General features: G+C 34.1%; 6 protein-coding genes, 1 long non-coding RNA gene and 1 other non-coding gene across 17 annotated transcripts; 2 read left to right on the top strand and 6 right to left on the bottom strand.

Annotated features, from left to right (window-relative positions):
• Positions 1-180: 180 nt before the first annotated feature.
• On the bottom strand, positions 181-2,820 carry LOC110671985 (phytoene synthase 2, chloroplastic). Its single transcript, XM_021834632.2, has 6 exons — positions 2,130-2,820; positions 1,958-2,008; positions 1,551-1,723; positions 1,225-1,460; positions 958-1,150; positions 181-735 (listed from the first exon to the last, which is right to left on the bottom strand). Exons 1-6 carry the CDS (start codon positions 2,479-2,481, stop codon positions 571-573), a joined length of 1,170 nt encoding a protein of 389 aa, XP_021690324.1. The 5' UTR covers positions 2,482-2,820; the 3' UTR covers positions 181-570.
• A 27,276-nt stretch (positions 2,821-30,096) lies between these two features.
• Positions 30,097-33,061, bottom strand: LOC110671975 (uncharacterized). The gene is made up of 2 exons (XR_002498185.2): positions 32,581-33,061; positions 30,097-30,649 (listed from the first exon to the last, which is right to left on the bottom strand). It is a non-coding gene; the product is annotated as an uncharacterized LOC110671975 (long non-coding RNA).
• A 239-nt stretch (positions 33,062-33,300) lies between these two features.
• On the top strand, positions 33,301-35,173 carry LOC131173992 (probable polyamine transporter At3g13620). The gene has a single exon (XM_058136982.1). It carries the CDS (start codon positions 33,426-33,428, stop codon positions 34,887-34,889), a length of 1,464 nt encoding a protein of 487 aa, XP_057992965.1. The 5' UTR covers positions 33,301-33,425; the 3' UTR covers positions 34,890-35,173.
• Positions 35,174-37,508: 2,335 nt separating this feature from the next.
• LOC110671974 (probable polyamine transporter At3g13620) lies at positions 37,509-39,399 on the top strand. Its single transcript, XM_021834614.2, has one exon. The coding sequence runs from the start codon at positions 37,692-37,694 to the stop codon at positions 39,087-39,089; it is 1,398 nt and encodes a 465-aa protein (XP_021690306.2). The 5' UTR covers positions 37,509-37,691; the 3' UTR covers positions 39,090-39,399.
• Positions 39,400-40,947: 1,548 nt separating this feature from the next.
• On the bottom strand, positions 40,948-41,161 carry LOC131174359 (small nucleolar RNA U3). The gene has a single exon (XR_009144607.1). It is a non-coding gene; the product is annotated as a small nucleolar RNA U3 (small nucleolar RNA).
• Positions 41,162-42,368: 1,207 nt separating this feature from the next.
• Positions 42,369-47,833, bottom strand: LOC110671986 (constitutive photomorphogenesis protein 10). 3 transcript variants are annotated; one of them, XM_021834639.2, is made up of 5 exons: positions 47,531-47,833; positions 46,553-46,793; positions 45,135-45,208; positions 42,919-43,066; positions 42,369-42,600 (listed from the first exon to the last, which is right to left on the bottom strand). In XM_021834639.2, exons 2-5 carry the CDS (start codon positions 46,770-46,772, stop codon positions 42,503-42,505), a joined length of 540 nt encoding a protein of 179 aa, XP_021690331.2. In that variant the 5' UTR covers positions 46,773-46,793; positions 47,531-47,833; the 3' UTR covers positions 42,369-42,502. The 3 variants fall into 3 exon arrangements, with proteins under 3 accessions (XP_021690331.2, XP_021690328.2, XP_021690326.2); XM_021834636.2 differs by having other exon boundaries at positions 46,553-46,820; positions 47,531-47,830; XM_021834634.2 differs by having other exon boundaries at positions 46,553-46,830; positions 47,531-47,827.
• Positions 47,834-48,316: 483 nt separating this feature from the next.
• On the bottom strand, positions 48,317-57,391 carry LOC110671980 (glucan endo-1,3-beta-glucosidase 4). 8 transcript variants are annotated; one of them, XM_058135967.1, is made up of 5 exons: positions 57,218-57,390; positions 51,583-51,694; positions 49,705-50,952; positions 48,849-48,876; positions 48,317-48,739 (listed from the first exon to the last, which is right to left on the bottom strand). In XM_058135967.1, exons 2-5 carry the CDS (start codon positions 51,647-51,649, stop codon positions 48,592-48,594), a joined length of 1,491 nt encoding a protein of 496 aa, XP_057991950.1. In that variant the 5' UTR covers positions 51,650-51,694; positions 57,218-57,390; the 3' UTR covers positions 48,317-48,591. The 8 variants fall into 8 exon arrangements, with proteins under 8 accessions (XP_057991950.1, XP_057991955.1, XP_057991951.1 ...); XM_058135972.1 differs by having other exon boundaries at positions 51,583-51,689; XM_058135968.1 differs by lacking the exon at positions 57,218-57,390 and adding an exon at positions 56,875-57,112 and having other exon boundaries at positions 51,583-51,689.
• Positions 57,392-58,495: 1,104 nt separating this feature from the next.
• Positions 58,496-63,610, bottom strand: LOC110671979 (serine/arginine-rich SC35-like splicing factor SCL33). The gene is made up of 6 exons (XM_058136473.1): positions 63,446-63,610; positions 63,189-63,360; positions 61,467-61,544; positions 60,470-60,634; positions 59,767-59,910; positions 58,496-58,978 (listed from the first exon to the last, which is right to left on the bottom strand). The coding sequence occupies exons 2-6, from the start codon at positions 63,341-63,343 to the stop codon at positions 58,768-58,770; spliced, it is 753 nt and encodes a 250-aa protein (XP_057992456.1). The 5' UTR covers positions 63,344-63,360; positions 63,446-63,610; the 3' UTR covers positions 58,496-58,767.
• Positions 63,611-71,179: the final 7,569 nt, after the last annotated feature.

The following is a 71,179-nucleotide window of genomic DNA, read 5'->3' as shown; positions in this document are numbered from 1 at the left end:
CTATTTTTGTGGTTTAATAACCAACCAATGTTTTCAAAAATTGAATGGAAAGTTGAACAGGTTTTGTGACCATTTCACAGTTCGATTTGTCCAACCGCTCTGATTCATTAGTCGGTAGACCCTGATGAGCGGAGTTCTCAATGTTAGAACTGCTTCATAAATAGAGCCACAGGAGACAAGGCAAACAAAACTTAAAAAGTAAAATTAGCAAGTTTTAAAATAGAAACGTCATGACTTCAGTAGGAATCGTTTCTTATTGTAAGGATTACGAGAAAGGATCAACTTTGAGCTATGCTAATTATAAAATTTTTTGTCATCTTACAATGCAGTCATTTCTTTCCATTTCAAAGGTTTATATTCCTTATTTTTTTAATTTTTCTTTTAAAATAAAAGAAGGAAATTATTTGAAAACAAAATAATCTGTGGATTTGATCTACACAGCAAATGAAATTACATTGCAATAGGTCATAAGTCTCAAATGCTAACAATAATCAAATTGGCAAACACCCACACTTGAAGTATAGTATTTCAGTAATCAAATATTTACTTTTTTCACTCTAGCAGAAGATGTTATTGGAAGATCAGGGCAGGTGGTGATTGAGCTTTAGTGTATGCTAAGGGCAAGGTGAGAAGCTTCTTAGTCTTTCCAACATAAGCTCTCTTTGTCAAGTTGTCATAATCATTATCCTCAATTGCATCCAAGATTTTTCTGTACAACATTAAGCATGACCACACCTGCACATCACAAACCACAATTATTTACTCTTGCTATAGCATATTCTTATTGTCAAAAATTCACATTTTTCTACAGTCGATAATTAATATCGTACTTGGAAATTGGAATTAAATTGAATATATTTATCTTATTATTAAATGATTCTCTTTTCAACTATAATAAATTCTGTAAGGTTAAAAATATAGAATTTGAGAAGAATGTTTTTGAGAAAAAGCATATACCGGCCAACGGCTAGCTTTGTCCAGGTGTGAGGCTCCCTCCTCTGCAAGATTGTAGTAGTATCTTGCTCTTGTAATCTGCTCCTTCATGAACTCTCTCCATCCATCACTCACCTTTCTTGCAAAAACATCCTTATCGCATAATCCAAACTGTGCAAGCTCATCTTGTGGAAGATAAACTCTTCCTCTCAAAGCACTGCCACAACAAAAACAATATTGGTCACAATAGTACAGGGAATGTTTGTGGTGAGTGAATTGAAAAGGACTTACTCCTCTCCTACATCTCTCAGAATGTTTGTGAGCTGATTTCCAATGCCCATATGAAGTGCTGAGTTATAGATAGTTTGAGCAGAAACACAAGATTCTGGTGCTATTCCCATTACTGGAACAGTTATTAGACCAACAGTTCCGGCAACATAGTAGCAGTAAAGATACAGCTCTTCAAAATTCTCGTACCGAAATTTCCTTGTATCCATTCTCATACCTTCAATCATGTCTCTGAAAGGCTGTGATACAATAGAAATATTGTGTTAGATGGAAAGTACTTGACGAAAGGAATTGAATTCAGGATTTTAGGTAGTATCTTAAAACGAAACCTTAATGTCTAGAGGGAACTTGAAAACAGTATCTGTAAGAGCAGCATCAAGCATGTCGTAGGGGCGTCCATCAAATATGTCTTCAAGTCTCTCTTCCCATCTGTCAAGAACAGCAGAGCTCATGTGGACAGCAATAGGACCATCCACCAGTTCATCTGTTCTCCTACACCAGACTGCAGAACAATATAATTTCAGCTTCTTGGCTAAATATTTAGCTTCTAATAGATCTTCTGAACATAAGAAAAGGTAGATTCAATTCTGTCATGTTCTAAGAGAACTGGGATACGATCTTAGTAGTCTTCTTTTGCTCATAAAATCTTTGTCTACCAATAACCTTGCTTAAATTTCTTGCAAAATCAGACATTAACCCTGTTCTTGAATCCACATATGCATCAATAAACGCTTACCATAAATTGCCCATATGGCTTTCTGTCGCTCTTTTGTCATTAGCAAAGTTCCTGCATTAAGACAGAATATGACCATCAATTTTTGGTCTCAAAGTTTATGCAGATCTCTGCATACATTGCTAAAAGAATTTGCATTCTAAGATTATATAAGAAACCCCGAAAACGTTCAAACCTAGATAGAAAGTCTTGGCGTATTCGGCGCAAATGCTTCTGCACCTTGCATAGGCTTCATCAAGATACGAAGGATGGAACTCTGGCTTTCTGCAGGCATCTTGCTGGCCTAAGCAGGTAGAAGCCTGAGATTGTCTCTCGACAATTTCGCGTACATGAAGATCAGAATGAGGAATGCCTTGTTTTAGTAACTGAGTAGTAGTAGTAGCGACGCTTGATGATTTATTTGGAGCTGTAATCACTTGAGATCTTGCTCTTGTTGTAACTATGAATTTTGGTTGCAAGAATTTTCTCTCTTTCTTTGATTTTATGCAGCAAAGCTTAGCAGCTGCAAGTGAAAATGTTGAGCACATCTGGCAATCTTTCAACAAGTTTCTTTTCAGGAATGACAAGCTCAGAAGAAACCTGCAGGATTCCCTCTAAAGCATAAGAATATGAAGATTATAGGTCTTTTTGCCCTCCAACTCTCTCTCTCTCTCTCTTCCCCCAAGTTAGGGCCAAGGATTTAATAGCAAAACTACGTGTGAACTTTCAAGGAATATCAAATTGCTTGTGTAGCTTTCTTTGGTCTCTACTATGAATCTTTCATTATGTGAAGAAACTGTTAAAAGTTTTGTTCTTTCTTCTTGTTTCTTGCGTTGTCCATGCTGCACAAGCAAGGTGTATGACAAAAGAGTTGAAATAAATCGGAAGCTAACAAATCTACTAGGCAAAATTTACCTTTATTATTATTATTATTATTTGAGATGGAAGGAGAATATATACATATATTAATTAGGGATGAAACAAAATTAAAATGTAAAGAAAAATTCATCCTTTTATGATCAATGGCTAAAATATGCCATCTTTAACAAATAATATATCAAAATTGCTGCCTAGTCTGATTTGATATATTGATTAAAGGTATATTATTTAACTGATAGATTCAAATTCGAGTCTTCATTTCCTTTATTAAAAAAAAATGAAATTTTAAAAAAATTGAAATTACTAAGTACTATGCATATTTTGTAAAATCTGATATTTTAAAATGAATGCTCAACATAGACGGTTGGATTCACATACATTTCACAAGCATTGTCATAAATTAGCCAAACCCTATAAATTAAGACATGGTTTTTGTAATGTTTCATATGCTAACGTATCAAATTTGTACATTAATTAATCATTTTTGAACTATCAAGTGAAATATATTCCTAAAATTGGTGTTGGAGAACGTTGGGTTTTACAAAGATGCTGAAATTGTCTTGTACCTAACAAACCAAGCCAACCCAAAAGCATTGTTGCAAACTACGTCTTCTTATGCAATAAGAATGAGAATCTTGAACCCCATTTGATACCTCATCAAAATCTTAATTGAAGTTTTAGGGTTTTGTCCTGAGGTGGGTGTCTCAAAAATATTTTTAAAATTTTAATTTAGTGTCAGTTTTGCAGTTGGAATTATCAATTGAGATTGAGTAAAATAAAAGAGAAGATGAGAAAAACATGAGTCTTAATGACCAATCAGAAACCCTAATGAGTGAATTATGTTGATGTCATTTTCCCATTTGGGAGACCTTATAGAAAAATCCAAATTTTAATTTCTAGCAAATTCATCTTGAAATTACATCGTGATAATCTTGTTAGACTTTATATATATATATATATATATATATATATATATATATATATATATATATATTTAATAAGCTATCTAAGATTATTCGTAGTTCATCCCCTTTTTCATCTTTATTTATCTCTTCAATTCTACCGATAAAAAACATAAAAACAAAAAAATAAAATTTCACTTTTTTTTTAAAAAAATATTAAAAACGGTTTTAGTTTGACTTATAAGGTAGTTAAATCTAATTTTAAGTAAAACATTATAAGTAAATTAGCATTTGGTTTGACTTATAAATTTAAAAAATTATTTTTTTATTAAAAATAAATGATGAGGATTTATTCACTAATCATATAAAAAAAAATTACATCCTTAATGAATAATGAATAATGGGTAAGAATGAACCAATTCATTCGAATCAGATAAAGAAACAATTGCTCTTGCTAAGAGATGAGCACACTGGTTCGTTGATTTACGAATATATTACAGGTTACAATTTAAAATATCTTGCATTAACTATCGATAATCAATCAAAAGAGAACCCTCGATAGATAAATTTATACTTATATTCGTCATGACATGCACTAGCAACATAGAATAAGATTAAAAAATGATGTTCTGCCATCCATGCATCTTTAGCCAAGATAAAACCTCTCTGAAACTCATGATTTCTGCTCGATAAGCGGTCATTTGACACGATAAAGGAACAATCCTCACTACTAAAACACGTCTTGAATGATTACAAAGAATCCACTCAAAACCAACTTTTCTTTGAGCAAAATTAATAGCTACATCAATATTTAGGTTTAGCATTTCTTGTGACGGACTTCTCCATCGGATAGATGATGCTATTGGGTCAGAAATTGATTGTGGCGGACTTCTCCATCAGACAAATGATGTTATTAGGTCAGAAATTGATACATCAGACTTCATTTGAGCTGTTAAAAAAAATTATTTTAAATAAGTTGAAAGTTGTAAATAAGGTACCTTATTTATAACTTATCTATTTATTTTAAAATTATTAATTGACTAAATAAAAAATTATATTATCCTAATAATTTTTAAAAATATTAACATTGTTCTTATTTTAACAACTACAATTATAAATGATATATTTGTTTTGTCATTTTGACAAATTAAGTTTTTTTAAAACAACTTTTAACTAAACATTTAAACTATGTAAAAATTAATTTTAAATAATTTTATTAAATAATTAATTACTTATTTTTAAATTAATTTATAAATTAAAATATATTTTAAATCAAAAATTAAAAATAAATTGAAGATAAATTGAAATATTAAATCTTAATGTGAACAGTGAATAATTTATTGGGATATGAAATTTACACTTTCAAGACATCAATATATAACATGACTTGATTCTTTTTACCATGACTATAATTTTCAATTTTAGAGAAACTCCTACTTGGAATGGTATGGACTAAGACAAGCTATCAAGTAAAAAGTTGAAGTTGTCAAAAAAAAAAAAAAAAGTAAAAAATTGAAGTTAGAAAGATGAAACATGTCTTTATTTGGTAAAACCACATGACACAAAATGATATTTTCATCAAAGTTTGATTATTCTTTTTCTTTTCCTTTTTTTATTGCAATAATTGGAAAAAAGTGGATTTTTTTTCCTTTTATTATAGATGAATATATAATATATTATATGAGGAAATTTTTGGAGATCCACACGTATTCATCTTTTCAATTCAATGAAAGATAAAGTCATTACATTAGTATTGAGATATTTGCAAGGAAAGAATATTTTTTTTTTTGCTTTCCATGATTGACATCGGAAGTAAATCCAATGAGAAAGTAGTATTTTTTTGCTTGTTTCTTTCATGGTTGACAATGAAATTAAATCCCAATGGGACAATAGTATATTATAGAGAGATTTGAGTGTGAAATTGAAACTTTTATTTTCTTTTTTAATATAGGCATTAAATTTTCATTTGTAAAAGATTTTCAATTTAGTGAATCTATATTTCCACGACCACAATAACTAATACCAAAACTTCATAAATATTATTTTAATCGATAGACTAAATTGTCCTTTCTATTATATGATCTATATAGTTTATAATAGTTACCTTATTAAAGAGCTAAATGCTCACATGTGATTTATATAATGAGCAGCTTCTAAATAGTTTGGTGTATAAAATTGTCATAATTTTAACAGTTGTCTATTTCTATGTTGCTTTGATAAAAAAATAATAATAAAAATTTACTTTTACTTACAATGTGCTTGAGTATATCTGCATCTTGCCTAATTCCCACGTTTTGTAAAATATATGAGAACAAGGGCTCCACTAAAATTGCCATGACTTTAATAGTTACCCATTCTGTCTTTATCTACCTTTTTTTTTCATTGCCAAGCCGAAGTTGGCATGAGGGACAATACAAAGCAGATCTGATACAGTGGATTGCATATAAAAGAAACATCAGTAAGAGTTTTCCTAGCTAATCCACGAGCCTCTGCATTACAACATCTAGGAACATGCTTAAAATCAATCCAATTCACATCAACAGCGTATTGAAGCACGTCCAAAATCAGACTATGAATAGAGAGAAAGCTCTTGTAAAGCTTGAAAAACATTAGCAGAGTCCCCCTCGACTATAACACGATGAAAACATTTAATTTTGGCCAGATGGACTGCTTCACGGCATGCTCACGCTTCAAGCACTAAGGGATCAACAGTGCCAGGGTATTGTTTACATATCCAACCACAAGGATTACCATTGCTATCCCTCGCCAAGGCTGCAACAGATCCCCTTCTTCTTGCTTTATCAACAGCTCCGTCATAATTGATCTTAATTGTACCATTAGGAGGGGCATTCCAATTCAATTGGCGTGTTGGAGCATTCAACGCAGCTGAATTTGGAGTAAAAATGGTCCCCAAACTCTGTTGAAAATTTGCAAAGTGAATAATAGCCGACTGAATGACTTCTTTGAAGGGCACAACTTTGTTCTCAAAGACTAGAGAATTTATCGATTTCTAGATCTGCCAAAGCCAAAAGACTAGCTTGGCCATCAGCTCCTTCCCCTCCTGACGCCTCAAAAGAACAGAATAAATTTCTTCCCAGCTTTCAACAAAAGAGTTGCCCTGAATACGAGCTGATCTGAATCTGAACTCTGAATGTATCCACACTTCAGCTGCCCTAGGGCAGTGAAACAAAAGATGGTTCAAGGATTTCATAGCTCAGCAGAACTTGTATTCTAGAGAATGGCGAGGAAAGATTTTGTTAATACTTTGATTTGTAGGGATTCTCTCCTTTATAAGCTTCCATACAAAAATAGAGAGCTTTGGCGGCTATTTAATTTTCCATTCCATAGCTTGGCATTATTGCTGTTGGGCGCTGGCCCCGGCCCTGTTGCTCCAGAATCTTTAAGGAGTTGATATGCCAACTGATAGCCAGATTTTACAGAGTAGACCCCATTATTTGTGAAGTGCCAGACAATCTTATCTTCCTTCCGAAAAAGGCTGATAGGAAAAGCCAAGATATTTTTGATTTCCTCCTCTTGGTATACCCTTATAAGCTTACTAATATCCCAAGTGTTAGTGTTGTGATTCAGCAACTGGGATGCCCAATTGATTGAAATATCTGCATCATCCTTGACCATGGCCGGATTGGGAAAGGATGAAGGGATCCATAGGTCCTCCTTGCATAGGATTGAATTACCATCACTGAATTGCCATCGGACCCCCCTTGTCAAAACTTGTCGTCCCCAAAGAAGACTCTGCCAACCCCAAGATGGGTTATTGCCTTTCTTAGCTCTTATAAAGGATGTATGGGGAAAATATCTCCCCTTCAAAACTTGAGCCAACAAGCTATCCGGATCAGACAAAATTCGCCACCCTTGTTTAGCTAAAAGTGCCAAGTTGAAACTCTCAATGTCACGAAAACCCAGTCCTCCTTGGAATTTCAATTTACACGTTATGTCCCAAGCAATCCAATGAAGTCTCTTTTCATTCTCCTTTTGACCCCACCAAAAATTTGCTAGCGTACTATTAATTTGCTTGCAAACGGTGTAAGAATACAAAAGCTGGACATGGCATAAATTGGAATTGCAGTGGCCACCACCTTCATGAGAGCTTCTTTGCCGCCTTGGGAGAGAAGCTGCTCCTTCCATCGGGCTACCTTATTGTGAATTTTTTCTAGAATGGCTGAGAAAGTCTGACATTTAGATCTAGTAATAGTAGTCGGAAGCCCTAGAAATTTATCTTGCCCACCTAGATTGGGAATGTGCAACATGGATGACATTTGCTCCCTAACACTCCGCGGAGTATTCTTACTGAAAAAGAGAGATGACTTGGCTAGGTTAACAATCTGTCCACTGACTTCCAAATAAGACTATAGACTCTGCTTGAGTTGGGTTGTTGTTGCCTCTAGTGGCTTATGTGAAAATGATTGAATCGTCAGCAAACAATAGATGAGAGATTTTCAGACCTTGTCTAAAAATAGATAACCCTTTGAGTGGAGAATTTTTTATACAATGAGTTAATCCTTTGGCACAGATAAGGAAAAGATACGACGATAATGGGTTGCCTTGTCTCAACCCACGTGATGGTCGAATATAACCAGCTTGGTGCCCATTGACTTGCACGGAGTAGGAGACAGTAGAGATACACTCCATAATCCACCCTATCTAGCGTTCATAAGTCAGCATGTGATGTAAATAAGTCCACACCATGCATTCATAAGCTTTACTAATGTCAAGCTTGATAGCCATTCCATAGTTATGACCTGCCCTTCGCTGCTTTAGATGGTGCACAAGTTCATGAGAGATTAAGATATTATTAGAAATGAGCCAACCTTTTGTAAAAGCATTTTGTTCATCACTGATGATAGAGTCCATGTGAGGTTAGAGGCGTTTTGTGAGGATTTTTGCAATTATCTTGTAGAAGATAGTGCACATACCTATAGGCCTTAAATCTTTCATGCTACTAACTTGTCGGACTTTCGAGATAAGGGAAATTACCGGGTAATTGAAACTCCTAAGAAGGCGACTTGTGTGAAAGAAGTTCTGGATGGCAGTGCAAACATCATTCCCCAAAATATTCCAGTATCGCTGAATGAATAACCCTGTTATACCATCATCCCTTGGTGCTTTATAGGGGTGAATAGCAAAGGCGGCTGCCTTAATTTCCTCTGCTGAAATTGCTTGATTAAGCTGCTCATTTATTCCATCTGAAATTCTTTGTTGAAAGCCCCTTGTGAATTGTTGGAAATTTGATGGTTGCCTTAAAGAATAAATCTTTTCGAAATAAGACAGCAATATTAGGGATATCCTCAGGATTAGTTAGCCACTGCCCCTGTTCATTTTGAATACCCAAGATACAATTGCGCTTTCTCTTCTGAATTGTTTTTGCATGAAAATATACAGTATTTTTATCCCCCTATTTTAAGCCATTGTTGCCGTGATTTTTGTGCCCTATATTTCTCCTTTTGCTTCAATTCAGTTTTCAGTTCAGTCTCCACTGCTCTAATAGCATTGACATCCCATTGCATTGAGGAATTTTTCATCATCTATAATTGCATTTGGAGATGATCTATGTGAGTCTTAGAGTTGCAATTTTCTATCCTGTTCTAACCAACCAAAGCTTTTTTCTATCCTGTTCTAATCAACCAAAGCTTTTCTACAATTTTTAAGCTTAGTAAAAACTGTAAACATATTGGAACCTTGAACCTCTGTTTGCCAAGAAGAAGAGCTAATTTGCTCCACTTCCTGTTTGTCAACCTATCTATAATCGAAATAGAATTTCCGCTTTGGCCTCTGAATATCGTGAGTTGAAGTGAATAGCAAGGGCTTGTGGTCCGAGCCCAAGTCATCCAGATGCAAAATTGTTGCCGCCGGATAATGTTGCAACCAAGAGAAGCTAGCCAATCCCCTATCAATCCTTTCTTGTATATTTCGAGAGCCTCCTCTTCTGTTATTCCCGGTCATGGGAGGGCCTTGGAAACCCAAGTCAAGTAATTCCATCTTATCAACAAAATGCCCGAAGGAATTGATCTTCTGAGAAAAATTTTGATCCCCACCTCTCTTTTCATTTGGCGAAAGAAAGGCACTAAAATCTCCGATTAGCAGCTTAGCTGAAGTAAGACAGTGTTGCTTGCTAAGAATGTGGTCAAATTGGGTAGTGTTGCTTGCTAAGAATGTGGTCAAATTGGGTTGCTCTTTCATCATCAATACTGCTAGCATAAATAGCTAGAAGGTCCCAAGTCAACCGAATTTGGTGATCTTGGACCAAAACATGAAAAAAGAAAGGAGACTTTTCCACCACTGTAATATCGATATTTCCTTACCATGCCAGACACAATCCACCAGCTAACCCAGTTGGGTTCACTATCTCAATATCCAAAAAACCACAGGAATGCAACATTTTTTTAACCATCTTAGCACTATTTTTCATCTCCATTAAGAAGACAATTTCTAAGGAATGGGATTTCAACATCCCTTTTAAGTGATGAATTGTCAAGGGGCTCCCCACACCTTGACAATTCCAGCTCAGTAGTCTCATTGATCTGGTTGGAGCCATTTGAGGCTGGCTTCCACCACCTTTGAGTCATCAGAGTTTTTAAGACATACCTTCTTGCTTCCATGTTTCTCTTCTATGTTGCGATTCCTTTCCCCATTGGAATTCGAGGATTGTTGCACTCCTATATCAACATTCCCATCTATTGCTTGATTAATCTCCCTGGTAATGACCCTTGAATTCTTGTTCCGAGCCCTTATCTTCCACTTAGGCATAGAAATAGTTTCTGTAATCAGTAGCTCAATTGCTTGTGTTTCTGGAGTAGGTGAGTTTAGTTTGTGGGCGAGGTTGGCCTTGAAAAAATCTATTACTGTATGGATCAATTGATTCAGCAAGGGCATATTTCCTAGGCCGAGTGTGATATTAGATATTATGAGTGGTTGGGCTTGAGGTTTAGGGACTTGAGATCGTAATTGCCACTTTGTCTTTGGTCCAAAGACTTGGGTTTTGTTTTCATGAGGAGAGGTGGGCTGGGCTATGTTTTGATTAAACGGGCTATCCCATGTATTTTTGAGAGCGGCTGGTGTTGCAGAGCACACTTTGGTCTGTGACAAAGGGGCAAGCTGCAGGTCTGAGATATTTTGAGTCTCTAGGACTTTAAAAAAAGTTGTTTGGAATTGTTGAGCTAAGAAGGGAAAATTTTGAAACAAACGTTTGGCAGTAACATTTTGATATCCTTGAGAGGAAAGATAATCCTGGAAAAGCCAAGGGATTTTATTAAGAGTAAAAGGTTCTATGGAAGGAGGCTATACCCCGCTCGATGTGGCAGTTGGGTTCATTGAGGGAATCAATAAAGCATAAAAAAGGTTAATTGGCACAGAAACAGAAGAAATCACCGACGATTTTGATATGGATTCAAGGATGCGAGAAGTTAAAGAAAGAGTGTGAAACAGTGTGGAGCAAGAATAGGGGGTTAATGACCAATTTAATGGAACGATGCATATTGGAACTATGGATAGTAAAGAAGGAAGAAACGATGACGTCATGGGAAGGCTGGAGATTTAGCTAAGAGCACAACAGATTCTTGGAGAGCAGTTGAAGATATTGGAACAGATGTACGCGATGACGTCATGGGAAGGCGGGAGATTTAGCTAAGAGCACAACAGATTCTTAGAGAGCAGTTGAAGATATTGGAATAGATGTACGCGTGACCCATCTGAGCTGGATTTCTGTTACTAGTTTGTTAGTATACTTAGAGAATTATAAATATAGATTTTATTAGAAGATTCTGGTGTGGAATCAGTTAATCTCAAGTTCTTCTTCCTGTAATTCTTTTTCTCTCTCTTCTGTAACTTCTCTCTCCACTGTAATTCTTCTTCTCTACACTTTCTCTGTAATTCTTGTTCATATGCAATAAAAATCTCCGGTTCATAACATTGGTATCAGACCTTTGGTCTTGGCATCATGGCTGAAGGTACTAGGGGTCAAGAATGGCGAAGGGACTTTCCATGATGAGGGAATTTGAGGAACGCTTTGGACAGAGACAAGTAGAGCTGAGGAAGGAATTAGAAATGAGTACCAATTTGGCTATTCAAGAACTGAAAGCTCTCTTGACTGGTATCAGCTTACAAAACAATGAATTGGCTTTGGGTAGAGGAGCTGTGAGTTCATATCATAAAAGGGATCAGGTTAGTGATCAAACCTGGAATCGGTTTCTAAAATTAGATTTTCCTCGTTTTAATGGTGAAGAACTAGAGGCATGGGTAGTTAAAGCTGAGTATTACTTTGAGGTTATGCATATTCCTCTTGTAAATAGAGTTAAGATAGCAGCTCTATATTTGGAAGGAAAAGCAGTTCAATGGCATCAAGGGTACATAAAAATTAAAGGGGTAGATGCGTATACCAACTGGGGAGAATATGTTCAAGGGTTGAGAGCCCGATTTGGTCTCCAGGTTTTTGATGACCCATTATCAGATCTAAAGAATCTTAAGCAAACTGGTTCTCTCTAAGATTACCTTGACTCCTTTGATTTCTTGTATCCAAAAATGAGTATAAAAGAAAATCAAGCTTTGAGCTTCTTTTTGCCTGGGTTAATTGATGAATTGCAGATGCCTGTAAGGATGTTTAAGCCCCAAACTCTTTCTGAGGCATACTCCCTTGCCAGACTCCAAGAAATGACCGTGGCTGCCTTGAAATCAAAACCTACAACTAAAACCACTTTTACTTTTGTCCCAAATTTTACACCAAAACCTGTAATCCATACCTAAATTCCTACTGCAATAGCAACTTCAGCTGGATTATTGCCTACACCCAACACACCCAAATTAACCAACCCCAATACAAAATATCCTGGAAACTTGACAAGCAAAGAAATTACAGAAAAAAGGGAGAAAGGCCTATGTTTCTGGTGCAATGAGAAATATACACCAAGCCATAAATGTAAAAAAAGGCAGGTCTATGTTATGCAGCTACTTGTAGATGAAGGTGAAGATGAGGACGAAGAATTTGAGGAAGGTATGAATGTTATTCCTGCAAAAGAGCTACAGTTGTCTTTAAATGCCATTAGAGGTACACAAGGTGTACAAACCATGTGTATTACGGGTATGTGTGGGAAATTGCAGATACATATCCTTATTAACACTGGTAGCACACATAATTTTTTGAGTTCACATGTAGCTAAAAAGCTTAGTTGTAAGATAAAGAAGATTACTGGTGTTTTGGTGGAAGTAGCTAATGGGCAGAATCTTCAATGCCAATATTTGTGTAAGGAATTTCCATGGCAAATGCAAAGTTAGAATTTTGTTGCAGAAGTTTTCATTTTGCCATTAGACAGCTATGATCTTATTCTTGGTACTCAGTGGTTGTCAACTCTTGGAGAAATAGTTTGGAATTTCCAAACTTTGCAAATGAAATTCAGGTTACCTGATGGAGAACATATTTTGCAAGGGGAAGGAACTAATAAGTTGACTATGGTCAATAATAAGCAATTACATCATTTATTGCATAAACCTCATCAACTCTCCTCAATGCAGTTGATTATTCAGGAAGATAGCTCCCTGTTGCGTCCATCTGCTACTTTATATTCTACTGCCCTCTCTTCTCAAATTGATTGGCTAGAACTTAATCAGCCATTATAGCAGTATGCAGACATCTTTGCTGAACCAAAGGAGTTGCCTCCAAAGAGACCACCCTATGAACACAAGATTCCTCTTAAGGAAGGCTCTCAGCCTGTTAATGTCAGGCCAAACAAATATGCAGCAATGCAGAAAGACGTTATAGAGAAAATGGTGCAAGAAATGCTGGATTCAGGTGTAATTCAAACAAGTACCAGTCCATACTCTAGTCCAGTGGTGTTAGTCAAGAAAAAAGATGGATCATGGAGACTGTGTATAGACTATAGGATCCTCAATTCTCACACCATTAAGGACAAATTTCCAATACTTGTGATTGAATGTCACGACCCAAAATTCTGAACCGTGACCGGCGCATAATTTAAGTATTCTTAAATCATGCAAGCCTTATCAGAGTATCTTGAATGAATATATTTTCACTCACTAATCTCAAAAATAGACAAAATCCAAATAAATAAAATGCTGAATAAATATCATAAATATCCCATAGGTAAACTGCGAAATCTCTATAGATTTCAAATAAAAACTTAAACTGTTCAATAAACTAAACTAATTATTAGCCGGAGAAAACATGAATTCGGGCATACCATGAGAACAAATCAAAGTTGTCCCTCTCCAGAAAATGGACTGAATATTTGGATCAGCTGCAGAATTCTACTGATCTCAAATGATAATGCATGCAGAAAACAGAGAAAACGTGGTTTGAGCTAGATGCTCAGTGAATGATAATTATAGCACACAACGGAATAGGAACAGGCAGACGCTTGATTAATTTCACAATAAATTTTTTATTCAATAAAATTATGCTCATGCTGTCAAAATCATTAATAAAATAATTTCATAAAACATATATATAAAATAAATTCATTCAATAAAAATTTTATGGTACAGTGCACCAGGGTGATGATACCTCACATCACCAAAGGCCAGATGGTAAGCGCGCTACCAGATATTAGATACCTTCCTCCTCCTTCACAGATATCAATGCATATGATACTAATGCAAACCATAAACTCCAACGATGCATGACTCGATAATGCAATCTAATACCGTGATAGTCTACACGGCGGGGCCAGATAACAGAAACAGATACTGGGCACAGGTACCAATTCAAAATAGAAAATCAATTTGTACAAATCAATCAAAATCAATTAAAAATTTCAGATAGCAAATAATAACTGATAGTGCAATTCCAATAGTGTATTTCAATAGTTTCAGAGAGTCAATCAAATCAATCTCAAATCAATTCAGTAACACATCAGTAAATTTTATAGTCAAATATCAATCAATATAAATACATTAAAGGCCTGTTCCCGGAATCCTAATGGGTCTGATGCAGAGATAGTTGACAAAATCAATTATTTAATCAAAATAAAAATAAAATTCAATAATAAAATAAAACTCTAGAAAATCACATATAAAATATTTGTTAAAATATTGATTTAAAATTTCATTTAATAACAAACTTAATGTTAAGAAATTTTAAAAGGGACTAAAACGGTGCCATGTACTATAATTACCACTCACCTGGAACCTCCAAGACAATAGTTATTTCAATGGAAGAGAGACAATTTCAACTGACTGATTGAATATTCAAATCTCCTACACACCCAAAATATTAAAGAAAAATATCAAATAATAATAAAATATAATAACTTATATATATATATATATATATATATATATATATATATATATATATATATTTGCAAATGTGGATTTGTGGTGGAGGAACGGGACGCGGATTTGGATGGACGAGGTGCAGGTGCATGTGGGATGAACAGTTTTTTTTAATATATATATATATATATATAAACGTGAGCTGGACTCATGGTGGGAGGTACGAGAGGCTATTACAGCTTTATATATATATATATAATAATAATTAATTATTGTCCAACAGTAATTATGATCAATCCAATTCAATACTAATGATAAAAAATAAATAAATAAATAAATAAATTTTTAGGGTAGTTGTAACAAATTAATAAAAGAAAATAAAATCAAATTCACCCATTATTGAATAAAGAATGAGAATTTTTACCTTGAAAACAGAATCGAATGTGATAAATAGAGAAGTAAAAATTTAGGGATTCTCTGTTGAAAGTATTTGATAGAAAAAGGAGGTGACAAACAGGTTTTGAGACCAAAGTTTAGCAGAAGAGATGATTAGGGTATATATATATATATATATATATATATATATATATATATATATATATATATATATAAATAAGCAGACCATCTAATAAAATATATATATTTTTATAAATATATTAAATTTTTATTAGCTAATTAAAATAAAATAATAATAAATAATAAATGTATATGAGTTTCCACATACTTCCCCCCTTAAAAAAAATTCGGTCCCCGAATTTGAATAAATAAAATTCTAACCTGAAGAATCAAATAAGTGAGGATATTTGGCTCGCATTTCAGATTCTGCCTCCCATGTGGCCTCACTACTTGAGTGATTATGCCACAAGACTTTGATCAAAGCCACTTCCTTAGACCGGAGTTTCCTAATTTGTCGATCTAAAATCTTTACTGGTTGCTCCTCATATGACATATCATCCCTAAATTGCATGGTTTGAGGTTGTAAAACATGAGATGGATCTGGTACATACTTCCTAAGCATAGAAATATGGAAAACTGGATGTACATGTGCAAAACTAGGTGGAAGGGCTAAACGGTAAGCAACTGCTCCAATTCTCTCCAAAATTTCAAATGGACCAACAAAACGAGAGCTAAGCTTCCCTTTCTTCCCAAACCTCATGATTCCTTTCATAGGGGAAACTCTCAGAAATACATAATCACCAATCATAAATTCTACATCTTTACGCTTAGGGTCAGCATAACTTCTCTGTTGACTTTGAGCAGTCAAAAGTCGATCACGAATTAGTCGAACCTTCTCTGAAGTTAATTGTATCAAGTCTGGTCTAGTAAGCCTTCTTTCTCCAACTTCATCCCAACAAAGCGGTGACCTACACTTTTGACCATATAATGCCTCATATGGAGCCATTTCTATACTTACCTGATAACTGTTATTATAAGCAAACTCCACTAAAGGCAAATGATGATCCCAACAGCCACCAAAATCCATAACGCATGCACAAAGCATGTCCTCTAATGTCTGTATGGCCCTTTCTGACTGTCCATCCGTCTGAGGATGAAAAGGAATACTAAAGTCTACTCGTGTTCCTAAAGCTTCTTGGAATTTCTTCCAAAATCGAGAAGTAAACTGAGTACCACGATCAGAGACAATGGAAACTGGAACTCCATGAAGACTAACAATCTTGTTTATATACAACTGTGCAAGTTTAGCAAAGTCATATGTAGTCTTCACAGGAAGGAAATGAGCAGATTTTGTCAATCTGTCCACTATTACCCATTTTGCATTGTAACCACCTCGTGTACTAGGTAAACCCATAACAAAGTCCATAGCAATATGCTCCCACTTCCACTCGGGAATAGGCAATGGCTGAAGTAACCCAGATGGTCTCTGATGTTCTGCCTTAACCTGCTGACAAGTCAAACATTTAGCAATAAAGTCTGCAATATCCCTCTTCATGCCACCCCACCAATAATGCTCCCTTAAATCACGGTACATCTTAGTTGAACCTGAGTGTACTGTGTAAGCAGAATGGTGTGCCTCCTCCATGATTTCTCTTCTCAACTCATCAACATTGGGGACACAAAGTCTAGTGCCATAACTAAGAACTCCATCATCACTCAACATGAACCCTTGAGCTTGGTCCTGATGAATACTATCTATAATCTCACACAGCTGAGAATCCCTCTTTTGAGCAGCCTTAATTCGATCAATTAAGATAGGCCTAACTCGAAAATGTGCTAAAAATGATCCAGCTATGATTTCAAACTCTACTCCTTGATCTAGCAGCCCATGTAATTCACCAATCAGAGGCCTCATCTTGGTAGATATATGGGCTAAACTACCAGAAGACTTCCTGCTTAGAGCATCAGCCACCACATTAGCCTTTCCAGGGTGATACTGTATGGTGCAATCATTGTAACACCCAAAAATTTTAAATTTTATTATTTTATGAGCATTTTTGGTATTTTAATTTTATTTAAATTTTAGGAATTTTTTTGAGATTTTTCGGATTTTAAAAATCGGGTTCGATTTTTCAAAAATATAAACTTGATGATTTTTAAAAATTAATTTAAAGACCACATGGCAAAACTAAAAATATATTTGGAGTCTACGTATTTTTCTGAGTTTTCTAGAATTTTTTCGGAATTTTTGGACCTCGTTTTTGGTCCCGAGGCAGAGTAAAAATTCAAAATTTTGTATCCTGAATCGGACCGGCCGAATCGAACTGGACCGGATCGGACCGGTCGAATCGGACCGGCCTTTTCTTTTTCTTCCTTCTTCCTCTCGCGCGCATCGACCTCTCTCCCTTCTCTCTCTCTTTTCTCTCTCCTCCCTCCTCCCCTTACCGCGCCGCCACCTCCCCTGCCTCCCCACCTCGCCGGCGCCCCACCTTGGCCCTCCCCCACTGCCGGCCACCGCCTGAAACGCCGGAAAACGTCACCCGAAGTTGAGCGACGCGCGCGTGCGGCTGTTGGTCTTCCCGGCCGAAATCTGGCTGATTCGGCCACCAATAGGACTGGATCTTGTGTCTAAAATCATCTACTCGTCGAGAGCTTTCCATAGACACCAAGAACACCGAAATCCATCAAGCGATTTGTCTGATTTTTGCCCGGGAAGTTTTTAGCCCATTTCGACTTTTGGGCTAGATTTCTCGCAAACCGTGAACCCCACGAGAAAACCGAGAGTACCAGAGCGCTCCACTCGTCGAGAGCTTCGCGGGGATATAAATTTCAAAATTTTCCGACACCGTTTTTCAGTGGGTCCCACGGAACTTCGCAGTGTTTTTCTGATCATTAAATGAGCTTAGAAAATTCTGAAAAATTTATGTACTAACCCCCGTGTTATGGGCTTCGTGTAGGTATTCTCAATTCGCGGAAATTCGACAATTGATCGGGTCTGTGAATTTCCGGCCAGACAGACCCGTTACCGGAAAAGTCTCCGAATTGGACCGAGGTTTTGGCTACCCCCCCATTGTCAGACGTCCCGAGCGCATCCCCGAAGTCGGAATTGGCAAAGGTAAACCCGAACCTTGTTTTTACGTAATTTTCTAGTGCTTAAATAGGATTAAAAATCCATAAAATATTCGTGGTAGCTTAGAAAATTATGATTCTTTTTGCAATCGCTTAGTAATATTGCTAAGGACCGCGGGGCAAAGTTTTAGAATTTTTAGAGCCGATTTGGGCAGTTTTTGCAAAAATGGTCAATTATAAGGACTAAATTGAAATTTTACATATTGTGATGGATGATTGATTTGATGGGCCCAGGAGGGGCTGTGTGATGGGATTGAGTTGTGGACATATGGATTGTGAATATAGAAGTGTGTTTTGAGCCCTTTTGCAGGTTGGGTAGGTCCTAGGTATAGGGAGACTCACGATTTTCGCACGACTTAGGACGTATTTGGTCTTTTCTTTGTTTGTATTGAGTCAAATTTATTAAATGATTGTAATAAAATTGTCGTGTGAGCCGATGCCTTCTTCCTCCGCCCACTACTCGGTGACCACCACAAGTCTGTGAGTAAAATATTAATTTTAATTGTAATTTCGATATTATTATATGTTCAAGCATGCCCATGCATCACTTATATGCATATATCTATGTAGATAAATTCTAGGCACGATTTATGTTGCATTCATAACTGTAAAAGTGCCATGGATGTTGTTGTGGTAATTTGGAGCAGTGTGCGTGCGTTGGCGTGCGTGTGATGTGGTGTGGACTATGGATAGGACGGGTAGACACGGCTTGAGATCTTCGCTGGGACCCGGTCCTTCGGGGTAGACACGGCTTGAGTTCTTCGCTGGGACCCCGATTTGGTTATTAAGTGGAAGTCCGAAATGAGTTCTTCAGGCACCAAAGTTGGATTTAAGAGAGCTGTATAGGGGATCAGCTTCCATATATTATGATTGATGTTACAGAGTGCGTGAGTACTCCAAATTACCTTTTTGCTGTTATGATGTGAAAATATTATTGCTGTTGCATTTCACTCCACAGGTTGCATTAGTTCTAGATAGTTATAGAGATTATGGTTAAAATTGATATTTTGCTCTCTGAGTAGAGTGCTCACTCCTGTTCAATATTTTTTCCAGGCCACAGGAGGATATTTTTGAGGTTAACCTGCTTTTCTCCCTCGCAGGTTATTTATTTATGTTTGTGTAATTCTATAAACTCCTAGAATTTTCGCATGTGTTAGAAATGTTTATTTGATTTGGGTCTGTAAACTAAATTATTATTGTGGACCTGTAAAATTATTATATGCATGTTTGATGGACTGGATGAGGGAGCTGAGCTCCCATTTATCATTATGATGATATGAGTATGTGGAGGGTGAGCTGAGCTCCCCAATGGATTGTTTATTGTGTTTACAGGTCGGGTGAGTCAAAAACTCCCCGTTGGTAGGTCCATTTTATGGCCGGACTCTGTCCGGTTGGTTTCTTGAAATTGGGCCCAAATGGGCCTTAGAGTTGGGTAAATGAATAGTTAAGGCTTACTACGGGCCTCGGGGGCTTTAGGCTGGCCCAGGTCCTAGTGTCGGTCCGGCCCATAGGTTGGGTCGTGACAATCATAATCCTTCAGCAATTCTACCCATCTCCTTTGCCTAAGATTAAAATCACGTTGGTTAAAAATGTATTTGAGACTTTTGTGGTCAGTGAAGATTTCACAAGTCTCACCATACAGATAGTGCCTCCAGATTTTCAAAGTAAAAATTACTGCAGCCATTTCCAAATCATAAGTTGAATAATTCTGCTCGTGCCTTTTCAACTGACGAGAAGCATATGCAATAACCCGTCCATGCTGCATCAAAACACATCCTAAACCAATCCTAGAAGCATCACAATATACTACATAACCCCCTGATCCAGATGGAAGGGCTAACACTGGTGCTGTAGTTAAACGAGTCTTAAGCTCCTGAAAACTTTTCTCACAAGCCTCAGACCACTGAAATTTCACATTCTTCTGTGTCAACTTAGTTAAAGGTGCTGCAATACGAGAGAAGTCTTGAACAAATCGTTTATAATACTCTGCTAAACCCACGAAACTACGAATCTCTGACACAGTTGTGGGTCTAGGCCAATGAAGCACCAACTTTCTTCTTATCAACGCACACCCCATCCTTAGATACTGTATGGCCTAGGAAGGCCACACTATCTAACCAAAACTCACATTTTGAGAACTTGGCATATAGCTTGTGTTCTCGTAAGGTCTGAAGGACAATTCTCAAATGCTGCTCATGCTCCTCCTTACTCTTTGAGTATACTAGAATGTCATCGATGAACATTATAACAAATTGATCTAAGAAAGGCTTGAAAACTCTATTCATGAGATCCATAAAAGCGGCCAGAGCATTGGTAAGACCAAAAGACATTACAAGAAATTCATAGTGTCCATACCTAGTCCTAAAAGCCGTCTTAAGTATGTCTTCTTTCTTGACCCTCAATTGATGATACCCAGATCGAAGATCAATCTTGGAAAAATACTTTGTACCTTGAAGTTAGTCAAACAGGTCATCTTTGCGTGGAAGAGGATACTTATTACGCACAATTACCTTATTCAATTGCCTATAATCAATGCACATTCTCAAAGACCCATCCTTCTTCCGTACAAATAACACAGGAGCACCCCATGGAGAAACAATAGGGCGAATAAACCCCTTATCTAGTAGGTCCTGTAGTTGCTCCTTTAACTCCTTAAGTTCTACGGGTGCCATATGATAAGGTGGCATAGATATGGGCTTAATTCTAGGAACTAAGTCTATACCAAACTCTACCTCTCACTCCGGGGGTAAACCTTATCTAGTAGGTCCTGTAGTTGCTCCTTCAACTCCTTAAGTTCTGCGGGTGCCATATGATAAGGTGGCATAGATATGGGCTCAGTTCTAGGAACTAAGTCTATACCAAACTCTACCTCTCGCTCCGAGGGTAAACCTGATAAATCTTCTGAAAACACATCAGGAAACTCCTTAACCACTGCAACATTCTCCAAACCTGCACCTTCTACCTGAACATCTCTAACATAAGCTAGATAACCTTTACACCTCTTTCGCAATAATCGTCTAGCACTCACTACAGAGATAAGATTACTAGAGGCCATACTGCGATCTCCCTGAAATTGAAATTCTGCCTCCCCAGGAATTTTAAAGAGTACAACTTTATTATGACAATCCAATGAAACGTGATAAGTGGCTAACCAATCCATGCCTAAAATCACATCAAACTCAAATATATCCAAGGAAACAAGATCTGCAGCTAATTCCCTATCTCCAATGTGAACTATACATCCCCTATACACCATATCAGTGTCTATTGCATCCCCCATAGGTGTTGATACAGATAAAGGATACTCTAACAAAGTAGGTGGTGTACTAAATCTTATGGAAAAGTATGGAGAAACAAAGGAATGACTGGAACCAGGATCAAACAGTACTTTAGCATCAAATGAGCAAATAGGAAGTGTACCTGTCACTACTGCATTAGATGCCTGAGCATCCTGCTGAGTCAAAGCAAAAACTCTAGCTTGACCTCTACTACCAGATGTCTGTCCCTGAGTTTGAGCAAATCCTCTACCACCAGAACCTCTACCACCTTGTCTACGACCACCAAAACCCTGACTTCTACCACTATACTGTGAAACTGGTTGAACCTAAGAGGGAGCAGAATGTGTTGCTTGACCAGCACCTTGAGTTGTCTCACTAGTAGGACAGTCCTATCTATGGTGTCCCAACTGTCCACAACCAAAGCATGCTCCAGTGACCCAATGACAAGTGCCCTTATGTGGCTTACCACAATGCTGACAAAGAGTGGTAATAGGCTCAGTGCTAATCTGGTTATACCGAGCATTCCCTGCATGTGTCCTCTGCTCACGTCCTTGACCAACTCCAGATTGATGTGCCCTATTACCAACTGTAGACTAAGAACCCTGCTTATTATCCTGATAAGAACCCTGATGACTTTGTCCTCTATTAAATTGATTACCTTGACTATCTTTCTTAAACCGCTTGCGTTGCTCATGAGCCCAACGTTCATCATCATACATCTCTATCTGTCTAGCCCAATCAACCACCTCCTCATATTTAGGTAGTCGTAAAGGAGCTACACGATCAATTAGCCTATCTCGTAAGCCCCTTTCAAACCTGCGAGCCTTCTTCTCCTCATTTGGAATCAAGTGTTTACCAAAACGGGATAATTTGGTAAACTTCATCTCATACTCTGTAACTGTCATTTTACCTTGCTTCAAGGTTTCAAACTCCAAAGCCTTAGCCTTTTGAACACTAGGAGGGAGAAATCACTCCAAGAAGAGAGAGTGAAATTCAGGCCAGAGGATAGAACCTTCAGGTCACCCATTCTTCTTAGAGATATACCACTCACGAGCAACTCCCTTAAGCTGATTTCCTGCCAACATCACCATCCTAGCACTACTACAACCCATAGTGTCATAACACCTCTCCATGTCATCTAGAAAATCTAAGGGATCAGCTAATGCATCCTCTCCAGTGAACTCCTTTGGTTTTAGCTTGAGAAAATCTGTAGAGTCAAGGAATCGAGCCCTATCCTGAGCTGGTGCTGAAGTAGAGCTAACCACTGGTTGCTGTGGTTGAGTTGTAAGGTACTCAGCTATAGTATTAATAAAGACGATTCATCGCATGCAATCCGCCGCGGATCCGCCAAGAACTTGACCAACCCTAGGTGCTTGAGCTGCAGTAGCTAATTGGAATGGTTGTGCCCCAGTCTTAGCCATAGGCATCTGTTCAGATGTCTGATTAATAGTTTGAGGTGGTACCTCCCTTGTTGGATTAAGGTTTGCACCATTAAGACCCTTGGCCCTAGTTCTCCTCTTACGTCTAACAGACCCAGGCACCTATTCATTTTAATAAACAAGCATTAAATTTGAAAATGTGAGCCAAATTAAGACAGGTGAAAAAGTACGAAGGACGCAGATATCTGAAGCAATGATAAACTGAAAAGACGTTAAGGATCCTATGCTCCGCAAGTTTACTAGACCTCAACCGAGCTCTGATACCAACTTTGTCACGACCCAAAATTCTGAACCGTGACCGGCGCATAATTTAAGTATTCTTAAATTATGCAAGCCTTATCAGAGTATCTTGAATGAATATATTGTCACTCACTAATCCCAAAAATAGACAAAATCCAAATAAATAAAATGCTGAATAAACATCATAAATATCCCATAGGTAAACTGCGGAGTCTCTACAGATTTCAAATAAAAACTTAAACTGTTCAATAAACTAAACTAATTATTAGCCCGAGAAAACATGAATTCGGGCATACCATGAGAACAAATCAAAGTTGTCCCTCTCTAGAAAATGGACTGAATATTTGGATCAGCTGTAGAATTCTCCGATCCAAAAGCAGATAATGCATGAGAAAACGTGGTTTGAGCTAGATGCTCGATGAATGATAATTATAGCATACAACGGAATAGAACAAAGTGCACGCTTGATTAATTTCATAATAAATTTTCTATTCAATAAAATTATGCTCATGCTGTCAAAATCATTAATAAAATAATTTCATAAAACATATATATAAAATAAATTCATTCCATAAAAATTTTATGGTACAGTGCACCAGGGTGATGATACCCCACATCACCAAAGGCCAGATGGTAAGCGCGCTACCAGATATTAGATACCTTCCTCCTCCTTCACAAATATCAATGCATATGATACTAATGCAAACCATAAACTGCAATGATGCATGACTCGACAATGCAACCTAATAACGTGATAGTCCACACGGCGGGGCCAGATAACAGAAACAAATACTGGGCACAGGTACCAATTCAAAATAGAAAATCAATTTGTACAAATCAATCAAAATCAATAAAAAATTTCAGATAGCAAATAATAACTGATAGTGCAATTCCAATAGTGTATTTCAATAGTTTCAGAGAGTCAATCAAATCAATCTCAAATCAATTCAGTAACACATTAGTAAATTTTATAGTCAAATATCAATCAATATAAATACATTAAAGGCCTGTTCCTGAAATTCTAATGGGTCTAATACAGAGATAGTTGACAAAATCAATTATTTAATCAAAATCAAAATAAAATAAAACTCTAGAATATCACATATAAAATATTTGTTAAAATATTGATTTAAAATTTCATTTAATAACAAACTTAATGCTAAGAAATTTTAAAAGAGACTAAAACGGTGCCATGTACTATAATTACCATTCACCTGGAACCTCCAAGACAATAGTTATTTCAATGGAAGAGAGACAATTTCAACTGACTGATTGAATATTCAAATCTCCTACACACCCAAAATATTAAAGAAAAATATCAAATAATAATAAAATATAATAACTTTTATTTATATATATATATAAATATATATATATATATATATATATATATATATATATTTATATATATATAAAGCCGTAATAGCCTCTCGTCCCTCCCACCATGCGTCCAGTTCATATATATAATAATTAATTATTATCCAACAGTAATTATGATTAACCCAATTTAATACTAATGATCAAAAATAAATAAATAAATAAATAAATTTCTAGGGTAGTTGTAACAAATTAATGAAAGAAAATAAAATCAAATTCACCTATTATTGAATAAAGAATGAGAATTTTTACCTTGAAAACATAATCGAATGTGATAAATAGAGAAGTAAAAATTTAGGGATTCTTTGTTGAGAGTATTTGATAGAAAAAGGAGGTGACAAACAGGTTTTGAGAGCAAAGTTTAGCAGAATAGATGATTAGGGTATATATATATATTTCAAGAGTTCTATTAGGTGTAGAATGGGATAAGAGTTATTATTGAACTGGGTTGTTCAGATTACAGATATATATTTAATTTCAAAAATAATATATATATATATATATATATATATATATATATATATATATATATATATATATCTAAAAATAAATAAGCAGACCATCAAATAAAATATATATATTTTTATAAATATATTAAATTATTATTAGCTAATTAAAATAAAATAATAATAAATAATAAATGTATATGGATTTCCACGTTGAAGAGCTCTTAGATGAATCGGGATCTGCTATAATATTCTCCAAATTGGATCTAAGATCTGGTTATTGGCAGATAAGAATGGATGAACCTGATATCCACAAAACTGCTTTCAAGACTCATGAAGGGCATTATGAATTTTTAGTCATGCCCTTTGGGTCGACCAAAGCCCCATCGACCTTTCAAGCTTTAATGAATGCAGTTTTTAAACCTTTTTTAAGGAAATTTTTATTGGTTGTTTTTTATGATATATTGGTGTACAGTTCATCACCTGTTGAGCATCTTCAACACCTTGCACTGGTCCTTAAGGAAATGAGGAAGCATCATTTGCAAGCCAAACAAAGCAATTGCTCTTTTGGATGTGGGAAGGTGGAGTACTTAGGGCATTTAATTTCAGCTGCTGGAGTTCAAACAGACCCTGCTAAGGTCGCAGCAGTTGTTAATTGGCCTCTTCCTACAAACCTTAAGCAATTAAGAGGTTTCCTGGGATTGACAGGATATTATAGGAGATTTATTAAAGGATATGGACAGGTTGCTAAGCCCTTAACAGAATTGCTTAAGAAGGATTATTTTCATCGGAATCCTCTAGCACAAAAGGCATTTGAGTTCTTCTAAGCATCCATGATTTCTGCTCCTGGGCTTGCACCACCAGACTTTTCTAAAGTCTTTGTCATAGAAACAGATGCTTCGGGTGGTGGGATTGGTGCTGTGCTACTTCAAGATGGTCATCCATTGGCCTATATCAGTAAAACTCTTTCTCCAAGACATCAACAATTGTCAGTTTATGACAGAGATATGCTGGCTATTCTGATTGCAGTAAAAAAAATGGGAGTGTTTTCTTCTTCCTAAGCATTTCATAATAAAAACAAATCACCAACCTGTGAAATACTTAATGGAGCATCGATTAACTAAACCTACTCAGCAGGTTTGGCTTGCGAAGCTACAATAATTTGATTATGAGATTCAGTAAAAGAGGGGTAAGGAGAACGTAGCTGTAGATGCTCTTTCCCGAATGCAGAGCACTTCTGTATATGCTTTAAATACTTTTATATTGACTTCCGAATTGATGGATTTGATTAGTCAATCATGGTATTCTGATCCTACTTTACAGCAGCTAATTTCAGACCTTCAAGTTGATCCTTCTTCCCATATTTCTTATACCTACTACTCTGATCAGTTGCGTAGGAAAGGCAAATTGGTCGTGGGAAATGATTACTCTCTTAAACAAAAGATCCTTACATTTTTTCATACATCCCCTATTAGTGGACATTCTGGAGTTCAAGCTACTGCTAGAAGAATGAGAGCTATTGTCTACTGGCTAGGATTGTGGAAATCTATTCGAAATTTCATAAGGAGTTGTGATACTTGCCAGCATTATAAGTATGAAACTATTGCTACACCAGGCCTCTTACAACCACTTCCTGAGCCTAAGAGTCTTTATACAAACCTTACAATGGACTTCATTGAAGGTCTTCCTAAAGTCCATGGCAAGTTTGTTATTTTTGTAGTAGTGGATAGACTTTCCAAGTATGCTCATTTCTTTCCACTCTTCCATCCTTATACTGCACAACAAGTGGCCAGGGTATTTATGGAAGAGATTTTCAAGTTACATGGCATGCCTCTCACAATTACCTCTGATAGGGATCCAATTTTCCTTAGTAGCTTTTGGAAAGAGTTATTTGCTTTTCAAGGTGTTGGTTTGCAATACTCAATAGCATACCATCCACAGACTGATGGCTAATCCGAAGTTGTAAATCGGTGCTTGGAAACATATCTTAGATGTGCAGTGGGAGACTCCCCTATTTCCTAGGTCAATTGGTTATCACTTGCTGAGTATTGGTATAACACATCATACCATACTACTATTCACATGTCCCCGTTTGAAGCATTATATGGTTTTCCACCTCCTGTGCATATTCCATACTTCCTTGAAGATTCTTCTATTGCTGCTGTTGATATCCAATTGAGAGGCCGTGAAAATTCAATCAAATTGCTTAAGCATCATTTGGCCAGAGCAGCCAATAGAATGAAACAACAGGCAGATAGGCATAGAAGTGACAGAGTTTGTTATTAGTGATATGGTCTTACTAATGTTGTAGAGCTACTGCCAGCGTTCTATGCCTAAGGGCAATGCTAAGTTTTAACCAAAGTATTTCGGGCCCTTTCCAATAATTGATAAGATAGGAAAAGTGGCTTACAAACTTCAATTGCCTGTAGATGCACTTATTCATAATGTCTTTCACGTGTCTCAGCTTAAGCCAGCTTCATCAACCATTAATTTTTCTTCCACTATTCCTGCCGTATTTTCCACGAATCCACTTCAGCCACAAGCCATACTTGATAGACGTTTGGTTAAACGTCAAAATCCCGCTGCCACTAAACTTCTCATCCACTGGAAAGATCATTCTCCTTCAGATGCCTCATGGAAATTTGCTGATGATTTACGTATTCGTTTTCCTGGATTCCTTGAGGGCAAGGGTGATTAAGGGGGGGAGGGAGTATTGATATGGATTTAAGGATGTGAGAAGTTAAAGAAAGAGTGTGAAACGGTGTGGAGCAAGAACAGGGGGTTAATGACCAATTTAATGGAACGATGCATATTGGAACTATGGATAATAAAGAAGGAAGAAACGACGATGTCACAGGAAGGCGGGAGATTTAGCTAAGAGCACAACAGATTCTTGGAGTGCAGTTGAAGATATTGGAACAGATGTACGCGTGACCCATCTGAGTTGGATTTCTGTTACTAGTTTGTTAGTATACTTAGAGAATTATAAATACAGATTGTATTAGAAGATTCTGGTGTGAAATCAGTTACTCTCAAATTCTTCTTCTTGTAATTCTCTCTCTTCTGTAACTTCTCTCTCTACTGTAATTCTTCTTCTGTACACTTTCTCTATAATTCTTGTTCATATGCAATAAAAATCTCTGGTTCATAACAGATTTACCTTCAAAGGTAAGTTCTCCTTCCGATATTGGCTTGGTCTTGTTTGGGCTTGGGGTTACGGTGAATGTTTCTTGTTGTGGTGTTTGATGGATTTGGATATGGGGTTTGTTAATAGATTGAGGTAGGGTGAGATGACGGATAGGAGATATCTGGGTTGGCATAAATTTTGGTGTTTAATTGTTTGGATAGGTAAGGGTTGGCGTTCTCCAAGGAGGATCAGCGTGTAGTGTTATTGCTTTTAGGGCCAAAACAGTCTTTTAACTCTATTTTGGATGGGGTGAGAGAAGGTAAATAAGAGTAAAAGGAGCTAAGTAACTATTATACTAGGAAAAAAAGTAAGTTAACGAAGGGTAAAGATAAGTAAATGTGCATTACTTTTACTTACTCGTCAAATTTTAATTTTTTTTATGAGGTCTAATCAGAAGAAGTGAAAGCTGAAAATAATTTTATTTTTTATTTTTTTATTATGTTTTTAATTTTTTATTAAAAATTTAATTATATCCATTAAAAATAAAGCTAGTTTATCAATACAAACAAATGTCTTCTTTTTCATATAGTCGTACCTGATTTCTCCACTCTCTTTCATATTTTGAATTCTTGCAAAAACAAAGTTAGTTTTATCTTTCTATTTAATTTCAGTTGTTAAATCATTTATTCTTTATTAATTTGCTATAATTATTATGCTTCAATTATCATTTTTTTTCTTCTAAATAATTCATTCTAAAGAATAAATTTTTATTTAATAGAAAATGATATTTTTATACTTCTAATAGTTATCTACTTCATTTTCACTTATTTCCAAACATAAAAAATATGTATTTTCTCTTCTTACTTTTCCATTAATTCATTCATTTTCAAACATGAGATTTTTTTTTTGTCATAATCCTCCTTGTCCTTTTCTCTCCTTATGCCCTCTTACCCTCCCATTAATTACCCTCTCACTCCATCCAAACAGAGCCTAAAAGAACTCATAGTGCTGCTTTCTTCTTTCTCTCTCTTGAAACTGCACTCTTTAAGCTTATGTCCCATTTTGCCACAATCCATGGCGCGGTTGATTGACACCTCCACTGATGGTTCCAACTCTTCCATGATAAGGATATTCAATGCTATAGGTAGTTTTATAATCACGGAAAAGGATTAAATGAGTTCTGTGTTTCTGGCGGAAGGATTTAATGTGAAGGGTTGAAACAAAGGTAAGTGTGGAAAAAACAGGGGTGGAAAGCAGATGGAAAACTTGAAAATAGTAGAGGCGTGGAAAGCAGATGAAAATTTTGAAAACAGTAAAGAATGGAGAAAAGAGTAGAAATTAATGTGAACTTTGAGCAAAAAGAAAGGATTACACTCAAGATGTTCCTATCAGAACAAGAGAAAAGGGCTATACCCTAGTGGCTTCGAGCAGATTGCACTAAAAAATTTCCAACAGGATGTTGAAGAAGAGGAAATCGTAGAAGCCAACCTTGCTAGTTAACACTGTACTTCTCTATTCAAAACAAGCAGTGCACATGAAGATTAAGGAATTGGGTCGAAGAACAAAAGCATAACGAGGGAAGAGGCAAAAGAATGAGCGAGAGGAGGACAATATATATATATATATATATTTCCTGTTGTATGAATATGAATGAAGTAAATTTGAATTTATTCTAAATAAAAGAATAAATTTTATTATTTTAAAATTTATTTTAAATAAAAAAATTCTATTATCAATTGAAATGATAATAAATTAGTTACTAAAAATTAGCTAACAAAGTGAAATGTAGCTAATTAAAAATAAATAATTCTTGTTATCTGCCAGTATCCCCCTCAAGTTGGAGTTTGGGGAAGGTACACCAGACCCAACTTGAAAACAAGAGAACGATGATCCTAGAGGCTTTGTAAAGACATCAGCGACTTGCTGAGCAGAAGCAAGATGACAAGGCTTAATCAACCCTTTCTGCAATTGTTCTCTGACCAGATGGCAATCAATATCAAGATGCTTAGTCGTCTCATGGAAGACAAGATTGCTAGCTATGTGAATGGCTGCCTGGTTGTCATACATGAAAGGAACAGGTAGCTGCACTTGGACCATCATATCTCTTAACACGCAAGAAATCCAAAAGAGCTCACATACAGTTGCTGCACTGCCATACTCCTATATTCAGCTTCGGCTAAAGACTTGGAAACCGAATTTTTTTTTCTCTTCATGATTGTGAAACAAGAAAAAATTGAAGGATTCAGTTTCTTGAAACCTGCTCTGATACAAAGTGAATCTGGCAATCAGGAACAATTACCAGGAGAGAGAGATTAATTCTCATTGCCAATCACATAAAACTGTCCAACCTTACATAAAATGAAGGAAGAAGAAAGCAAATAAAGTGGGAAAACTAAAACAACTTGCCAGCTGAAAGCCCACCAATGTTGACTTTGGTAACTGCCTAACCAACTAAAATTAGTTACCTAAAACTGAAAAGTAGCAGCTGAAAAATGAACCAACTAAAAATGAAAAATAGCTAACTGAAAACAAATAACACTGTCATCTGCCAATACACCCCAAATAAAAATTCAGGGAAGAACTAAAATGTTTCGAAACTATGCTTGTATTCTACCGGCAAACATAAGCCAATTTGGCATTAAGTTTTAGAATTTGAAATTGCTCTTATGAATAAAAATATTATTTTATGGTCTGTTTGACATCGCTATTAAAATTGACAAACAGACTAAAAAGTGTTCAAAAATAATTAAAAATTAAATTTGATCAATTTTAGTCATAAGAATACCAAAATAGCAAAACAGTTTTTTCTAAACTACTTTTCTCAACAACGTCTAAAATAATGCTTTTATTCAGAAAATCAATTTCAAGCTCTGAAACTCAATGTGAAAGATGCTATTAAGAAAAACAATTTGAAAAAAAACTATTTTGTTATTTTAGTGTTTTTATAATTAAAACTGATCAAATTTAATTTTTAATTATTTTTTAACACTCTCTAACTAGTATATTTAAAAAAAGTGATTTTTTCAATAGTAATTTTAACAGCAATAGCAAACAGGCCATAAAATAACTTTATTGTTGTTTATGAACAGTTTCAGATCTTAAAAGCTTGCGTCACATCAAAAATCAAAACAAAAATAGAAATTTATTTGTTCATCTATTTGAAACTAGTCCAACATCGACTATTGCTACAAATTAAGACAATTTTATGTTAGCACTTAAATAGTATATTTAAAAAAGTGATTTTTTCAATAGCAATTTTAACAGTAATAGCAAACACGCCATAAAATAACTTTGTTGTTGTTCATGAACAGTTCCAGATCTTAAAAGCTTGCGTCAGATCAAAAATCAAAACAAAATAGAAATTTATTTGTTCATCTATTTGAAACTAGTCCAACATCGATTATTGCTACAAATTAAGACAATTTTACGTTAGCACTTAAGCCTCCATGGGTTCAGATCCCCAATGCAGTCATCATATTCTTCTTCCCTTTAAAACTAGTATGTCAATATTGAAGTTACCTAGTGAACTTAGAGAATAAAGAAACTACCAGTAAAAACAGCCTATCCAGAGCACATATGCTGTATGAAATTAATTCATTTAGGAAAAGCTGTTTGGCGCGCATTCAAACATAAAAAAACACTAGCATGAAATTATTGCACTCAGAGACCTTCCTAATTTTACTGTAGCGCACACTCTTTGACAATCAAGGAAAGAGCTACTCATTACAACTCTTGGACACAACCTTCAATGAAGATATCATGATTACTTTAAAAACCGATTTTGGATAGAGAATACATAACAAGCATCCCAAACAGTGAATATCCATTACAGCAGCTCTCTACCTGCATCATTTATCAATGACTTGATAGATATTTGGTGTTTCCTGGTTCTAAAATAATTGTATTTTCGAAACTCATCCCAATGAATAGTAAAATAAATCTTGATAATCTTGATATCATGATTCTAACACATGATTTCATGATAATCTTGATATCTTTCATGTCCAAGAGCCAAGATATCTTTTTCATTGCATTTGAGAAACACTAAAAATTAAAAAAAAAAAGATGATTCAACAAAAAAATGGCTCGTTCCTGCAAACAGAGAATTCCAATCAATAATAAGGAAGAACTCGAATTCAAAGCTTTGGTGCCATTTGCTAGTTTTTCTCTATTAAATCAGTTAGAGGGTATACCTGTTTCAATAAATTTTGAGTTATTAACTCTATGCAGGTAAAGCTGCTGGATTTCAACAAAAAACCAGTGCCGACATTCAAAACATTACAGATCCCCAAAGAGTCGGAGAAAGCTCTGGTCGCGGGAGTTGCAGACAGGACGTCGCCCGTGGCTGGCTATGCTCTGAGGAGGTTCAAATGACGGAAACTGCAACTGAATGGCCTGGTATTCGCGGCAAGGTGACCCGACCTGACTGTATCTTCAGCTGCTGGCCACCCCAGGCGGCCGGATTGGTACCACGAGGTTCTCTGGACGCTGATGAAGGGAGCGGTGGTCGTGGAACGATAGTTTGATGCTCTAAGGGTGGAGACAGGGCTGAGTGTCTCCCTCTTTCTCGCCCTCTCATCTACCACACACCACCCCCCACCCCTCTCTCTCTCTCTCTTAATAATGAAGATCTCCTGCATGGAGCAATAAATCTATCCAAATCTAATCGTATCAACCCATATCTTCAGAGATAACAGAAAACACAGGGTTATAAAGGGGAGATCACCGTAAAGACGAAAAAATGCAAAAAAGCAGGTTTAGAGAACGACGTCGTTTTGACTAAGAGACGCGACAGGTAAAGTAACGGCAGTGTGGGTAAAAGCGTGAACAGCTAAAAAGCGAAAAAGACAGAGAGGATCCCTAGGTCAAAAGACAGAAAGCTCCAAAAGACTGCAAAGGCCACAGCCATATGGCAAAGGATCAATTTGTAATTGCATTTCCCAAAATCAAATTGAGAAACAGTGTTCATGGAGGATCAGCTTCTATTCTATTCATATAGATATAGATTGTTCAATACTCTCTCTCTTTCGATCCAATTATGCAAGCAGAAATTCAATCACACAGCATCACAACATTTGATAGGCTTACCCAAAGCCAAGAACCCACTATGCAAACCCCGGCAGAATCGTCAAATGTGCTTCAGGAACTCCCTGTCACCACCGCAAACACCACCACCAAATTAACAAAGAAACTTAGTCTCCTTCCTCTCATATTCATAATCTATTTTGAAGTCGCTGGTGGCCCTTTTGGTGAAGAGCCTGCTGTCCAAGCTGCAGGTCCTCTTTATGCTCTTCTTGGTTTCTTGATATTTCCTTTCATATGGAGTATTCCCGAGGCATTGATTACAGCTGAGCTCGCCACTGCCTATCCTGGAAATGGAGGATTTGTTATATGGGCCGAACGTGCTTTTGGTCCTTTTTTTGGATCCTTGATGGGTTCATGGAAATTCCTGAGTATTGTCATTAACATCGCTGCCTTTCCAGTCCTTTGCATTGATTATATGAAGAGGGTACTCCCTGCATTGAACTCAGGTTGGCCTCGAAAAATTGCCATTTTGGTCTCCACTATAATTCTATCTTTTCTCAATTATACTGGATTAACCATAGTTGGCTATGTTGCTGTTGGGCTTGGTATAGTTTCTCTTGCTCCTTTCATAATCATGTCCCTTTTAGCAATCCCCAAGATTCATCCCCATAGATGGATCAGTTTAGGACAGAAAGGTGTAAAGAAAGATTGGACTTTGTTCTTCAATACCCTTTTTTGGAACTTGAATTTTTGGGACAATGTCAGCACTCTGGCTGGAGAGGTAGATAAACCCCAGAAAATATTTCCATTGGCTCTATTTGTTGCTGTGATCTTCACTTGCTTGTCTTACTTCATACCACTTTTCGCGGTGATCGGTGCTGTTTCTGTGAATCAAAGTGAATGGGAATCAGGATTTCATGCCACTGCAGCAGAGATGATTGCAGGGAGATGGCTAAAATATTGGATTGAAGTTGGTGCTACATTATCTGCTATAGGTTTGTTTGAGGCTCAATTGAGCAGTACTGCTTTCCAGCTTCTTGGAATGGCTGATTTAGGATTTCTGCCAAATTTTTTTGCTAAAAGGTCCAAATGGTTTAATACTCCTTGGGTAGGGATACTTCTTTCAACATTGATCATACTTGGGGTATCATACATGAATTTTACTGATATAATTTCATCAGCAAATTTCTTGTATAGTTTAGGAATGTTATTAGAATTTGCATCTTTTCTTTGGTTGAGAAGGAAATTGCCAGAATTGAAGAGACCTTACAGGATTCCAATGAGGCTGCCAGGATTGGTGATAATGTGCTTAATACCATCTGCGTTCTTAGTGCTCATAATGGCAATTGCTACAAAGATTGTTTATTTGGTGAGTGGCTTGATGACTGTGGGAGCCATTGGATGGTATTTCCTTATGAAGTTTTGCAAGTCAAAGAAGTTGTTTAAGTATAGCAATGGTGAAGCTCTTGAAGAATAACAAAAGGGATGGTTGAATTGGTGAGATCCTAAATGAACAAGTAAAGAGCCACAACAAACAAGCCTCTGTACATAAGGTTTTAATCAGCAACATTGAAGTTGAAATGAAATGAAGGGCTCTTGGCACTGAATTTTCTGCAATTTACTACATATGTTTTTATTTTTATTTTTTTTAATATGAAAGAATTTTTTTTTTTTAATATCTGTTGTGTTATTTTAATTTTTCTCCCTTGTGGCTGGACATAGTAAGGCTCCTTATTATTATGGTATATAGTTTATTTTTTTTAATTAAATTCTTGAATAATATTGTTTTAATCTTATGGGCCAAAAATACTTAGACGTTCACAAAACAATCCATCCATCCTATACATTAATCTCCTATAAGTCATTGACCTTTGTAAGCATTTTTCATTTTTAAATTTTTAATCATATTTTAATGTTCAAAGTTCAACATTAATATTAATTTTAAAGATAAAGTCATTTTAAAAGTACTTGAAATCTCTTTATGTTGCAAAAAGACATAAATTTTATATATTAATATAGTGGACTAAATATCTTTCATTAAAAAATATTTTAATGAATTAAAAAAATTCAGCTCAATTTAAGTGATTTTAAGCATAAATGGTGACCCAATTATTTAAATTAAAATATAAAATAACTATCAAAACTATATGTTCTTGCTTAATATATTATCCTAGATGAGCTTTCATTTAGGCAATAATGAAAAAAAAAGAATTTAAAAGGAAAATTTGATGGAATAGAAAATTTTTGAAAACTCACTTTGTATATTGGAGCATCTCCCTTTCTCGTTAGGAAGATAAATATTTAAAATTTTAATTTCTTATACTATGAGATAAATTCATGATTATTGAATTAATGATTACTCATTAAAAAATTTTATTATGTTGCAAAGGCATTGATATTTTTTAATTGAGTAAATTATAATTAAGTTTTTTTAACTATAGCAAAACTTATAAATTAATTTATAATTTATTTTTAAATAATAATTTGATTCTTAAATTTAAATTTCGTTAATAAATAAGTTTATACTTTTATTTTTAATTTAAAATAATTTAGTATTTAAAATTTTATTTTATTTATAAAATAGTTTATATGTTTAAATTTTATATTTAAGTAATTATTTATTTTATATTTAAATAATTAAATATTTTATAAGATATTATTATATAAATTATTTTATTAATAAATAAAATTTTAAAAATTAAATTATTTAAAATTGAAAAATTAATGATAATTTTGGTGATAAGATAAATTTGTTAATGAAATTTAAATTTGAAATCAAATTATTACCTGAAAAAAAAAAATCAATAACAATAGGACGTGGATTGATAATTTTTCTTAATAACTGGGCAATGGCACGTAGTCGCCAAACCATTTTTTTGACTTCTCCATCGTAATATAAAAACGTTACTGTCGCTGACAACACGTTGGGGCAAGCTGACAAGCGCCAGTCCTCCTTCCTTATCACTGGCCATAATCTTGCGTTTCCGTTCTCAAAAGAACCTCTGAGTTAGGGGTGGCTATCGGTTATGATTTCTGAATCATCAATTTAGGGTCAATAAAATTATAAATTTAAATTAAACTGTGAGAAAACGATTTAGAAGATAATTTTTGAATGGCTAATTTCGGTTCGAGTCTTCATTTAAAACTGTTTGAAGGGCGGTTCAAAAAATAACGGTTCAAAACAGTTTAGAGGACAATTTAGAAGCGATTTATGTATGATTTAAGAGTAGTTTAGATAAAAAAAATTAAAAAAAAAATTTATTGATTCAAAATTTAAGTTATTTTTATAAAAATATTTTAATTTTTCTTAAAAATCTTTTAATTAAAATAAAATAAGAAAAAAAAATTTATCTTTAAGAAAAATTTAATAAATGAAGACTTGATCCTGATTAAAAAATTATAGATGAAATTAATTTTTTTTAAAGAAATTAGTAAAAAGTGTATGAACTTAATTTTACCTGTATATCTCTTTAGGATTTAGAGAAATAAAAATTTCTAGTTTTATTACATGCTTTTTTTTAATTATATAATAATTGATAATTAAAAATTATAAAAAAGAAAAAAAATTAAAATAGAGAGTATTGAAAATTTTATTGATGATTTAAAATAATAACAAAGTAATTGAGATAGTATTAAAAATTTCAGTAAGTATATAAAATAATAAAGTAGGAAAATCGAGAGAGTATTGAAAATTAAAATGAGTGTAAAAAATAATTATTTAGAAAATTTGAGAAAAATTGAAAAAATATTAAGAATCAAAGAAAATGCAGAAAATAATTGTGTAGAGAATTAATGATGATATATAAATGAATTAAGAGTGACATAATATATTTATTGAATTTTTTTATATTTAAATCGCCTATTTAATCTGGTTCGAAATAGTCGATTTAATCTGGTTTGGAATCGCCGGCTCACGATTCCTAAAAAATATGAACCTGAACCAAAACGCAGAAGGACGGTTTCAATCCGATTTAAAATCGATTTCGATTTTGATCAATTTTGATCCGATTTTGATCGAATCGATTTCAGTTCGATTCCAGTTCAAAACCGGACCGTTGCCACCCCCTACTCTTACTTTCTCAGCCAAAGAGCTGCGTGTCTCCCTTATCTACAACCCTAATGGCTCAGCCTCCATTCTCTCTCATGCTTCACTTTCTTTATATGAATCCGTAGAAACGCATTAGTAATCGTTTTCCAATTTATGCGAGCAGAAATCCAATCACACAGCTTCTGAGCATCCTTTCCACAAGATAAGCTAAATCCAAAGCCAGAACCCACCATGCAAACTCCACCAAAATCGCCAAATATTATGCCTGAGGAACTCCCTATCACCACCGCAACCACCACCACCAAATTACCAAAGAAACTTACCCTCGTCCCTCTCGTTTTCTTAATCTATTTTGAAGTTGCTGGAGGTCCTTATGGTGAAGAACCTGCTGTCCAGGCTGCAGGACCTCTCTATGCTCTTCTTGGTTTCTTGATATTTCCTTTCATATGGAGTATTCCTGAGGCTTTGATTACAGCTGAGCTTTCCACAGCCTATCCTGGAAATGGGGGATTTGTTATATGGGCTGATCGTGCTTTTGGCCCCTTTTTTGGATCCTTGATGGGGTCGTGGAAATTCCTGAGTGGTGTCATTAATATCGCTGCCTTTCCAGTCCTTTGCATTGATTATATGAAAAAGGTACTTCCTGTATTGGATTCAGGTTGGCCTCGAAAGATTGCCATTTTGATTTCGACACTTATTCTATCTTTTGTCAACTATACTGGATTAACCATAGTTGGCTATGTTGCTGTTGTGCTTGGTATAGTTTCTCTTTCTCCTTTCATAATCATGTCTCTCATTGCAATCCCCAAGATTCATCCCCATAGATGGCTCAGTTTAGGCCAAAAAGGTGTGAAGAAAGATTGGACTTTGTTCTTCAATACTCTTTTCTGGAACTTGAATTTTTGGGACAGTGTCAGCACTCTAGCTGGAGAAGTAGATAAACCTCAGACAACATTCCCTGTGGCTCTATTTGTAGCTGTGATCTTCACTTGCGTTTCTTACTTGATTCCTCTCTTCGCGGTGATTGGAGCTGTTTCTGTGAATCAAAATGAATGGGAGTCAGGGTTCCATGCCACTGCAGCAGAAATTATTGCAGGGAAATGGCTAAAATATTGGATTGAAGTTGGTGCTGTACTATCTGCCGTAGGTTTGTTTGAGGCTCAATTGAGCAGCTGTGTTTACCAGCTTCTTGGTATGGCTGATTTAGGATTTCTGCCCACCTTTTTTGCGAAAAGGTCCAAATGGTTTAACACTCCTTGGGTGGGGGTATTGCTCTCAACTTTGATCACAATTGGGGTATCATACATGAATTTTACTGATATAATTTCATCAGCTAATTTCTTGTATAGTTTAGGAATGTTGCTGGAATTTGCCTCTTTTATTTGGTTGAGAAAAAAGTTGCCAGAATTGAAGAGACCTTACAAGATTCCAATGAGGCTACCAGGGTTGGTGATAATGTGCTTGATACCATCTGGGTTTTTGGTCCTGATAATGCTTATTGCTACTAAGATTGTTTATTTGGTGAGTGGCTTGATGACTGTGGGAGCCATTGGATGGTATTTCCTCATGAAGTTTTGCAAGTCAAAGAAGTTTTTCAAGTACAGCAGTGGTGAAGCTGTTGAAGAATGACAAAGGCCAAAATACATGGTTGAATTGGTCTCACAAGTGAACAAATAGGGAAACAGTGTTAGTCTCTGTACTCAAGCTTTTCATCAGCAACGTTGAAGTTGAAATGAAAAGCACCCGGCACTGAGTTTTCTTAGGATTAAGATGCACAATTTATTGGGTTTTCTTGTATCTAAAGGTTTAAGATCCACAATTTACTTAGTTCCCAAAATGCACAATGTAGTTTGAGTATTTTTTATGTCCTCTTGTCCCTCTCCTCTTCTCCTGCTTTACCTTGAATATTAGTCCTTCATCCTAAGAATTTATGTAACAATTGTGCTATTAGCATTTTGGAATCATAATTATGGATCATTTTAATAGCACATTAAACTGACAATTTGTGTAATAGATTTTATATTAGTAGAAGTTTGAAATTTCCATTGGAAAAAAAAAAAAAATTCAAACTCCTAAATTTTTGTAATGTAAAAGTGTATTCAACCACTAAATTATTAGTCCAATAGGATACACGGCATTCAAAGCATTCACATAGAAAATGTGTTCAGAATTGCGGCAGAAATTGTCTTTCATATATTATATTATTAGAAGAAATTTGATGATTCAAACAAAGCAGGGAGGGCACTTCTGATGTTGAAAATTATTATATAAAAAGTATATATATATATATATATATATTTTTAAAGCAAAGTAATCGAAGCATCGAGGACTTAGCATAACTTTGTGAGATGAATAATATGTAATCAAGCCAAGGTAGCCTGTATAAAAAGTCTTTCTTGGCATCTTCATTGACATCTTCTGCGTGCACACAACGGCAAGGCAAGGAATCTACCTAATCATATAAATTCCACTTTCACTTCAACAGTAGTTTGTCGTAAAGATATTTAACACAGAAAAATGAGTCAGTGAGAATGCTACTCATTTTAATCATATGTAATCTTATTTATAATAATTTAATTGCTTAAATACTAAGCAACCATAAGTCATTTCCAAATAAAAGGTACAATTATTAAAATTCCTTTGGGTTTAAATCAATTGAGAATCCCCTCTATATCAGAAGCAAATCCAACACTATATATATATACCCAAAGCAAGAATGAGATTCTGCTTTGACATAATGACATTTCTTTATTGTCAGTGTTATGGTCGCATGAAGAGCATATCTTTCCTTTAATGATCCCTTAAACTTTCCCAAGTTTTTCTCTGTAAGGCATAAAACAAGCTGATGCTTTTGATGGCGGATGTCAATCTTTAGATGCTCTGAGCTTCATTGTTACTCAATTTTGGCCTACATATAACAGAAAATAAGAAAATTTTTATCCTCTGCCTCAATATTAGAAAATTTTTTTAAAACTATGAAAATTTAAGTTTCAATTAAATCAAAGTCAAATTAATTATAAAAAAAATTGAAGTACAATCTTTAATTTAAATAAAATTTTATGCATTAATTCCTTTATTTTCCATTGAAATAACAAAACCATTGAAATTAAATTGAAAAGAAAAAAATCAGGTGCATCTGATTTGTAAGGATTAATTTTTATGGTTTTCTAATATGATAATTTACGACAATAATAATAAATTTCTGCAAGTAACTTAAGAATTGAAAAGCTTAGCATTTGGGAATGCATCTTTTTTCTATGAGTTTAGTGTTATGTTTCGTTTTGCATCTGCTAATATCTCTCTCTATCCCTTATCTTTTGTGGCTGGGATACCCATCTTAATCTGTATTCAGGATTATATTTTGAATCAGAGGAGATCTCGACTGAGACCCTGAAGGTTGATCCTTTCCTAAAAATCTTATTGCAGATTGAAGATAAATTAATTAAACGAAATCGAGAAAAAAAATATATATATAAAAATGTTTGGAAGCCTGTCAGACAGCCATACGACCATCTCAGCCAGCTTGCTGACCGAGAACGATCCCCTACAGCTTGGAGGATTCTATGGAACCATCAAGCCATTAATCACGCTCTAATCGCATGGCATCTTATTCATCCACCAGACTTGAGTTCCTGTCTCCTTAATGCTTAAGGATACAGAAGTACGAGCCTATAGAACAGATCCTGTTCAAGTAAGGTCGTGATGCGGTATCTTATTCAGCTCTCTTATAAAGTTGTCTCGGATCTTTGTTGATTTCGATATGGGATTTTGCTTTCATTTCGTTGGGTTAATTTCGTTGAAAAAACAAAAACAAAAGCAAAGCTGTCCTGTCGTTGGCGCTGGGTGTGCTGCGTTGTTGATAGTCCAAACAAAATACAAATAAATGGAAGGACAAGAATGCCCCAATTTAGCTTTGGCTCGTCTTAGGATAGCTTGGAGATTAATGGTCATATCATGCGAATTAAAAAATTACAAAAAAAAAAAAAAAAAAAACTGTCTCATAGAACTTAAAATCAATAACAGGTTAATGCAAAATTAAATAATCCACATGAAAATTTTTTATTAAATTGATTGATAAAAATTATTAGTTGGGTGTTTCTTTGACTTAAATTATGTGGTCCTAATTTGAAAACTTCCTAACTTTTTAACCAGTTGGTAATATGCAAATTTTTAACTAAAATTCAGGCTTATGCTTAACAGCAATTGCATATACTGTAGTCGCAGCAACTTTTCTAGTGGCAACTAATTGTGAATTGCAGTTCATTGGAAAGGCATACATGGCTCTAGTTTCGCATTATTACAATACTGGTGAAATCAGATAATGATGCTGATGAGGTTTTGTTTCTCAATTGCAGTTATTACCCAAATTATATCCTTCGGAAAAGAGCCAGAAGAATAACAATTCTGATGTCATCACACAAAAATCTCAAGTAGTTTCTGTTATCTGGTTTTGAAGACGATGAAGCTAATATGGAGTTCATTTTTTACCATGCTGTTGCACTATAGAAGGTATAAATAAGGACGAGTCATATGACATGTATTGCCGACTATTTCACAAAGCGTGGTGCCCTGTTGACACTTTGCAGCTTTGCCAAAGACTACCTCCCAAGGCCCCACTAGAATTTCTCGATAAGTAGTATTGAGGTTTAGGGTTTTGTATCAATTTTCTTTTGTCATGCAACAAGGAATCAGAGGTTATTTTATTGTACAAGTTCTAGGTTTTGATTTTCAAGAATAATATTAACCTGCCTCTTCTTTTTTGGTGCTTAAATTTTTTCATGCTTTCATATTCATAAGGAAATTTCTATTTTCAGTTCGGGATCCCAAGCTCAATTGTTTGGAATGTAACAGTAGGTTGCTTGTTATTTGCAAATATGGTGCAGTTAATAGGAGATTAGCCACATGCCATAGTTAAAATCTTGTTTTTCAGATCAAGGCGCACATAGTGACATCTATTTGGCCATAACCAAATGTTCAGTCTTATATAAAAAAATTTACAAATGCTTCAGTATGGTAGAGTTGAAGAGAAGGTTTCGCCAGATTCACTTGGCAAATCGCATTGTCCACTCTGCAGCTAGTTCATCATGTTTTGCTGTGTCTGCCAAGTACAAGTGGGCGATGCTAGAGACAAGAGGATTATCTGCGAAACATCCAGAAATTTAGTAAAACAAACTATTCAGTAAAATGGAATATTAAGTAAGCGTGGGTTTTTAGAAGCCATATAAAGGAGGGTTCAATGCAATTTAAAAAAGAAAGCAACAAAAGAATAGGATGGCCTATATATTGTGTTGCTTCAGTGGCATTCACCACAGCATAAACATTCTCAATGGTCAGGAAGGCACTTTGCAAGATTATGTAAGATCATTGCCAATAAAACAAATAAAAATGCACCTCAATGATGTGAAACAAACATGAAAGATAATAAAATATTTTAGCATTCAAAAGATAGAAAAATTACAAGGGTCAGGATGAGTAAACATTGATCTGATTGCAAGTAGCACTTTATTAATTGTAAGAGCAGGACTCCAACCATCCTTCAATATGTCCAAACTAAGGTTGCCAGCAGAATCAACGTTACAATGATATATACGAGTTTTGAACACTACCTGCACATTATTCTTATAATCAAATGAACAGAAATGCAAATCACCAAAGAACATTACTACTTTGCCTTTACAGCAAATATAGATACAAGTAATTGTGTAAATTTTACAAGCATTTGTTGACATTGCTGAATCAACTAATGATGAAGTCTATGGTTGTAAAATATGTATCTGGAGTGAGACTGTTATAGATCTCTTAAAATCAAATCTGTGAAACTTTTTCCAACAACCTGTTAGAACCTAATTCAAACAGGATTGATTTAGTCTTCATAATATCCTTTAAGATTTTAGGGATAATAGGTTTTAAGGTTGTTGCATTTCAATTTTTAAAATAATAATCTAATCTTGACTAAGTGTTGAGATTTATATAGGATTTTATTGTATTTAGTTAGACTTTTGCTATATAAATAGCACAATTAATAGTCTTTGGATCAATAGAGTTGTACAGATTGTTTCTTCCTATTCAATAAAAATGTTCTTTATTTTTCTACATTTATTTTTGTTCTAACAGTGGTATCAGAGCTTCAATGATCTTATGGGTAAGAGAAATCTTTAAACACAAATTTATCATGGGTTATTGGAGAGAAGTGCTCCAAGAAAATTTATCATAGATTATTAGAGAGAAGTGCTCCAAGAAAATTTGAAGTGCATCAATAATGAAGAAATTGGAGAGAAGTGCTCCAAGAAAATCAAAAGTAAAGGTTGGTGAGAAATGCATCAACAAATGGTGAGAAGTGCACCAAAATTGTCGGCTGAAGAGAAATGCTCCAACACTCAAAATTGTCGGCTGGAGAGAAGTGCTCCAATCACAATAAAAAAAAAAAAAAGTTGTTTTGAGTCCATGTTTGAATTAAGGGAGAGAATGTTAGAACCTAATTCAAACAGGATTGATTTAGTCTTCATAATATCCTTTAAGATTTTAGGGATAATAGGTTTTAAGGTTGTTGCATTTCAATTTTTAAAATAATAATCTAATCTTGACTAAGTGTTGAGATTTATATAGGATTTTATTGTATTTAGTTAGACTTTTGCTATATAAATAGCACAATTAATAGTCTTTGGATCAATAGAGTTGTACAGATTGTTTCTTTTTATTCAATAAAAATGTTCTTTATTTTTCTGCATTTATTTTTGTTCTAACACAACCTAAATGCCAAAGCGATAATTTATCATGCTATATTTGGTGACTTCGCAAATAATGTGTATATACTGAAACAAATATATATATATATATATATATATATATATATATATATATATCGACTCTTGGAGAAAATGATCTGGGAATTGACCCATGTTAAGTATTACAGAAAGAAAAAGTTAGGAAGAGAAGACAAGAGGGAAAAAGTAGAAAGTTGTTAGTTAAAACAAACTTTATGTGCTTGCAGCAGGTGTTATGATTGTTAGAATATACCTTTAAGGTTGTTATGTACAGAGAGGTTATATGTATCTAGCCTATTGCACTAGAGGCCTTCATGAATGGTTATCAAAATTTAAATTCTCTCTCTGTCATTCTCCCTCTCTGTGTGTTCTCTTTCTTCTCTATTCTATACTCTATTTTCTTCCTCAAACTCTCTCAGTTTCCCCGAAACAGAGTTAGGGCTGTGAAAAACTCTTAGCAGTCATAACAATCCATGACACCAAACTATAATCAACTCTAGATGTTCCTATGGAGCCAAACCTACTTGGTACACCGGGGACTGAAAACACATGCTATGAGAATAGATTCTATCATGCATTATAGACAATTGGAGCTCCTCTAGTTCAACAATTTATCACCCAGTTCTTTTTAAATTATATACCATCTATACAATCGATATATCTTGAAATATTAAGCTCATGCTATTGAAATGCAACTTTGCATGCAAAATGAAGTGAACTCCTGTTGGATTCCCAGATTACCAGACCCTATGGACCCAATTTTCAAGGTTCCACAATTATACAAAATATGTTGAAGTCCAAACTTACAATTAACAACCTCCAAGTGAACATGTAATCCCATGTTTATAAGAAAAACTTTGCGCATAAATAAAAATGGTTACTTTTAGAAATCTTCTGAATTAGAACATACCTTTGGAGGCTTGAATGGATAACCACTTGGAAATGTTATGTCAAGAAAAAATATACCACCTTGGTATGGTGTTCCTACAAAAAAAAAAAAATTAAAAAAATTTGTCAAAATTAGATTTCAGTGGGCTAGTGTAGGCCTCTGGAAACCAGTGTATATACGTAATACAAAAATATCTACAGTCAGCTACCGCTTATGGATGGTTTCAAAGTATCATATCTGAGGCAATCAGTTCTTCTAGCCAAAAAAAAAAAGGGTAAAAGAACATAAATAAAGAAGGGAAAACATACACTTTAGGGAAAGAAAGAAAATGAAGAAAAAGAAAAGCAGTAAGAACAATATCAGGTATAATTATCAAATAGAACAATATTGGATCTGAGAAATCTTAATCCACGTGCATATGCATATATAACACATCTGAGTGTCATGCATTCATGTTCCGCGCTGTATGCATAATTGCATATATTGGATGTTGCCAACTTCTCCAAATTTTGAGCAAATTAGCAAAGCCTCAACTATTGCTAGAAAAATGCCCCCAACTATCCTCTTTTACACTCAAAGGAAATTGGAGAGAATTGTAGTTTAATAATGCAAGAAATTGATTATTGATCAACCTTTCAATGTCAAATCCCTTCTCCCTTCTCCCTTGCATCAATATTAATAAAACTGGATTAGACTATCAAACGTGGGATAACTCCTCAATAGTTCAGTCTAATGATATAACTCAAGTAGTTATCCAAGATGAAGCCCCAGAAACCAACCAAGATGTGATTGAATTGCAAAGAAGTGAGCTCCAACATGAGGATCTTCCAAAAGAGTGGAATACCATTGAAGTCATCAAAAGGAAGACATAATTGATAGTCCAATAGTCCATCTCAAAGGACAATGATAAGAGCACAACTTTGTAACTTCTTATATAATGTAGCTTTTTTTTCTCAAAAAAATAAAAAACAGAGAAAGGATGTGAAATTTGAAATTTTGGTTCCTCATGAATTCACCAATTTGCTTTTGAACGTCAAACAAACGATTAACTTGATAGATAGAAAAATTCAAGTGAAACAAATTCATTCAACAGCTCTAGATACAGCTATTTCGCGATCCAAACAATTAAGCAAATTAGAAAATTTTGAGGCAATGTATGAAAAGATCAAAATAAGTTATGTTGGTCTAAATTAAGCTTAACAAAATAAGCCAAGACAAAATCATAATCATCATGAAATAGTTAAGTGATCATGCAATAAAGAGAACCTACAATAAGCAAGCACATAAAAAACACAGCATTAAAAAACTATTTTAAAAAAAAAAAGATTAAAGATTGAAAATAGAAGACAAAGCCAAAATAAGAAATTGAATATAGAACAGTAATGAATAATGTTAAGTTGTTAGAAAGATGGTAATGGTAGTGAATAGTATGAGGTGACCTGGGGGGCCAATAATGGTGGAGACCCAGTGGTAAAGATTGTCACCCTTGGGGCCAGCTGAGCAATCAGGAGGTGGATCATTGTTAAGTTCCTCCATTTCCCTTTGAATTCTCTTTCCAGATGTTGAGACTGATGTTGGTGATACCCATGAACTTGGTGACACAGTTGATCCTCCTCCTCCCCCTCCTCCTGGTATTGAAATGCCTGCGCTATTGTTCATCTTCAACCAGCAGCTGCACGACTACCTCCACCAAGATGCACAGTTTGACTGGTGTGCACTGGAGAAACAAATAAATTTTTAAATTAATAAGAGTTAAAGTGAAATATTTAAATCCATATCCATGTCCATGCTACTATATTAAAGTAGATGAAAATAACTATTGTTTAAAAGGCTCAAAAGCCCTCCATTGCCACGACAGATTTTTTTTTTTTTTTTCACCCTTTCTTCTTCTTCTTCCTCCTCTCTCTTTTCCTCGGTTTCTATGTTTTCCTTTCTCGCCAGAACAAAGTATTTGCCAATTGCCACCAAAGATAGGAACAACGTGGGCCAGTTATATTGGGTGCAGGCTAGCAGATACAATGGTAAGGGAGAGCAAATAGAGGATTGTGCGGCTGGTCCAACAAAGGGAAACAAGGGGGGGCGTGAGAATTGCATATGTGAAGAGTCAATTGGTTCATAGAAGTAGAAAAAGTCAAGGCTCCAGGAAGTGCACAAGTTAAGTTTCTGTTCGTGGTTCTTGTAGGCAATTTCACAAGCACGTAGCGTGCATAACACTTTCAACTCTTGCACAAACTCCTCCTCCAACTACTACTACTGATCAAAAGGCCTACCAAGGATCATTTTTTGACGAAATTTCTATGTAACTGAACTTTTGATAAACCAACCAACAAATAAGACAAGCTGCAATTTTGCAAACAAATGCAGCTAAATAGAATGACCTGCTACTAAAAAAGAAATGGGGTTTTGGCCTTGGTTACCTTGATCGATTCTTTCGAGTCAGTTGATCATGAAGAAGAAAGAGAAGCGACAATGTCAATGAAGCCTTGGTTTGGAGCAAGATTGAAGACCAGGGTCATCTGATTTGCTTATGCTGCTTTTTTTTTTTTCCGCAAGCTTGAGCTTACTAGGCCACTTCTGTTGAAAGATGGAGTCAAAGTTTGGATTTGCTTCTGGAATGACGAGGTGGGTGGGTTTTGCCAGTTTTATTTATGAGAAATGAGAGTAAATATTCTTCCTATTCCATTTTTGAGTTTGTATATACATATTATTTTATTGTATACATTGTTGTGAATTTCATTAATTTATTACTATATTTAATTATTTATCCTCAAATTATCACAATATTTCAGCAATTTCTTCTTCTTATTATTAGTTGGATATTGTAATGTTGGTTATGAAATAGAATTATATGATAAATTTGAATTCTAATAAGAATCAATTTATTTTATATATATTCAATACATTTTAATCTCTAACTTCTTAGATAAAATAATATTTTAATTTTTTTAATTTATCCAAGAGGATGCTTCCAAAAACAAAAATTATCAAAAGGATTTATAAGTTGATAAGAATAAAAACCTTTTTTTACTATTCAATTTTATTAAGAAACACTCTAAAATTATTTATCATAAATTTACAATATCGATATAAAAGAAAGCGCCCTTATGATCATCCGCATAAGCTAATTTGAAGATATTTTGAACATAAAATAAATAAATAAATGTCCATGGGAATTGAGAAGGTTATCTCTCCAAGCAACAGAATTTGAGGTTTGAACGTTTCACTCCTATAAAATAATGGTCTTGTTACTTTGAAATTACACACCAATGAACCCCAAGAGCACAACTTATCACACAAAAAACTGAGGTGAGATTAAAAAAAATGAACAGAGAAAAGCTGAATCAAAGACAAAACTAATGAGAAAGTAGGACAAATATTTGAACATTTTCGTATTCCTCAATGGAGATAGTTTAATTAACATTTTAACCATCTCTAACGCAGCTATCAATCTTCTGCAAAAATGAATGCATCTTGGAAGTCAGAGCAAGATTAGAGCGAGAAAAGCTGAAGATAACAGAGACTGAGCTTTAGAGGTTTCGAAGCTCAAACTTGAACTCCCTCCTTGAGGACTTATGGGTCCAAACGCCACTGGTGGAAAAATTCCCCCACTCGTGCTTGAATTTGAACTATTTCAACATATTCACAAGATTAGAGCCACCAAAACAAGTAAACAATCATAAACTTAATTTTCTAGAAGGAAATGTGGATCAATCATAAGCAGATTTAGATTCTCACCTTCCTGTAAATATGCAGGATCCATAACCTGCAAACAGCACCATTAGTGAAGATGGCACATGAAGAAAAAGAACATATAAACTAGAAAATAAACATTGCCATAAAAATGCTTGATTGGAAAAAGAGTAATGTCCTTGAACTGCTTTCCCTTCATGTCCAAGAATTGCAGGCAAAAACAAAGTTCAATCCTTCTAGAAACTTGAACCAAAACAGAATAGAACTTGTATATAATCCATATGGCAATTTGCAGGTTGATGCAGTTTGGAGAACTCCGCTTGCCTCTTGATTACACAACTTTTAATTGAGACTTTTTATTAATATGATCCGCAAAGCACGAACAGTTGAGCAGAATACTCATCAGATGTATAACATTTTCAGATTCTCAAACAACTGGTACTTCCCTTGGTTCATGAGTATACCAGTATTAAATAAGATTTTTTAATAACATTAACCCAGGACACTCTGATGAGCAGTAATGCATATCCATACATATCATATAATCTAAAATATTTGATCTAAATGGTATTAGAATCCATTTCAAACAAGTACAGAGAAAAATCCTATTACTTTCCATGTTCCAAGACCTGTCTACTTCACAAGCAGAGATCATCTGCATAACTAGTTTATCAGAGAACCACTGACATAATTTTTGCCAAGACAATGAAATGGTACAAGCCATTTGAAATCCATTTCAAAGAAAACCCAGGAGTTCTCAGCACACATCCAGCAAGCAGTCTATGGAAATAGGCTAACTATATAGTGTCCATCAAAAGAGTTATTTCAGAACCAAATCAAGAATAATGCATACAAATATTACAAGTTCAATAAGTGACAAGAAAAGAGCAGAGGAACTTACTGGGATCTACTGTAGTTGTTGTGGCAGTACCATCAAAGTCGCATGTTCCTCCAGTGCTATGCATTTTTTGATAATAATCATTATAAGCATATGATGCATGGTTCTGGTAAGTATTAGGAAGATAACAAGGGTGTCCTTGTTGGATAGGAGTGCAGTTAGCCCCACCTTGCCCACAAGCCCAGTTCAGCCCTTCTTGCAACTTTGCAGAATCAGCATTTTGTTTAGCAGCACAGAAGGTTACCGAAGAATTTCCAGTAATTCGATTGGAAGTACTCAAACCAAGAGTATAAACTGCAGTGCCATTGGTGAAAAATACGCCCCAGTTTCTCTTTGATAAGGGCCCTGCCTTCTTGTCTTCATTGAACAACTCATAGATGTACGTATTAATGGGTATGGTTGGCTGACTAGGTGGGCCTGAATCATTTAGAACTCGACGGATCAAATTATTATTGAAGGTCTCAGCATTTTCAACAGTGGCATCAGGCTCATTGGCTCCACCAAGCCAAGGCCAGCCAGTCTCAGTAACAATAATGGGAATCCCAGAAATATTGAAAGTGTCTATAGCATAATAGGTTGCATCCACCATTGCATCAAACATGCTGTTATAGTGAGAAAGAGTGTTGGGGTCAACAATCTGCTTGACAGAGGGAAGTGGTCGGAAAAGAGCATAATCAATGGGGAAAATCCCATTTCCAGTAGTATATCCATGATAAGGATAGGCATTCAACATGTAATACGAGTTGGTGTTCTTCAAAAATTGAAGGAGCTGGTAAATTGTAGAATTCCAAGTAGAGCTAAAAGTGGCAGTTGATGGTGGGAAAGGCTTAGGGATAACATCCATGGATTGAGGAGTTGAAACTTTGACCTGAAAATTTAAATTTGAAGATACGAGGGCTTTATGAAGGTAATTCATGGCAGGAACCAGAACAGCAGCAGCATTAGGGATCGAGGTGAGAACCTCATTGCCAACTGCAATTGCTGTAATGTTGGTCGAAGGCACGTAAGAAGCAACATTTTTGTTAATCCATGCTGCAGCTGCTGCTGGAGATTCCCCAATCCCTAGGACTTCCCCATTTGTAATACCAACCATAACTTCAATCCCACTGTTTGCAAGGGCTTTCAACATGTGAGCATCAGCATCATAGAGGCGCACATGAGTAATTTGATTGGCTTTAAGGATTGCAACCACATCTGAAGCTGATGGCATGTTGGAGACATCAGTTCCAATGTTTATTCCTAGATATGCACCTACAAATTCAAGAATGTGATTTAGTAACAAAAGGCATGCTTCATCGCATGATCTCTGCCCAAATGGTTGAAACATTGGAACAAACTTAATGAGTCTAATTACCATCAAAAGCAAACAATACTACAATTCTTGTTTTACAGGTAGCTTATGGACGATTCTCAGTGAAAGGAAAATCACATACGTTGCTAATTTTCATTTGACTTACTCTATTGTATTGAAAAAAAAAAAAAAAAGACTTGCTCTGTCAACTAACCTTAGTTATACCAGTAATGCATTTTCACAGTTCGTTACCAATACCAATTACTTCTTTTCACAAATACCATTGCTGCTATTTCCAGATATATGGCACAAACAAAGACTTTGGCAGTCAAACAACTCTGATAATTACAAATCATTCATCAAACAGAAGGCAAACAGATAGAAATGAATTGGCAGTGATGTATATTGTATTTTGCAAGGATCACCCTTCTATAATTTTTATAATCCTTACAAAAACATAAAAGATGGAGACCTCTAGGTGAGGACTCCAAACTTCTAAAGCAGATTTAATTGATTGACTTATTTAATCTTAACTACATCTTAGCATATATAGATAGTGGCAGGTACCAAAAACAAGTTTGCTAAGTTACCTACTGCGTTGCTGAACATGACAACTAGGAGTAAAAGAAGACTTCCAAACCATTTTTTGAGCACCATTCGATCCCAAAAGCTTTTGCTTTTTAAGCCTTAGCTGGAGCTAAACTGCCAAAGGTTCAGCAAATACAAGTCATGATGTCAACTGGATAAGATACAAATTGCAAAAGGTAAAGCTAATTAAAGGTTACATTATAAAAGAAATTTGTATAAATTCCATTTACAGACTAAACCCAGAAAATAAAAATCACAACCTTCATAACTTGGTAGAATGGCAACTATATAATGTTGAAATCAGTTGACACAAACAAATAAATAGACAGTCAAGCACAATGCACAATGAGCTATAACTCATAGATTAGGCATAATTCATCTTAACCAAAAGAGAAAAGGAAAACGGACAAGAAAAATGAAAGATATATAAAGTGAAGAACTTATGCAGACGTTTGGGAACTCACACCCATATTATGTCCATAATCAGAGAAATTATTCAGCCTAGATGCAAAGCCAATGCCATTAAGTCCAACCAAAACACCAAAGCATATGTCACAAATTGGGAAACATCTTTTAACACATTTTGTATGCTTGTGAACATGTATTAAATATATGTTAAAGAAGAAGAAGAGTATTGAGACAAACTTTCATTCTTTAAGAGAGATCTGGAAAAAAAAAAGGATTGAAGGCATAAGTTTTCATTCTTTCAGCTATTGCCTCTGAATTTGATGCAAAAAGTAAAGATGTTAATCTAATGAAATTACTATAACCATTGACCATTTAACACTCAAATTGTATACCAAGTACTGGCTCAAAATAATTGTGTATACTGTATCAGTTGGTAACAATATACCTACCAACAAATAGACTGGTAACACCAATACTTAATTTATCAAACTCATGGGAATGCCTAACATGGATCATTTTTCTTCATTCAGCTCTTGTTAAGGTCAAACTTTCTAGTAGTTCTAGTCCCTAGTTTTTCTCCTTCTAATCTTCTACAACATCAAGTCACTCACTAGAAGAACCAGCAAACTAGGAACAATATTACCCTATCCTAGGTAAAGTATTCTCACTTGATATACCAAAAGAAGCCAAGAAACTCAGCTCAACTCAACTCAACTAAGCCTTTATCCCAAAAATTTGGGGTCGGCTATATGGATTCGCTTTCTCCACTCTGAACGATTTTGGGTTAAATCCTCAGAAATGTGTAATGCTTCTAGGTCATGTTGTTCTACTCTCCTCCAAGTCAATTTAGGTCTACCCTTTTTTTCTTTCTATCCTCTAACCTAATGTGCTCTACTTGTCTAACTGGAGCCTCCGTATGTCTACGCTTCACATGACCAAACCACCTCAATCTCCCTTCTCTCAACTTATCTTTAATTGGCACCACTCCTACATTTTCTCTAATACTCTCATTACGGACTTTATCTAGTCTAATATGGCCACTCATCCACCTTAATATTCTCATCTCTGCAACTCGTATCTTAGATGCATACGACTCTTTCAGTGCCCAACACTCACTACCATATAACATAGCCGGTCGTATGGCTGTACGGTAAAATTTTCCTTTCAATTTATTGGGAATCTTACGATCACATAAAACTCCCGTGGCACGTCTCCACTTCAACCATCCGGCTTTAATCCTATGACTAACATCCTCCTCACATCCCTCATCTACTTGAAGCACTGAGCCTAGATATTTAAAGTGATTACTTTGGGACAGTATCACTCCATTCAAACTAACTCCTTCCCTATCACCAGTTTGGCCTTCAATGAACTTGCAATGCATGTATTCTATCTTCGTTCTACTTAACTTAAAACCCTTTGACTCTAGAGTACTTCTCCAAAGTTCTAGCTTTCTATTGACTCCTTCTCATGTCTCATCTATCAGAACAATATCATCCACAAACATCATGCACCAAAGAATACTCTCTTGTATATGTTTCGTCAGTACATCTAAAACTAATGTAAAAAGGTAAAGGCTTATGGCTGATCTTTGGTGTAATCCAATTGAGATTGGAAAATCTCTTATGTCCCCTCCCACTGTGCGCACAATAGTAGTTGCTCCTTTATACATATCTTTCAATACTTGTATGTACCTAATAGATACCCTCTTTTGTTCTAACACATTCCATAAGACCTCTCTTGGAATACTATCATAAGCCTTCTCCAAATCAATAAAAACCATGTGTAGATCTTTCTTCACATCTCTATATTTCTCCATCAAGCTTCTAATGAGAAAGATCGCTTCCATAGTTGAACGACCGGTCATGAAACCAAACTGATTGAGAGAGATAGAAGTATCATGACGTAGTCGATGCTCCACAACTCTCTCCCACAACTTCATAGTATGGCTCATGAGTTTAATTCCCCTATAGTTTGAGCAACTCTGTATGTCTCCCTTATTTTTAAAAATAGGTACTAAAATACTCTTCCTCCATTCATCAGGCATTTTCTTTGAGTTTAGAATTTTATTAAATAATTTAGTTAACCATGTCACTCCTATATCTCCCAAATACTTCCACACTTTAATTGGTATTTCATCGGGTCCACAGGCTTTACCCACTTTCATTCTCTTTTGCGTTCCTTTACTTCTAAAGATCTAATCCTTCTAGTATAATTTACATTCTTTTCTATTGTTCTATAATCTACATTCACGCTATTACCATTTTGACTATTATTAAAGAGATCATTAAAATAATTTCTCCATCTTTCTTTAATGTCCTCCTCTTTCACCAACACTTTTCCTTCTTTATTCTTAATGCACCTAACTTGATTGAGATCTTGACATTTCCTTTCTCTCCTCCTCGCTAATCTATAAATATCTTTCTCCCATTCTTTAGTTCCAAGTTTCTCATATAACTTTTCAAAGGCCTGTGCTCTTGCTTGACTAACTGCCTTTTTTGCCTCTTTCTTTGCTATCTTGTACTGTTCATATGCCTCATTATTATTACATTTAGGTAATTTCTTATACCATTCCCTTTTTCTCTTCACTGCCTTTTGTACTTCCTCATTCCACCACAATCTCTCTTTTGAGGGTGGTCCATGCTCTTTAGACTCTCCAAGTACTTTTCTAACTATTTCTGTAATCTTTGATGCCATCTGTATCCACATATCATTGGCCTCTATATCCAGCTTCCATACTTCGGACTCGAGAAGCTCATTTTTGAACTTCACTTGCTTTACTCCTTTGAACTCCCACCACTTTGTTCGGGTTACACTATTTTTTCTGACCTTACTTGAATTGTTCTTAAACTTGACATCTAAGACCACCAACCGATGTTGACTTGTTAAAGCCTCTCTTGGAATGATCTTGCAATCCTTGCATGGAGCTCTATTTGTCTTCCTAGTTAAGAGGAAGTCGATTTGACTTCTATGTTGCCCACTTTTGAAAGTTAATAAATGTGACTCTCTTTTTATAAAGTAGGTATTTGCTAGTATTAGATCGTATGCCATAGCAAAATCCAGGATGCTTTTTCCCTCCTCATTTCGACTGCCAAAACCAAAACATCCATAAACATTCTCATAACCTTGTCTATCACTTCCTATATGTCCATTCAAATCTCCACCAATGAAAACATTCTCTTCATTCGGTATGCTTTGCATTAAATCATCCATATCTTCCCAAAACCTTTGTTTACTCTCACTGTCTAGTCCTATTTGTGGGGCATAAGCACTAACTATATTTATTGTTTCTCCTTCTAGTACTAGCTTTACTAGTATAATTCTATCTCCTACTCTTTTCACAGCTATTACTGCGTCTTTTAATGTGATCACCTTGATCGAGAACAACCTATGTGATCCATTCATGTATGCTTTCTGAGAATTCTTCTATTGAACAATAAATTGTATTCAGAAGATGTTACTTTCACTTGAAACTATTAGAAAAGGAAGTTTTCTTGTGGACCAAAGGAATGATAACATCAGGTGTGAATCACGTCTATGATGGTGAAAAACCTTGTAACAATTGGCTGTGCACTGCATACTTTATATCCCCCTTGAAAGATACAGCAGGCTCCATGGACATAGGCATTTTGCCAAGCCACACATTTATGTGTCGCTTCTCTTCTTCTCAATCTTCTATTTTTGTTTAATTTCATATATGCCATGGCTTAATTTTACACCACCAGCTATCTTTCCATTCAATTAAAGGTTCATACCATATCCCCACAATCCCTCTTTGAGAACTGAAAGGATATGAAAGTAGAAAAATCATTGATATCATCTGTCACTGAAATGATTATTCCAAAGTCCTTCACTAGACTCCAAACAAAAACAAATTATTTGCAAAGGTTCCTTATTTGTGTTACCAGGTCAATTAACCTATTAAAATTGGTAACTGCAAACTAGAATAGTCATAGACAAAATAAGCAAATGAAGACCCATGCAGCCCTAGTCTTAATGCAATTGCATCCATCAAAACTTTACTAGCAGTAGACCCCAACTTAAGAAAACATCATGCAGTCACACCCACAGCAATTCAGAATTTGCTTTGTTCTTCAACTTTTCAGAAGGAAAGAACGTGGGAAAACCCAGAGGACAATGACAAACTATGGTGACCACAAGGTAACAACCAATAATTTTAAGGATAAATTAACCACAAAAAGCGAATATTGTAATTCAAGCAGATAAAACTTAAGGGAGAACTTGTCATCTTAATGGCTCCGTAGCATTTTTATGGAAACAGCTTTCTTAACAAATCCAAGTTTTAGACCATTTGAAGCAAAATGACTACTCAAAACTCAATCTCATCAACATAACCCAGTTATAGGAAAACAGTTTCAATAATCAAACAACAGGCAAATGAAAGTACAGGGCAGCAAAGTGCCAGCCTGCTGGGATATACAAACAAATTTTAACATGCCAGAGTTCTTAATGTAGCAAGCTTCAAGTAACTAAACGCAATCTAGAGTCGACTATACTATTAGTGTGAACATATCATCAACCTTGACAATGACCTTAAAGATTTAAATAGATCTCTTTTTTTCCAGTAACAAAACTTGGAAATAAACCAGCATTTACCTCAACCTAACTTCGATAATGTAAAAGTCCACAAACATCAAACAACCTCAAAACCTAAAGAGACCCAGAACAGAAGAAGCCTAATCACCGAAGGGGAAAATAATCCCAGACTACTAAACACCAAAAATCAACAAAAAAAACAAGTACCCAGATGCCAAAACCCCAGAAAAAACATGCATCGCTAAGCACCCATATGAGAGAAACAAGAATACAAAGCCCAAAAGCAACTGATCCAACTTTGCCCAGCTGGAAAAGACCAAGAAATCAACCTGTAAGCAGCCTACAAAGAGTTAACAAATCGCTGAAACCCACAGCAAAAACTACTTAGAACAACACAACAAAATGAGCAGTGACCAGTGAGCACCCAATACTAAGAATCCAAAGCACAGTCTAGACAGATTCCTGAAGCCCCACTAAAGTAATGGCATTTCTTTGTATGAGGAAAAACCACACAACACTGACCCAGTAACACACTCGGTAGTGCTAATACAAGCAGCAGTGAGCAGCCTATCACTAAATACAACAAAAGTACATTCAAACCAGACCCCACCAAATAAAAGACCATAATTAGATAAATTACAAAATTATTAGAAGGTTACAAAGATGAGAAACCTCTAAGGGCAGCTTTCCTTCGCGGATAGACCAACAAGAATAAACCTCTGCAAATATTTGCTGTCTTTAGTTTGTTCTATTTGCAACCTTTGAGCAACTTCATACAGTAGATTAGTATCACATTAAGATCATCACCGTCCATTTAGAATCATGGGTGAGAGAGGGAAAGAGTTTTTTTTTCTTTTTTTCTTTTTTCTTTTTTCTGCGAATTTCCCTCCAAAAGTCATTTTTCTGAGCTTGAAAAAGAGAAGCTAAAAGTCAAAAGAGAAACGGTTTGGCTTTGAAAACTTAATGATACACTGTTTTTTCTTCATTATCTTAATGTACACCTTAATTTTTATTATTGTAAAATTAACTTATCACACTTTAATCTCTTATAATAAATTTTAACCAATTGTACTTCAATTTTGCATTAATGTACTATAAAATATTTTAGTCCTTAAAATTACTACTAATTTTTATTTGTTAAAATAGTAGAATTAAAATTTACGCGTCTTTTTGGATAACTTATATATATATATATATAATCTTAAAATTGAGATAGTATTATAATTCTCTATCATATTATCAATTTGATATTTTTATATTCATTTGATTTTGAATTAATTGAAATTTTAACCAAATTAATTCAATAAATACTTTCACAAATATATTCGTAGAATTTTAATATATATATATATATATATATATATATATAAAAAGAATTTTTCATAGATATTTAAATAAAATTTAATTAAGTGATATAATAATAATAATAATAATAATAATAATAATAATAAACTCAAGTAAAGCGCAGATCAGGAAAATTGAAGTTGAAATTGAAACATTTTCAAGGTAAAGAAAAGAAAATAAATGAGAAATCTCCTGGAATAACGCGGGTAGGTAATAGAGAGAAAAGTATGCAAAACGTTATTCAAGTGGGAAAGCGGTTCTAGTCTGTGTAGGAAATTCCAAATCCTAAATTGGCAGGGCAAGAAAAGAAATCAAACAAAGTCACTGCCCTAAAAAGAAGACAAATGTCTGCCCACTGCTCGGTTGTAAAGTGCAACATGCAAGGGGTGCAAAACGTCAAAAAGGGTCCATCCAGCCTTTTGGACTAGACCTTTTTGCTTCCCACAAACGAAATTAAATTACCAAAAAATAAAAAGGACCATCATTAACACAGCCCCTCTAATAGCCCCTCTAATTCCCCTCTGCAAAATTTGCAGGAGTATTAATAACCACTAACTTCAGCGTCATGAAGAAATCTCCATTAGGTTGAAGCGGGCATGGAGCACCTTCAGCAAAAGATATTGTCATAAAACCGCCCAGCCAAACAGATTACTTAGATAGCAATCAAATGTTCAAATGTTAACTATTCTGCTAGACAAAAATATATGGCAATAACCTATTACTAAGCCAACAAATTTTTCCCACACATTTACTGCAAGAACAAAAAAAGCATCCAATGAAGTTAAAAACAACAAACAACAAAACATAGATCACCCACATCAACGAAAAGAACATGATCCAGAACACAAGCAGCATTACAGTCGTTCCCTCCCAGTAGCTCACCGACTAGGAGACCTAACCCCATTTGGTTCGCCAGGGTATTCATCATGATTTAGACTGCGGCTTCTGCTTCTCTTTGGGCTGCGGCTGCGGCTTCGGCTTCTGCTTCTTGGGCTCTGGCTTTGACCCCTATTTGGAGTTCTACTGTGGCTCCTTGAACGAGAATATGACCTCTCTCGACTATACCTCTTCTCTTGTGGTGAAACAGATCTGCCTCAGAGCAAACAACCACACAAGCACATTACAAGAGAGGGAGAGTGAATGAGACAGATAGCATAATGGAACTTTAAAGCAAAACCATTCAGTATCAAAGCCATTGGCATGCAGGGACAACCTAAGGATTACATTTGTTACGCGTGTGACAAAGAGCAAGGTGGAGTAAAGTGAGGACATCCTATTAGTCGATAAAATATGATCATTTGGTGTAGAGATATGAATCTAAGAAATCAGGAAGATTTATAAGAAAAAAATAGGTTTGAAACCTAAATATAATATATAAGGTGTTTGCAAGCTATATGGAGATGCTTCATCGGATTGCATTATGAAAGCAAATTTTAGAAACAAGAAAATTGCTTTCCCAAAGCAAACTCGATAATGGATAAAGTAATTTACATAGCAGATAAATAGGTAAAAATAGTCCTTGTATTTGAGATGATTTGGCTCCAATCAGAATAATTTGTGAGCTCAAGCAAACACCAGGGAAAAGGATTGGAAAAACAACAAAAATGCTTTTGCAGGTCCCTTCAACAAGGAAAAAAGTATTCCAGTAAAAGAACTAGATTTATGATAGAAACTGCTCCAAAGAAATCCATCAATCTAAAAAAAATTCTGGTTAAAATTAAATAGTCACTAAACACAATTGCCTTTTCAAGAGAACCCAAAGCATTTCTCACATTTTCTAGTAAACTTACAGACTACAGAGACTAGGTGTTTTGGTAGCTTGAAAATAGAATTCTGAAGAATAAAAAATGGTAACTGAAAAGTTACCATTCACACACCTTGAGTAATGACGTCTTCTAGGAGGGGAATAATATTCACGACTGTGAGACCGAGATCTTGCATTGCGTGGAGGTGGGGAACGAGAATAGCGAGGTGAGCGTGAATAACGTGGTGGGGATCGCCTTCGATCACGAAATCGGCCCCTAAAACAAATTGAAAGCATTAGAAAAATCATACACACAGTTATTAAAGTCTTATGATTGTAAATAAGAACATTAAAAATTTAAAGAAAATCACAAAAAAAAAGGTCTATCATGATTCATGGAAACTGGCAAATCAACACAATATAAATCTACCAGAATCACTAAAACTCTTGTGCCAAAGAAAAATTAAAGCACATTAACTGCAAGAGTTGCAAGCTCATTTCTAAAAGTAATTAAGAAAATAACAGTGACTTCTTTCCAATAATAAGTGGCACTCAATCTCCACAGTTAAATAGATTTGAGATTCAGTACTTTATTTTTATTGGCATGAACTTTTTTCTAAACAACTATTCTTCTGTTCAGTTAAGGTAATTAATAATTAGTGAAGTTGCTTGAGTTTTTTTGTCTTCATTTGAATCATTTCTCAATTCTGTTCTCCCTCTTTTCTTCTTTTGGTTGACTGTTAGAAAGTGTTTGCATGGACTCCTAAATCCTAGTATGTATTTTGAGTAATGTATATTACATATAGCAATGAAAACAAGAAAAAAGTAAAGTCTACCTCCCTCGCTCCCTTGCCCTCATATCAACCGGCTTCTTCCTATTCTCCTCTGCAAACACAACTGTCAGTTCCCGACCAAGGAGAACCCTACCATCCATATGATGTTTCGCCTCAGCAGCATCATGAGGATCTGAATATTGAACAAAACCGAAACCACGAGGTTCCCTGCAACAAACAAATTAAAAAGAACGAGAACAATGTTAAGTGTCTCAATGGCAACTAGAGAGGCTGGGATAGTGCACGCCATAAGCCTTTTGCCAATAAAATTTACCAACAGAATCCCATGGTCATGATAAGCATGAGAAAGCAAGCACTTGGCTGCTGACCTTGCAAGTGTCAGTTTAAAGATGACTTGAAATTCTTCAAGACTTGGAACATCTTCACAATGTATTCAAACCCACTTCCTTCCAATCTTCACTACCATTAACATCATCTCCAAAAGAACACTAATTACTTGATTGATGTCTTCATAACTTTAATTTCACTGTTAAATCTCAAGAACTTCAATTAACACACCCAACTTTTAATTACATGAGTATAAATCATGAAGAGAATCTCCCAAGATAATAACAGAAATTGGAAGGGACAAGTGAGCTTGGTGGGCCTGCTTGGTAGAAACTTCAAACACACATGTCCAAAATTATGTTTTAATTTTCAAAAAAAAAAATTATAAGAATGATAACAATTAAAGTTGTAAGAAACTGATGCTTCAAACTTAAGAAACTGATGCCTCAAACTTACTACTTTCTCAAGCAGCAGAGAAAATAAAAGGGGCAATATGAAGAAAAATAACTTTTATATCACGTGCACCATTTAGAAAAAAAAAAAAAGAACTTTTTTGCGAAAAAAGTCACCAAATAGGTTTATTGACTTCAGGAAACACCCACAATATAATCACAAGTAAAGTGAAATTTCCATTTAAGGAAAGAATAGAATTAAAAAAATGCCACATTTTTTAACAATTGTAGACATCTATAGTTAGCGGAGACATGCTCACCCAGTATAATAATCCCTAGGTAAGTAAATGTCCTTGAGTGCACCAAACTGTTCAAAAGGCCTGCGGAGGTCTTCGGGCCTGAAAATTGCAGCAAAATTCTGATTGAATCATTGTGACAAAAAAACATTTTTTTATCCCTAAAAAACACAGTATAACTTAATGACAGTGCAGGTTCCCTTAATTGTTTCACCGGAATACATCATTCAAAATAAGGTGCTAATTATTCCATTCAGCAAAATTCCAGTAATACCTCACATGGGGAAAAAAGTAATTTTAATTCTAAAATGTACCCAAATTTTGTCCATAGTAATTTTAATATACTGTTTGTTAAAGGGAAAAGAACAAAAGGACACTTTTCTAGGCGCCTTGGAGCAAGCTGCACATTGTAAATATCATGAAAGCAACATATCACAAGATCACCGCAAAGAAAAAAAAATTCCTATGGAAAAAGAAGGGGAAAAAGGGTACGTACATTCTGAAAACTATAGTAACCCCAAACAAAACCTAACTGATTTTATTCTTTTTTGCATGGGAGAAAACGAAGCGATTTTGCAGGATGTTGGGAATACTTGTCCCACATGGGAAATCTATAAAAAGAAAGGGCAATACGTAAGTGGTGGATTGCAACATTAAAGTGGCTAGTTATTTTGATATGTAAAACAATCTAATCACTTAAATAAGCCCGAATTATATTGAACTAAATTGTAATTTGTCCAATACTCTCTCCAAATTTAACATGGTATCAAAATCCGGACTGGATCGTAGGTTTTAGCCACTCATAAGGCTATATAATTAGGTCCATATTTGATTAAAATATAAACTAATTGTTAAGTGACAACCATATGGTTGCACTTGAGGGGGAGTGCTGGGAATACTTGTCCGTAGGGGAAATCTATAAGGAAATCTATAAAATGAAAGGGCAATATAAAAGTGGTGGGTTGCAACATTAAAGTGGCTAGTTATTTAATGGCCAGTGATTTTGTTTTAGCAATACCTCACATGAGGGAAAATATAATTTTAGTTCTAAAACATACCTGCATTTTCGCGCGCACGCGCGCGCGCATGTGTGTGAGAGAGAGAGAGAGAGAGAGAGAGAGGTTGGGGGGGGGGGGGGGGGAGAGGGGGAGGGTTTGGTTTTTCATTTTACCAATCAATCATAATGAGTTAACAACAGCATAGAGCTTGCCCGATTCAAATTCCCGACAATATAATTTTATCATTTATGCATGCAAGTTATACACATAACGATTAGTCACCTCACATTCAGCCGAACTTGTAAACTAAGATTGCAAGAAAAAGCTTATCATCTACAATACACTATCGAATCTCCATCACCTAAGCACATTTTTACATCACCGAAACTGAAAGCCTTAATCTGCTTCAAATTTAAAGCTTATCTAATAGCTGCAATCACAGATGGAGACCAACAGAAAATGAGACTATATCACTCCATCTAAAATGAGACTATATCACTCCATCTACATGCACACTATTCTACCCCACCAATTCTTGCAGATTGCTCTAATGGAACCTGGTATCACCATGATCCTCAGAATTACTGAGCATCAATGAACAAAATACACATAACAATCCTCATTTTAGCCATTTTAGATCAATCCAATATCCTCAACATCCTCGCACAAGGGTTATTTTCACATTAGAACAAGTAGAATGCCAGCAAGGACCCAAATGAAAACAAGTATAAAAAAAGGAAATAGAAACCTGCAATCGTGGCGAAGATTACGCACTAGAAGGCTAGTAGGAAGATCTCTAGCACCACGACCACCAGCACCACCATAACGTCCCCTAGGGCTAGGACTGCGACCCCTTCTACCATAGCCCCTTGGTGGCGATGGGCTGTAACTCCTTCCTCTCATTTAGGCCAAATTTTTACCTGTGAGGGAAATGAATTATGAAAACAAAAAAGTTATAAATATAGATAAACAGTCGTAGAGAGGGATGTAGAGAAAAAGGAAGACCTGAACAGAGAGAGAATGGGTGAATTAGGGTTTTAGTGGAAGCTTTTCAGAAGTAGGCGGCTATGCGTATTGAGCTAGGGCGAGGCGTAGGCAAATATCAATCGGATAAATTGGGTAAACGATTGTAGAAACCTGTGTGATAACGACGCGCGACCAATGCGAGTAAAATAACTGATAAACTTTTAGGTAATAACGGTGCGAATTAGTGTAGGATGAGTTTTAATCTTAATTACCACAATTAAATTTTCATTATTTTTAAAAATAAGTTATTATAAAATCCGTTTATTAATAAATAATAAATATTTTTTATTAAAAACTAAAAAAATATTTGATTTAATCTATAAAAATTAAGTATTTATAAACTAATTTAATCATATAAACATTTAAAATTTTAGATATTCATATATTAATTAAAATTTTTATAAATAGCTCATAAATAGTTAATATATTTAATAAAATAGAGTTTATAAACTCATTTATTATTAAAATTAATAAAAATAATTAAATGTATAGTAGAATTTTAAATTTGAATGATAGTAATCTTATAAGATATTTAGTTAAATTAATTTATAAGTATTAAAATAAAAAATTAATTTTCAATTTATTTTTTTTAATTTATAAATTAAAAAAGTGTAAACAAATAGATAAATTTATCTTTAAAACTTATAAATATTTAATTAAGACAATTATCTTTAAAAAATTAAATAAATGCAATAATTTTTATTTTTAATATTTTAATTAAATATAAATAAAATAAAAATAAATATTTTCAAAATTAATAATTAATTAATTAAATAAAAAATAAAATTTTCTCTCTAAATGACTTACGCAACCGGATAAGAACATTTTAAAACTATTTGAAGGATTAAAAAAATATTCAAACTATTTTATCAGTTAATGTTCTATTGACTAATAGAAAAAACTTCAAAATTTAATTAAAGAGCTTCTATAATTAACATAATTAAATTACATAATTTATTGAGCTTAATAATTATTATAGCTAAACCCCAAAGATTAAAAAAAAAAAAAAGGAATGCTAAACCCCAAAAGATGATATCATAGTTTTTATTCCGATTTTTTTTATTTCTTTTCAATTTTTAATTTTTTAATTAATTTTAACTAATTCTTTTAACTTCTTTTCAAAAAAAATAATGTTAGTGAAATGAAAAAAAAAAAATAATTTTATTATTACTATTGCGAGGAAAAGTTGATGATTGTAAGGTGTGGGAATGAGGAGGCTATATTGTCAAATCCAGTTCCTTAGACTTAATTTATTGGGCTGTTAGAGGCCCAAAACCTTGTATTGGATAGTGCTGCTTTGGACTTTAGTGACCTTACTCTTTCAATTCATTTTTTATTTATGGAAAATTTACAATTTGATTCCTGAATTTTCTCTTATTTACACTTCAGTCCTTAAATTTTTAAAATTAATTATTTAATCTCTAAATTTTATACTATATTACATTTTAATCTTTGAATTTTTAGAAATTAATTCTTTAATTCTTTAATTTTATACTATATCATACTTTAGTCCATATAATTTTAATATATAAAATAATTTAATCATTCTATCAATAGATGAAATTATTGTAAATATTAAAAATTATAGGGATTAAATTATTTTTATATATTAAAATTAAATTGACAAAATAATTCATTTCTCAAATTTCAAGAACAAGTATAATATAATGTAAAATTTAAAAATTAAATAATTAATTTCTCAAAATTTAAACATTAAAATGTAATATAGAGAAAATTGGAGATCAAATTGCAAATTTCCCTTTATTTATTCTGCCCATTCTCCCATTTTAATCAGTAGGTTAATTACAAGAGCCCCTTTGAGGTTGGCTATACTATAAAAGTAGGGAATTACCTAGGGGTGAGCAGATTTCAGTTTAAATCGAAAAATCAAATCGAACCGAATCAATTCAGTTCATTCAGTTTATTTTTAAAATTTAATCTGTTCGGTTTAGTTTTGAAGAGAAAAAAATCGATTAAACCGAACAGAATAGTAATTTTATATATTCAAATCGAATCAAATCGAATCAAATTGATTTTTAAATTGATTTATTTTTATGGTGAATTTATGAATTATATTTAATTATATATATATATATATAAATTGTTTAATTTTATTGATTAATGGTTATTAAGTTCAAACCAAAGTCAAAATTAGACCAAATAACTTGAAAATTAAGTCTAAATTAAAAAATTAATTAAAAATTAAAATCGATTTGTTTGAATTGAACCAAACCGAAATAGAGCGGTTCGGTTCGATTTGATTTTTCATCCATTTCGGTTCGATTCAGTTTCTAAAATATATAATTCGATTTTCATAATTTAATTCAGTTCGATTCAGTTTAAACCTAATACTTACCCCTAGAATTACCCGAGCTAATGCATATGGCTATTAATAATTTTAATTTATATATTAATATATATAAAGATAATATAATGTTTTAAAATTTTTATTAATTATTTTAAATTTTATTTTTATTACTTTTATCTCTCAAATTTTTTAATAAAAATTTCATAATAGAATAACGTAACTAAAATCTATCTATATATAATATAGATAAAAATATATGTAATTAATATGTGTTAATATATCATAAGTTATCTTATAATAATTGCTACTTATTATAATATTAATATAGTAATTATTAAATAATTTATAATTTATATATAACAAATAATACCACTTAGCAATACTATAAAAGAGAATGTCACGTAACAATACTATAAAATAGAATGTCACGTGTTCAAAATAGTTTCTTACTTTATATATATAAATTTATCACTTTTAAATTTGTTTTTATAGTAACATTAATGAAAAGGTATAGAGTTTTGGAAGATTAATGTGTATTGTAACATAATAATTCATGATTTAATTTTGATTTAAAAAAAATAAATTGCAATTTAATTTTTTTTTAAGTGTAATTAAAGTTTATAGAGAGGTGTTATGAAACTTTACAAGTGAAAGTGTATCAGATTTGCAATAATTTATTAAGATTATAATTTTGAGACTTAAAATTTAAATTTATCATTTGAGCATTTTATTTTTCTAATGGCGATCAAAATAATACTTAAAATGATAGTATTGTGTAGAGATTCACAATAAAAAAATTAGACCAACTAATACTATAAAGCATTTTTCTTTATTTGAGTTTTGCAGTTGCAGACATTACAATGCTCAAACATACATAAAAAAAAAAAAAAAAAAAAAAAAAGATAATCTCGAAACTTGTCTGAAACAATTTTATAATTCCCCACATGAGCATTGTTATTGCAAAATTTAACGCCAGATCTGATTTTCCGTAGTACCAGATGCTGTCTTTGGTTTCATGTTGCATCCCTTGAATTGAATTGGCCTTCAATTTTGGATTTAAAACAGGAAAATAATGCAAACTCATGAATGCTCACATGGCTACAAAGACGATCATTTTTGAACAATTTAATCTTTGAAATATACACCATGTTAACTCTGTGATGTAATGATGCATTTGGAGATAAAAATTTTCTAGATTTTAATTTAATGTTCAAATCCTATCCATTTGGCTTGGGTATGGTCGGTGGGTTTATAAAAAAAATGCCAGCTTTTGCTTGTTAGGCATGGTTTATATGAGTGCTCAAGAGCACGTCACATCATATCTTGTAGAGTGTAGACCTTTTAACTGCCAATCTCTGATTTCTTGCCAAATTGCCATTGAAATTTGAAAATAGATTTCTTCTCTTGTGCTTCAGTAGACATATATATATATATCTCAAAGTCAACAATGGTTATGTGCATTTGCTAGGGATGGCTAAACAACCCCACTAACCATCATGCTTTGCAGCTAATAATCTTGGCTTTGCTTTTCATCTCGTTAGATCATGACCCATTTTGATTTTAAGGTATTTTAATATTAGATTGGCATAGATGTAATTGGCTTTTTATAAAGGCTCGATGGCCCTTCTTTCATTGAGCTAACTTTTAATAGTGAGTCAAATTCAGTCTATTTTATAATAAAATGATATTCAAATCTCTTTAATCGATGTTGAACTCCCTATAAACTTTTGAAGCTTCCCTTAAATGAAAAATGAAGAAAAACCTACGTATATAATGGGGTGCAAGATGCAGTTGCAGTACTAAATGATTGAACCTTTAATTTCTTTTAAATTATTTTGTTGAATCAGTGTTGGGTTTTTCCCAAACTCTATTGGATTATAATTAAATTAGACAACATTATTATAGATTAATATAATCATAATTAGCACAAAACCACTAGAGGAGTAAACATGTTTTTGTTTTGTTCAATTGTTTTTAGTTGTATGTTTTCCCATCCCACTGATTTTAGGGAGGCAGGTCTGCAACTTGATGTTGCACAAACCCTAGCTTAGCTATATATGTTTCCCACTAACCTTAACAAATTGTTTATATTTATATTAATTAGTCTATATATTAATCCAATAATTTGTACTATAAAGGAAACATAATAATCACTTCAACCACTTAGACAAATTTTTTCTCTCCATTGATGGGATTTTACATTATTATTATTATTTATCGTCTATTATTGCTCAGTTGATGATATCACTATGATATAGGACACTTAAATTGATAATTAACCAATAGTTAATTCATTAATTGTAATAGAATTAGTACTGAGTAACACTAAATTAAATAATTTATAAATCTATTATATATACATATATATATATATATATAAGGAAATGAAGCACGACCTCGGAACAATTAATATATATAAATATAATTATTTCCAAATGACTCTCTTGACCATATTTACATTAACTAATGCAAGTCAACCTAATAATTAATTAATATTTCAAACCCAACTTGAAGTTAACTACTAAATTTCTTGGCTTTTTTTCCATAAAATGTTCAAACCCTAGAACACGTACAAGAAATCTTATAGTCAATTTTTCTTCAAAGTTTTTCCATAATTACATATATTATTGCATTAGAAATTAAATAATTATTTTTATTTAATTTTGATTATATCAAATGAAGAATTGGATAGAAAGAAAAAAATGGATAGACCTAAATTATCTTGGAGGAGAGTAGTACAACATGACCTAGAAGCATTACAAATTTCTGAGGATTTAATCCAAAATCGTTTAGAGTTGAGAAAACAAATCCATATAGCCAACCCTAAATTTTTTTGATAAAGGCTCAGTTGAGATGAGTTGAGTTATATTAAATGAAGAATTATTGATTAAACCCGATCTATCATATATTTAAAATATAAACATATGAAATTTATATATTTAATCGATGAGTTACGTTACTCACACATATTACGTATTGAATTTATAATAAATTGAGTTATATGAGAAAAAACTATTATAAATAAGTTTTAGGATAATTAAGGTAAAAATTCTTGAAACAAAAATGTTGAATATATAGCTAGGCAATTTAGTAGTAGTTTCCCCTTTGAATGAGAGGAAATTAACATAAACTGGATTTTGGATCTGTTATGTTAGCAATTTACAAGACAAGGAGGAAAGATTTTGTCAATCTAAAGAATTTTAGCTGTTGACTTTTATTTCCTATTATTTAATTTTAATCTTTGTGTCCTATTTTGAAATTTGACTCTATATCTTGCTTGACAAGTTCTTCTCCAAGCTTTTTGACTATGAATTGCCCTGGACATGGACATGCTAGAGTTGTATCCAACCATACTTCCTAAATAATTAATTATTTAAATTCATCTTAAATTCCAATATTTTAATTTTTCAAGTTTTATTGATTATCATTACTCGTGCTGTCCAAGCCCTTTTGTTCTTATTTATTTATAATTAATAGTTTATATAAAATAATGTATTTAATCAATATTTTAATATTTAACAAAATTTACAAACAATATTTTAAGTTATAAAAAATGCTTAATTACTCTAAATTAATAATGTTATTTTCATATTTAATTAATCATTCTATAAACAAATTCAATTATGGTAACTTATTTATATCCGAATTCAAAAAAGATAATTGTATAATTGTAGTTTCACTGCAAAATATGAAAATTAACTCCATAATTCTAATTTATTTTCTTTAATGAGTTTTTATTTTTTTTAAAATACAACAAAATAACAAAAAATAATAATAATTCACATATAACTGACGCTCTATCGCTAAATTAACGCATGTTGACGGCTGCCAAGCTAAAATTGATCAAAAAGAAAAAAACAAAAGAAGTAGCCGAAAGGCAAAACCAGCAGACGTCAACAGCCAATGTAAAGCTGACTTTTTTCAATAACCCTTCTGTCGGTCGTACTGAAACAGCGTCGTGTCGTCGGTGCCTCATAACCGCGTTTTTTTGTGACGTGAGTCTTCACAGTATAATCGTCACAGCTGGCTTTCTTTAATACCCTCTCGTGCTTTCACGGCCATGATATCCTTTTCCTCCGTTTCCGCCTCTCCTGCGACGTGTAGTTTGCTTCTTCGTATTATCATTATTATTTAATCAAGGTTCCACATATTTATGTTGATGCGACATGCATGTGTCCCCATGACATGATAATTAAAATATACAATTTCCAAATAAGATTTCTTGTATGTAATTAATAAAGGGTCTTAATTAGATACATGCAACCAAACCATAAACGAATATAAATGTAATTAAGGATCAAACCAAGCTGAAACGTGGAGTATGTATCTGATATTGTACGTTAATCTGAATGCATGGAGATTTGAAATCACAGTTGGAAGGGTCCAGTGACAACGCATTGTCTGATTTCTTATGATTATTAATTATTGCTTTAAATTTTCTATTTCTTACGAATTTAAAATGGGATTTTTATGGTTGACTTTTTAGTTTTCAAACAAAACAAATAAACAACTGTACTGGGGACGAGATTTCATGGACTCTTTCTTCTTCCTTCCGGTTCTTCCTTCACGCTGCCCAAGAAGTAAAGCTTCTTCAAGATACACAGACAAATTTTCAATTATGTGTTGGCATTTAGATTGCGTTCAAACTTCTAACGTTTTTATCGGTGTAGGCATGCCTCGCCTCACATAATTCCATTCCACCAGCTTTTACAGAATATATATATATGTATATATTAGTTTAATAATTAATAAGTTAGTTAATTAATTAATTAATTATGTTTTTCAGCTAATTTGCTGTACTCTAATTTCCGACACATAAATATATTTTAACGTTTTATGCTACTCTTGATTGGCTGATTTTGTTTCCTGCATGATTTGCTTTTATTTATTTTTTAATATATTGTTTTTTTTTTATTTCCATGGAATCATTAATTTAATTGAAAATTTTTAAAAATTTTATAGATTTAGTTTAATAAATTCTTCATCATATATAATTGGATCATTTAATTAATGGGAGGAAATTATTATAGACCACTAAAAATGGATATTTATTTAGTGGCCGGGGCACAAAGCAAGTATAGCTAGCACAAATTAATTGTCCCACACCCAAAAAAAATAAAATATAACTAACACATCACTTGTGCAAATATATAATAAGAATAATAATATTATATTTTTACAGATAATATATATGTATTTAATCAAGTGCCACCAAGAAATTTGCATAAAGTCATTAATTAAAAATAAAAAAAGAAACAAAACAAAGGAAAAAGATTCAACTAGAGACAAGTATTAGACTTTATTATGAACTTTTTGTTGTTATTAACGCATCAAAAATCCTCCTTCGTGGGGATATTCAAGTCAACTAATGGGTCTCTGCGAAGAACCCATGGAAGTTTCACTGA

The sequence above is a fragment of the Hevea brasiliensis genome, chromosome 15 (assembly GCF_030052815.1).
Source record: "Hevea brasiliensis isolate MT/VB/25A 57/8 chromosome 15, ASM3005281v1, whole genome shotgun sequence".
Taxonomy (NCBI): domain Eukaryota; kingdom Viridiplantae; phylum Streptophyta; class Magnoliopsida; order Malpighiales; family Euphorbiaceae; genus Hevea; species Hevea brasiliensis.
Note: the sequence above shows the minus strand (reverse complement) of the source record. Positions and strands in the feature narration are given on the sequence as shown.

Excerpts from the sequence above, each read along its gene's own strand:
- LOC110671985 (XM_021834632.2), bottom strand. The coding sequence starts at position 2,481 with ATGTGCTCAACATTTTCACTTGCAGCTGCTAAGCTTTGCTGCATAAAA. Across the intron at positions 1,461-1,550 it reads AGTTCCCTCTAGACATTAAG|CCTTTCAGAGACATGATTGA; the intron begins GTTTCGTTTTAA and ends ATTGTATCACAG. Across the intron at positions 736-957 it reads ACAAAGCTAGCCGTTGGCCG|GTGTGGTCATGCTTAATGTT; the intron begins GTATATGCTTTT and ends TGTGATGTGCAG.
- LOC131173992 (XM_058136982.1), top strand. The coding sequence starts at position 33,426 with ATGCAAGCAGAAATTCAATCACACAGCATCACAACATTTGATAGGCTT.
- LOC110671974 (XM_021834614.2), top strand. The coding sequence starts at position 37,692 with ATGCAAACTCCACCAAAATCGCCAAATATTATGCCTGAGGAACTCCCT.
- LOC110671986 (XM_021834639.2), bottom strand. The coding sequence starts at position 46,772 with ATGAACAATAGCGCAGGCATTTCAATACCAGGAGGAGGGGGAGGAGGA. Across the intron at positions 43,067-45,134 it reads ATCCATTCAAGCCTCCAAAG|GTAGTGTTCAAAACTCGTAT; the intron begins GTATGTTCTAAT and ends AATAATGTGCAG. Across the intron at positions 42,601-42,918 it reads GTTTACTCATCCTGACCCTT|ATAATCCTCTTGTCTCTAGC; the intron begins GTAATTTTTCTA and ends GATGTTTCGCAG.
- LOC110671980 (XM_058135967.1), bottom strand. The coding sequence starts at position 51,649 with ATGGTGCTCAAAAAATGGTTTGGAAGTCTTCTTTTACTCCTAGTTGTC. Across the intron at positions 48,877-49,704 it reads AACAACTACAGTAGATCCCA|GTTATGGATCCTGCATATTT; the intron begins GTAAGTTCCTCT and ends TGCTGTTTGCAG. Across the intron at positions 48,740-48,848 it reads TCCTGCATATTTACAGGAAG|TTCAAATTCAAGCACGAGTG; the intron begins GTGAGAATCTAA and ends ATGTTGAAATAG.
- LOC110671979 (XM_058136473.1), bottom strand. The coding sequence starts at position 63,343 with ATGAGAGGAAGGAGTTACAGCCCATCGCCACCAAGGGGCTATGGTAGA. Across the intron at positions 60,635-61,466 it reads CCTAGGGATTATTATACTGG|GGAACCTCGTGGTTTCGGTT; the intron begins GTGAGCATGTCT and ends TGTTTGTTGCAG. Across the intron at positions 58,979-59,766 it reads AGAAGACGTCATTACTCAAG|ATCTGTTTCACCACAAGAGA; the intron begins GTGTGTGAATGG and ends GCTCTGAGGCAG.